General features: G+C 35.9%; 1 protein-coding gene across 1 annotated transcript; it reads left to right on the forward strand.

The window, feature by feature from the left end:
- Positions 1–17,406: 17,406 nt before the first annotated feature.
- Positions 17,407–32,905, forward strand: LOC138715313 (uncharacterized). Its single transcript, XM_069848095.1, has 2 exons — positions 17,407–17,558; positions 29,487–32,905. Exons 1-2 carry the CDS (start codon positions 17,502–17,504, stop codon positions 29,757–29,759), a joined length of 330 nt encoding a protein of 109 aa, XP_069704196.1. The 5' UTR covers positions 17,407–17,501; the 3' UTR covers positions 29,760–32,905.
- The last annotated feature ends 39,184 nt before the right edge of the window (positions 32,906–72,089 follow it).

Raw genomic sequence — 72,089 nt, forward strand, 5'->3', positions numbered from 1 at the left:
TCCGATGTCACGAGGACATGAAACTGCTTTCTCGGCCATTGAAATTTCTGTAATATCTTGCTGCAAGGTAAGATTTTTAATACACAAACAATTTTTTCTGTGTAATTTCATCTTGCATTCCATACACCATTTTGATGGTGTTTATGTAAAAAAGCTTAACCCTCATTTTTTAAATATGACTTTTTTGCTGTAGGCTAATTAGTTAAAATTGAATTACAAAACGTGAATATATGGTTTTAAACAGTCATGTTTACATTCGTTCATATAAGGAACTACGTAATAAAAATGTGTTAAAATTTAATTTTTGTTGTTCTTGAAAAAAATTTTCTTTCGTGGGATAAGCCCGTTTACCTCAATATCATTGAATTGGTGCCTTATACGTATGTCTAAACACTCTCCAAAAATTATACGATTTCGCTAAACGGCGTAATTCCGCCACTATGACATTATTGATTCGTTGGGACCTTGTAGACGTTCCTGAAAACAGTATCGTTAATAAACTTCAATAGGTCGCGTAATGAAACGTTTAGATGAAACTTCAATTATCTCTTCATAAGATTTGTTATTCAATGTTTCTCGCATAATGAATGCTGAATTAACTGAATGTTTCTTCACCCACCTGGGACAGAAAAGTTGCCCTCCGAAGTGATGGACTAGATATTTTTTCCGAGTCTAAGAAAAGTGAAATCTTTCACTATAATCTGTCCATGCCGTTGGATTCGTATTATCAAAAGGATCTATTTGTCCGTCCATATTATTTGTTTTATCCTCGTCGCCACTATTATAGTACATTATGCAACGAGCCTATAATGGTAGTAATTAAGACGCGAGTATGTTTATGAAACGAGAGCAAGCGAGTTTCATAATTTTCATACGAGCGTCTTAATTACTATTATAGGCAAGTTTCATACGACTTTTTATGCTCGACCATATTTCTACCTTGAAATTATTCATAAGTATTCATGTTATTCTTATCTGACTGAGGAGCAGAACTGACCTTGTGCAATACCTCGTAAATTGTGAGATGTGCGCAGACGCGAAAATATTGATTTTTTTTTCCGAGAAACAAATGTCGACATTGACCTTGATATTATAATCTAGAGAGTAAAATAAACATTAAACCTTGAAATTGAATTAGACATTGAAAAACGAGATGACAAATTGAATTTATTTGAATATTATTTACAATTAACGCTAATTATTATAGTAACAGAACTAGTTGTGTTTCGATTGCATATCCGAGAATAATCGATACTTGCGCTTTCATATTGCTACAATGGTATTTTCTGATTGGTGGAACACCTGAACTACCAGGTGCATAATTACTACATTTCGGCATGGTCGAGCATAAAATACAGTAAAACTCAAAGAATGAATGGTAGGAAATTATGGTTTATTGCATATATGGAATCTGATACAAACAACAATGGCTAAAGCCAACATACCATAACTCAGAGATACATACTCAAATCAGAAATATAACACAGACCAACGGCGTGATCTAGGAATTAGCGAGCGGAACTCATGCTCTGAAACTGGGCTTGGAAGTCGGTTGGATTTTTCCTCAGCTATAAAGCGAGTATCTGATAATACCAAAGCGAATTTTTGAACTCATCTCGCCAAAATACGATTTCACAGTAAAAAATTCCACTGATGATGGATACTGTCATACAGAAACACCGCGGGTATGCCTTAATTAGTTTGTTTCCTTTCATACCTCTTATCATTCCCCGGAGTTCGTAACGAAATCACCCAAACACACTGTATTATAGAATCCTCTTAGGTAGGCCTGACCTCCTACAGCAAGTATAAACAGCATAATTCAAAATATTTCTGTTCCATACTCCAGTGGTGACCAAAACTCGAACTGCAGTGATTACATGCGACAGACAGTCTATGAAGTAAGGAGACGAAGGAAAGGTACTTGGCATGAAAACTACAACCAGTGGTGTTTCCTGTACTAATATTTTGATCAATCCTCGGATAAAAATATTAAGCTTTGCTGTATCAGTAATGTCACTGCTGTCATCAAGAGCCAGTGAATAATATATGATTTTTATTGCTTCTTTTTTTTAACCTTCCTCTTGAATATAATCAGGAATTTTCTAAATTCTTCTCTCGATACTTGATCGAGAAATTCGTAGTTTTTCAAAATTAAAAACTTCTTATGGACAAGTTATTTAAGCTATTTTAATCATTACTCTTTTGAGAAATTCTGTTCCATTAAAAGACTTTAGAGCACGAGATATTCAAACCCCATTAGGTAGCTGACTTCCTTACATTTATTTATGTCATCTTTCTCTTCCTAGCTATGACTTAAGACATGTCAATTCCTGGCGTTTAACAGTTCGTTGGCATATAATATTGAATCAGTTTTTCTACAATGTTATTATTAAATGAATAACTAATAAATAGTTACTTTCATCTAAAAATTAAGAAGATAAAAATTGAGATAAAACCTAATAATTTTATCCTTCTAGGGAGAAGATATAAAAACATCAATATTCATGCACGTACAGAAGAATTATAGAAACACATACTTAGTGGTCAGTAATAATAATAATAATAATAATAATAATAATAATAATAATAATAATAATAATAATACATTATTCAGCGTGGCAATTAATGTTTCTATATACTCCTAATTGAACCGTTGAGCAAAGTAAACACATTACATTTTGTCCGACAGAACAACAAAGAAGTTCTCCTTTTCATTCTTTACGAAACCACCTCTCACTGCTTGTAGAGACAGACTTTGTAGAGCGACATGTTACCGCCACTGCTTAACTTCAGTACATGAATGAAACGCACAGTAATGTACAGGAAACTCCTCGTATTCGTTTGAATGTCTGTGATTACACGATGTAATCACGTCACCCGCTTTGGTCACCGCTGCCATACTCGATAAAGAATCACTACCTGTACAACATTTATACAGAACTCTTAATGCATCAGGCATGTTATAATATCTGTAATTCGGATCGGATTGATCTGTATGTGGAGTGTCCGTCTTCAAAGAACATAGCCAATGGAGGCTTCTGGCCGTGAGAAAATCATACGAGCGTCGGATCCCATCACAGTAACCAATATGCTTCCATAAGTGGCGCAGTCATTATAGAGTGAGCAAGCTTCAACTGCACTGCCATTTGTCTACAACTCCGTTTGACTCATGAGGGCAACAGGGTGTGAGGTGTGGGGGGTATTTTCATATACTTCGTTGGGGGAATTGGGATGGGTGAATAGTTTGGGATGTATAATGCTTTGTCGACATTATGACAACTGAATGCTAACCACCCCACTGACGTGAAATGTCTCAATGCAAACGCAATTCTCATAAACTTAGTGGGGGAAGTGGTTTTCAAGTTGAGTTCGAAACATTAATGGAGAAATGAAAAGTAATTCCATTGTAGTGATTGTTGCTAAATTAGCATTATACTGTATATCATTTGTTAGCTACATAACTAGTGGATCTATGTTCGATTCTCATCAAAGATATGGAGATTCATCTCTTTTTAACAGAAACTTTGCGTGCCTGTTATTGTTTGGCATCATGCTAATAGCAGAAATTCTTGCTATATAGGTTGTTTCCGATCTCTAATAACGAATTTGAATGACGTCAGGAGTCAGACGATAGCTGAACTGTGGCGCGAGGTGATAGACCAATAGTGAGTGATCTCATACTGTAGTCAGAGTGCACGACGACTCACTGCACAAATTCCCAAGAAAATCAAGCATTTTTGAGAGGGGGTACATTCCAATGCCAAGTACAGTTAAGTGAAAATAAAAGAAGCCTGCAATAAATGAGGTTTCGTTATTCCTAAAAAAAAAAGGCATCTTCTGTGTACTTAATAAGATTAGTAAAGCTCGAATGGAATTAATTTGTATCATCTCGTGGGGTGCGGCGACTTGTGACGGGGGGTGGATTTGCTTACTTTTTCCACTTTGGAATTAATCCCATTCGAGCTTTGCCAGCCAGTCTTATTAAGTATACACAATATGTCTTTCTTGTAAATAACCACACCACGTGTTTTGCAGGCTCCTATGATTTTCACGTAACTGTACTTGGCTTCGGAAAGAGTTGTTATGTACCCCTCCCAAAAAGACTAGATTTTCTTGGGCACCGTGATACACCGTGCACTCTGATTATGAAATCACTCACTACTGGTCTGTCACCTCTCGCCGCAATTCAGCTGTCGGTGTGATTCCTGACGCATATGACGTCATTCAAATTCGTTATCACAGATCGGAAACAACCCCGTAAATGTGAATAACTGGTACCGTTAAAAGAACTAAATAACTATGTTCATCAGTCGAAATATGTAAATAATACAGTAAAATACCAGTATAACGTAAATATAGGGACCTCTGAAATTACTTCATTAGAGTCTATAGTGATATTTCGCTATATCGAAATATATTATTTTTCTAAAGAAAAAAGATTGTTTGTTCATTTACCTCTCTTACGTCGTAAATTCCGCATATTTTATATGTCGGTCTGGAAAATATCCGTAAAGAAAATACGAGTAAAAATATTAATTTAATTTAAAAAGAAAAAGTTTAAAGAAAGGCAAAAAAAAAAAAAAAGTACAAAATTCAAGTTTTATGAAGCACTTAGTAGGCCAAGAGGTGCTATGTTGCTTGGGAAGCCATGTAAAGACAAAAATGAGCTGTGATTGATAGATGAAAATTAAATGGGAAGAACAAAGAAACAACTGAATGAAAAACTAACACAAAATTCATAGTAGACTTACTATATTAGCTAGATATTTAATGACAACGTGGCCGCTATGTCCCTACTCGCTAATGAATTGTACTTTTTAAAAGGTGTTTTTCGTTTAAAATGCAACTTAGGCTAGATTTTTTCGGCAAGGGAGCGAAATTTTTATTTCATTTTTGTATAACGATTTTTAAAGCTAAATTCGTTAAAATTAAATATTTAACATTAAATTGTATGACAAGAAGACAGGGAGCAGAAAAGAAATTCACTGAACTGAATATTTCGCCATACTGGTGTTCGTTATAACGGCATTTTATTATATACAATAATACAGGGACAACATTTTATTTTTATTTCAATTTTTGTCGTACCTGAGGTTTTTAATGTACTTCACTCCCACACCTTCTACGAGTGAACTTCTACCCATCTTCCGCACAGAGCTAAGGCCGCATATGCAAAGTCGTCTTACAGTCACAGTAAACAGTACTGAGTGAGTATAGTACGTTCCATAAATATGGTCGCGTTTTCCAGTGAAAAAAAAAGAGCATTCGTTATTTTTAATCATATTTTCGTACAGGTACCGTGGGTCCTTTTGATTGTATTGTATTGTATTGTATTGTATTGTATTGTATTGTATTGTATTGTATTGTATTGTATTGTATTGTATTGTATTGTATTGTATTTATTAACATTCCATGGTATTCATACATTGCTTCACAGCTAGAATATGGAACAAGTCAAAAAACTTAAGACTATTATAAAGTCTTAATTTATAGTCACAGTCTAGATGAAATATATAAAGAAGAGATTTACAATATAGTCTACTAGTACAACACAATGTTTTAGTATCAATTTCATGAAGAGTTATTGAATGTCATGCATTCACCTACAGAATAGAAGGCGTGAGAAATTAGGTACTTCTTTAATCTGGCCCTAAATAATATGTTTTGAGTTTCATTTTTTATATCGATAGGGAGGCTATTAAACATTTTTACTGCCATATAACGCACCCCTTTTTGATAGCATGATAGACTTGCCAATGGAGTATGAAAGTTATTTTTTTTGACGTGTATTTATGCTATGAACTGTTGAATTAGTTACAAAGTTTTCACGATTACATAAGAGGAAGATTATTAATGAAAATATATACTGACAAGCCATGGGCATTATTTGTACTTTTTTGAAAATAGTTCTACAAGATTCCCTAGATTTGGCACCTACTATTATTCTAATTACTCTTTTTGTAATAGGAATATACTGTTACTATCTGTGGAATTTCCCCAGAATATTATTCCAAAATTCATTACCGAGTGAAAGTATGCAAAGTATATTGTTTTTAAGGTATTGATATTTACTATCTTTTGCATAGATATAATAGCAAAACATGCTGAATTTAGTTTGGGGGTAATTTCTTTAATATGATTTTTCCAATTTAACACATTACGTCGCATCCCGATTTTCCTCACCCGCTTCTACTGGGCCGTCCTAGCCCAGTTTTTTAAATATTTTCTGTTAGGAACTGGACGTCTACGTAATATTATACAACTGTTTAAAATAACTTAAATAAAAGGACCTCGTTAAGTAATTAACTGTCACGTCATTTCCCCCTTTCTACGACCCTGCGACATAATCACTTGGACGGACAATAGATAGCATGTCTGAGTAAATTTATATGTACGGATCGAGCAGAAGTGAAGACTGAATTTACAGTACGTAAGGTACTCTGTTATAGAGTACGTACAGAATTATTACAACATGAGTTACTGGTACGAAGGACGAAACCGGAAATTGGAATTAAGTACAATAGGTTATAGTGCGATAATATGCACAAATGAACTGAAGCCTCTAAGGAAATGAGTAGCCACCGTTTTCAATAATTTGTTTAAATATCCAGATTTTGATTATTTTTTAAAATTTTAATCCACTATTTATAATGTATGCTAATGTACTGTAGACAGTATAATATACACTTCATAATGAATACGTCCGCATGGATAGCTCAGTTCGTGAGTAAAAACACTTATTGTTAATACTGTATTGTATTTTTGTTAAATAAAAACCTAACGAAAATTATCAAACTCAAAAACGTAATATTTCCCAGTTTAGGTACGTAAATGGATGCACTAATTTTCTTCCCTCCTATGCCTAGTTGTCCACATCTGTGGAGTAATGGTCAGCGCGTCTGGCCGCGAAACCAGGTGGCCCGGGTTCGAATCCCGGCCGAGGCAAGTTACCTGGTTGAGGCTTTTTCCGGGGTTTTCCGTCAACCCAATACGAGCAAATGCTGGGTAACTTTCGGTGCTGGACTCCGGACTCATTTCACCGGCATTATCACCTTCATTTCATTCAGACGCTAAATAACCTAGATGTTGATACAGCGTCGTAAAATAACCCAATAAAAATAATATGCCTAGTAAAGTGATTTGTTTGTGTTTTACACCAGTATCATCCAAGTCCGGTCGTGGACGGGAGTAATAAACAGTGTTAACGGGTCTCAACCGTTAATCCAAAGTTATAGACAGGTTAATATTAGAAATGTTAGTAAAAATAAAATGATGTCCCTGTACAATCTAAGTTATTCCATTATACAATGCTAGAATATTCTGTACAATGTTAGCTTGTCTGTGAACTGAGAGGTCCAGGTTTCTTTTCCTGTCTATACCCAAGATATTTTTCAGAAGAATAGAGTCTGAAACGAGATCTAACCAGCGAGAAAAATTAGAGAGGAGCGATAGATGCTTAAAGAAAGAGCAGATTAATAACATTTCGCAGCACTGGCCGTGCAGTGCTCCTATCGCGTCTGGTAATTTGATTACTGGATCACAGGTTCTGCCCTCAATACTGGTCTCAGTCCCTGATGTGGCTGTAGATGGTGGTGGTATGGAATGGAATTTCGGGTGGAGGGCATGACGACCCAGCACTGCGACTTTTCAAGATCTATTACACTAATTATCAAGCTAGGTGCATTCCCAAACCCAGACCGGCTGACTACACTAAGGTTCGCTGCGTGCCCAGGTTCGAGCAGACAACCCCACTCGAATGATGTAGATGTCTAATATGGGAAACTGGAGAACTTCGAGACAAACCCTAATTGCGACCTTGTCCGCCACAACTGTCACTATAAATTTTTGAATGAAAAATCCTAGACCTGATTGGGAATCGAACCCGGACCACCTGCATGGCAGCCAGGTTTACACGTGAACGAAGACTCCGCTCTATTTTTCCTTTGTTTTGTTTGTTTGTTTCTTTTTCTGTCTGTTTATAGTACAAGTGTTACAAATAATTCATTCATTCATTCATTCATTCATTCATTCATTCATTCATTCATTCATTCATTCATTCATTCATTCATTCATTCATTCATAATGTTCTTCCTAGGGGCAGGTATTTCACTGCAAATCCAGCTTTCTCCAATCTTTCCTATTTTTTTGCCTTCCTCTTTGTCTCCGCATATGATCTATATATTTTAATGTCGTATATCATCTCATATCTTCTTCTACCCCGAACTCTTCTCCCGTTCACCAGTCCTCGCAGTGCATCCTTCAGTAGGCAGTTTCTTCTCAGCCAGTGATCCAACCAATTCCTTTTTCTCTTCTTGATCAGTTTCAGCATCTTTCTTTCTTCACCCACTCTTGCCAAAACAGTTTCATTTCTTATTCTGTCTGTCCACTTCACACGTTCCATTCTTCTCCATATCCACTTTTCAAATGCTTCTATTCGCTTCTCTTCACGTCGTCGTAATGTCCACGTTTCTCCCCGTACAATGCTACACTCCATACAAAGCACTTCACTAGTCTCTTCCTTAGTTATTTCTCCAGAGGTCCGCAAAACATGCTCTTTTTTCTATTAAAAGCTTCCTTCGCCATTGCTATCCTTCTTTTGATTTCCTGGCAGCAGCTCATGTTACTGCTTATAGTACACTCCAAGTATTTGAAGCTGTCCACTTACTCTACTGCCTTATTTAGAATTCTCAAGTTTACCTTCTTTATTTTTCTCCCTATGACCATGGTCTTCGTCTTGTTTGCATTTATCTTCATCCCATATTGCTCACAGTTGTCATTTAGCTCCAGTAGCATATCCCTTACTATCCTCTCCTCTTCTGCTAACATGCCATATCATCAGCAAATCTTATGCATTTTATTCTTCTTCCTCCTACTTCACTCCTTCCATGTTCTGAAAACATTTCTTCACACAATCCTCCAAGTAGATGTTGAACAGGGTAGGTGATAAAGGGCATCTTAGACGTACTCCTCTTCTTATTTCACTTCCTTCTGACATTTCTTCTCCTGTCCTGACTTTGTTTCTTTGTTTCTAATCCATACAAATTTTCTTTAGGATCCCCATCTGTCAGAAGTTTTCTAAGTCCACAAATACTACATACACTTCTTTATATTCCTCTAAGTATCTTTCGCTGATTGTTTGTAGCAGTCCAATTGCATCATTTGTACCTTTTACCTTCCTGAAGCCAAACTGCTCTTCTTCCAACAATTCTTCCATCTTAGAATATAAACATCGATCCAGTATACGCAAGAGAATCTTCGCCGAGTGCGATAGTCCTGAACTCGTTACATTTCTTGGCTTAATTTTTCTTAGGTACTGAAAGCAACACCTTCTCCCTAAAATCTTCAGGCCATTCGCCTATCTCATAAATTTCATTGCATAATGATAGAATTTTCTTTTTGTCTTCATCCAAGCATTTCATTAATTCAATGAGGATTCCATCAACTCCTGTTGCTTTCCCATTCTTCATTTCCTTAAGCGCTAGTTCAACTTTTTTCTTTAAAATAGAAAATCCTTTTCCGTCATCTGATACGGCTGCTTCGTTTTCTATAACCAAGTTATCTGGACGATTCATTGTCTCATATAACTCTTCTACATAGTTCGTCCGTCTGTTTAGTATTCCTTGTCTGTCTGTTATTTCATTCCCGATTTGGTCCTCTATCAACCACATGGATTTGTTGTTTTTATTTGTGAAGTCCAAACATTTTATTTTGCGGTACCTTAAATCATATCTTCCTTTTCTCTCGAGATAACTTAGTCTATTTCTTCACATTTCTCTTTCATCCAGTCTCTTTCGCTTTATCAATTTCTTTTCCTATTTCGTTGTTTAGTTTCCTGTAGTTTCTTCTACCTTCTTCTGTGTTGATGTTTTTCCATTTTCTGCTTTTCTCCATCTTCTCCAACATTTTCCCTATGACCCAAGGTTTCTTAATTCGCAGACCTTCTTTGTTTCCTATAATCTAAAACTGTATTTTTTTGTCAAGGGTTAAATTAGGTACAAAATAAACATCCTTTCCCTAGTCGTGTGAAACAGGCGCTGCCCGAAGGTGGACTTACACTAATTCGCGCTACAGGAGATCTATCATTTTTTGTGTCAAACTCTGGCTGATATGTACAGATGCGGAAATAAAATTTGGAGCTCCCTTACTATGCAAGTTCCGCTTACAACACACTGCACTTGTGCAGTAAACAAGACCTCTGTATATTATGCTGCTGGGTCCAACAGTATGTACGGAGTTGCGCTTGGGCGCGGGTTCGATTTCTGCTTGGGCTGATTACCTGGTTGTGTTGTTTTCGAGGATTTCCACAACCGTAAGGCAAATGTCGGGTAATCTATGGCGAATCCTCGGCCTCGTCTCGCCAAATATATCGCTATCACCAATCCCATCGACGCTAAATAACCTCGTAGTTGATACAGCGTTGTTAAATAACCAAGTAAGAAAATTGTATGTAACATAACAAGGGGATACATGTAACATGGCATATTGTGACGTTATATAATTTTACCAGATTAGGACATATATATGTAAAAATTACCAGATTAGGACATATATATGTAAAAATTTTATGGAATTATAGTACCTTATGTATTTACTCAGAAATTTAGAGAAATAGGTACCAAAAATTATGTTAAAACAAAATATCATGCTCACTTTCAGAATGCTATGAAGCACGACTAATTAATTTGGTGCAATAATGCATGCACGAAGCTTTTTTATTACAAATAAACTTATTTTCAAGAACTCATTATAGGCCTACACTTTTAAGGTAAAATAATGACAGTTTCTTCACTGTTTATTTTTTGATCCCTGCTATAAAGAATTCCACGTTAAGAAAAACGCATTAGATTTATGGGCCTTGCCTAGTACATTGTAGAATCTATGTGGTAGGTAGGCGTTTCTATAGCAACTGATCATTTGACGGAATAATCCAATATACTCAATGCTTTTTTCTTAACGTGGAATCACCTATATATGCTGAAGATAATTTATTTAATATGAAGTTTAGCGTTAATACATATAATTATAATAGGTCTACAAGACAAAAACATAATTTAAAAAACCCAACTATCGCTTAAGTAAGCTTAAGAGAAGTCATTATTACGTGATATCAGAAATTTTAAAGCCCAAAATGTATAGTCTAATATTGAATAAACCATTAGTAACTTGTGCTAGTAATATTACATTATCGGATACTTTTTCTCAACTATAAAAATAAATTGGTGCCATGAGTCCTAACGCTCGCTGTAGATATCAGTGAACAAAATAGAATCCTTGTCTCACATCTATTTTAAAAATCACTCACAAGCAAACATTCTGATGCGGCAGAAGTGCTTATACAAATTTTGGCCACTCGATCGCAATTACGAGGCCGTCCAGAAAATGATTTTCTCTGGGGCCATTTACAGAAAAAAGCATAATTGCATGGAAAGATGTAATGAAACAGATACAGCAATTGTTGCGCTATTTGTCAACATATCCCCAAAGAAACTGAGACATTTGTCATACCATGGGGTCAATTTTTGTACTCTTGTGTTTTAGAAGTCAGCCGCCTGGGATCGGAACCAGCGTTTGACAGCCTTCTGCACCTCTCTGTCGATCCCATGATATGATATGTCTCAATTGCGGTGGGGAATATTTTGAAAAATAGCTCAACAATTGCTGTGTCTGTTCCAATAAATTTTTCCAATGAAATCGTGTTTTTTTTATTAACGGCCCCTGGCGAATTAATATTTTACGGCCCTTGTAATTGCAGTCTAGTGCCAAAATTTGTATAAGCACTTCTTTTGACGTTATTAACACGGTGAAAGCAAAAAATAATATTTTTACCTGCCACATCAGAATGTTTGCTTGTGAGGAAGTGAGGTGGAATGGGACGTTATGATTTATCTCGAACTATACAGTGTCATTAATATTAATAATAATCCGAGATACGACAGCTCATGATGGCCTCACGTCCATATGCCGCAGTAGAGGTACACGATCATCCAACCAGAATGGAGATATCGTATGGTTAGCACGATGATCCCCCCAGCCGTTATAGCTTGCTTTCGTAAACGGATTTCGCTACCTATCGTAGCTCCCCAAGTGCATCACGATGCTGAATGGGCACCGGTCCCATATACTGACTGAAATTTCATGAGAAAATTTCTTCCCCCATGAGGACTCTAACCAGTGCGCATTCCGTAACGCGAGTCCTAGATGCCTTAGACCACGATGTCACGGCGCGGAACCTTATTAGTCAAGTAAAAATTTGGACAATCGAAGCCGTAGCTGTCTTCAGGACCCAATTATATTATTGTAGCACAACCATGGTATTACGATTATTTTTCAGAAATTGGTATATACTGTAAGTAGGCACTACCAATGAATCTCGATAAGAACTATTTTCCAAATGTGAATTCGCCAATGCGGGACTACAGACTCTACTGTTATTGTTAAGTATTTATTAGAATACGCGTGCTAAAAAAACTCTACAAATTGTTCACGATCAGTGAAAGTCACAGAGGGCGCAGTAAAAAATGAAAACATATTATATGATAAAAAGAATTTCTGTTCTCTTAACTGGACTTTCGGTTGACCAAGGTTCTACTGTGACAGCAAGAGAGATGTGGTGGTGGTGGTATGATCATCTTCAGCAACTGCAAGAAGCAGAAGTACTTCTTCATCAGGAGAATCCATACCTAATCGCGGCTGAGCTGCGTCCTGCTTTGGTGTGAAGACATGGACGAATTTCGCAGCGATCGCAGGATTACAAGTTTCGCTGGCGTTGGTGTGAGCAGACCTTAAACTTCAAGAAGAATAATTATAAAGTTCTTCACTTGCTGTAGTAGTGGATTGTAAATAAATAATTTAGAAATGTTAGATTTAACGGGGAATTTTCCACAGAAGACCACAACTTCACTTCATTTTTTTATAGCTGTGCACGAACAATGTTCATAGATGAGCGAGTTATTTTATGACTCCTTCTTACCAGAGGTGATGGAAGATCTCTCCCGCGCAGATCGTGCGGAATGTATGAGCGACAAAGCAGTGTGTGAGTGAGAATTTTTCAGAGTAACCCTAAGCTTTTTTCTCTTATCATATTCTATCAATTCTTCGTTATTGTTGTATCATTTTATCGTTTCTGAATAGCTTCTACAATTCAATAAACGATCTAATGTAAATTACTCTTTAATTTTTAATTTTCATGCAGTAAATAATGCAACCACTGTTTTACGAAACAAAAAAAAAAGGTCTCGATTAGTATATTGTATATTTGCAGTACTTATGCAACGTCTTAATTCTTTTCCTGAGTATTTTTTTTTTTTATTGTAGGGATATTCAAAAGTCACGAAAGATGTAAAACTCTTCTATCGCCCCGCAACTTGATCCACACTGCATGTTCGATATTCTGAATTTTATGTAATTTCCTGGATTTCTAGTAAACGAGCCCAGCATTCACATCGTTTTGAACATACTTCGGTCTACCAAAACGTTTTTCATCTGTCATGAAACCGGTCTCTTCAAGTTTCTTTACAATGCGTCCACAATGACAGAACCGAGTTTGATTAACCCTTAGGAGCCATGCGTCCATTATAGTGGCCAACTAATGTTATGGCCATGACGTGATATAATATACTATGAATTGTATGTTATATATAAATATATATAATATAAATATAATTTTATATAACATTAAGGACACTGCACTCGATTAAAACAAAAATTTTTGTAATGTTTTTTTTTTTCTTAAAAAATGAGCAAAATCATTTCAACTGCAGTCAACTGAAACTCCGTCAGCTTCCATGCGTAAGTTACCATTACACTGATTGTTTTACATGGACCCTCCCCATCCTTTACCACAGGCTCAATTGACTGCAGTGGCCGGGACTCGAACTTGCGATCTTAGGGACGATATGCTGGCCGGACATATCAAATCGTTTTGAACATACTTTGGTCTATCAAAACATACTTATCTGTCATGGAACCGGTCTCTTCAAGTTTCTTTACAATACGTCCACAATGACGACAGAACCGAGTTTGATTAAACTATCATTCTGTAAAATTCTGACGCACGGTTTTCGTAATAATACCGCAGTCTAGTAAATACAGTCACGAAGCTCAATACGTAGTAAATAAGCATCCATAGATAGTTGCTAACCACTAGGATCGCTACTATCGCCTCATCACACATAATGCGAAATAATACCTGCACAGTCTATTGTTGCTTAGTACCCTCATAATCTCAAGCTTCGTGACTGTATATACTAGACTGTGGTAATACTTCAGAGAAAAAGTGTTATTGTCCATATACACACATACCGAATGAAATTGCTCTTCAATATCGAATATGACCAATAGTTGAGGAGAAAATACTACATTAAGATAAACAGTCAATCTGGCGTAATAGAATGAGAAATGTGGTTATCAGGTGGCTTAGACGGTTACGTTTGAGACTCATATTCGGAAGATCCCAGATTTAAACCAGCGTATAGATAATTCTACAATATGGACACTTTGCGTCGGCACTTTTGATGTAGCAGGACTGATTTCGATGACTTTCAAACCAGTTTGAGCGTGAGATTCTACTTTCTCCCAGCACTGACATCACACCAGCTAGCAGTCGACACAGCGGAAATATAACACATACAATTCAATACATCTAGGTACATTATGTACTCAAATAAAATAAATTGGACCGATGAAGTCATGTATGCGTCATTAACTGTAATGTGTAGACTCTAGAGTTCCTTTATAATGAGAGTTGAGACGTTGATCCCAATAACAATTAAAATATGTAATGATTTGATAGCGCTGAAAATGGAAAAACAAAACTCTTATGAGAAGTAAAACCATATTCCTATAAACAACAAATTCCACAATTTGGGACATCTGGCCGAAATCTACGGCTGACCACTAGGATCCAGAATACAAAGCAGAGGTTAAATGAAAAATACAATATGATTGCGGAGAGAATACGGAACAATGATAAATTTAAAAATAAAGTACAATTTGAGTTCGGAGAAACATGAGATGAAAATACATTGAATAGTAATGAGATGAAGTGAAAAAAAAATTACATACTATTATACAAGTGATTGTGTAAAATGGATAATAAATCTCTCAATACCATTAGACAAATTTTGTTAATGTCCTCATTAGAAAATTTAAGAGAAAGGAGAATGGTTTTGGTTAACTTAAATGAAGTTCCCCTAGCGCCAAAAAGAAGTCCATTCACTTCCCATGTATTATTATTATGTTTATTGAGTGTAATTAGTTACCACTGCCACCGGGTATATACCCATTGCAGTGTGAATAAATACATACATACATACATATTAATATTCATTTTGTATCTCTCACTGAAGTGAGGAATACGTGGGTTGTAAAAAGACTTCTTTTCATTGTTAACGTTGTTGGCTTGTTGATCATCCTTCTCGAAACGGACAGTGGGGTCAAGAATGAGGCTTCTTTGATTCCGGCGATCGATGGCTATAATGTCTGCTCTTCTCGTTGACCCATTCTCAGCCAAGCAGTGCACTTCTTCGTAAACCTCCCACTTTGCCTTCCGAAGAGTGGTTGCGATGGAGCTTCTCACTTTATGGTGGCGATTGTTCCTCAGTAGTTCTCCTTTAGGGCAATAACCCAAAACATGCCCAAGGGTTTCCACTTCGCTGCATCCTGGATGACGACACTTTTGATCTTGAAAGGAACGACCTGGCACCGATCGTACTGCTGCAATGTTTGTGGACATCTTTATGGCATTGGTCCACTCTGAGGATGATATCCCTCTTCTATTACTAATCCAAAAGTTGTTTTTTGGATCTTCACTGTAAGTTACCACTCCTTTGCCTTTTTGTGGAAGACGACACCAATTATTAAATGACCTCCGCCGTAACTCAGATCTTAAACTTCGGCCTGTCATCGAATGTGCTTCTGCGTTGTTGGGAAGGTTTAATTGTGAAAGAGCTTCTTGTTTTTCAGTTTCAAGATTCCTGCAGAAATGGAGATGTTCGTCATTTATTTTTAAAAGACTTCTGGCAATGTTATAGTGTTGGATGTGTACTTCCCATTCAGCATTAAATAAACCAAGGCCACGAAGATTTGTATACAAATATAAAACGAATTTGATACGTAATTTTATAATTATTATATTATTTTATAATGTATTATATTATTTTATAATATAATTTATTATATATAAAACATAAAAAAGTATTATTACAACTTGTTTGTCACTGAGAAATAAGGAAACGCTGTTAACGTGAATTTATTTGAAGCAAAGCCGTTGGATTATGCAATAAGTTAGGCGATGTTTGGATCCTGTGTCTCAACTCTTATATTCAATTATTATGTTAGCGTGTGTTCGATTACGCTAACCTCTAGCGCTTGAAAGTGGAACTAAACGCCGGCGCACAGAGAAACAAAACAGGAAAATTCGCTCAGTGTCCATTCTGTATAATCCCTATTCGCTGGTTAAACCCCATGGTCTGCCAATCTGACTGGGGTTTTTCATGGTTTCCCTCGGTCACAAAGGCAATTGCCGGATTGCAAATTTACATACCATGATTCATCACTGCTTTTTCACCAATATAACAAACATTAAATCTGTTAGGCCTATATGAACATGTCACATATAATACACAACAATAGAAACAGAAACTCAGCAATAATCAATGGCTTACAGATGTACCCGAAAATCCTACACATGCGATAGACCTATGGCCATAGATGTTATTGAGTGTATAAATAAACTTAAAAGAAAGCGATGGTGTATCGGAAATAATTTTTTCGGCATCGCGTTACTGAAAATATGTACCGGTACTTAAGTCCATTCATAATAAAAAAAATCCATAAAATATTTTTGTAACATTTAAATACTTTAACAGCACTTCGTGGCTATTTTTACTCAGCGATTTAATTACAGTATACTTTTATCTATAAAGAGCACATATTTATTCTACAAAATGAAAGACATATTTATAATATGAAATCATAAAACGTGACATCAGAATAGTGGTCCGGTATGTGCCAAAAATATAAATATTTGTATATCGCAAAGTAGGACTGTAACCCTGCAGCAAGATAATATCGCGTGACAAAGACACATTCACGGACTTACGTGAGAAAATAAATAGAAGATATTCAACGATAACCCCATAAACAATATATGCTAATTTAAATAAGGAAAGGGAATAAACTGAATAACACCCCCCATCGGAGTCGCGCATGCGTGGATCGTGTGAGAACGCGTGCCTAAATGCGGTTCTCACGACTCGTCATCCCCCCCGCATGAATGAGATCCACGCGACTCAGCTGTTGTCGGCCGCCTCTCCTCCACCCGCGCACAAGACTCCGCCTCTAACCCTAATACATCTGGGATTACTATGAGGTTATATATCTACTCGAGGGATGCACGCTGCGTGCCCCATTCGTGCTACAGGCGACGGACAGTATTCAGCTATCACAGGATTCCGTATCGACGGCAGCACTTTACTCCGAACATCTGACTGTCGAAAATGGCTCCATTTCCGGTTCGAAAGTTGATTTGCAGTACCGGGAAGAAATGCATGAAGGTAAGAATTTTACTGTTTTTATTAGTGTCATTTAATAATTAAGGATATTTAATAAGACCCTATTTCATTAACATTAATAAAATTACACCTTCACTATTTTTTCGATAGTTTCAACTTGCTAATTATGGAATGAACAGTTCTATCAGTCACCTGTCATCTTGATCGTCCTGTCATTGTATCCCTGTATTAAAAACTGCATTAACTGCTTGTTATTGTCTTCCAATACTTTTTTAAATCATTATAGGCCTAGTCTACTGTATAATATTTTATAAATTCATAAAAGATTTACCATATTGTAGCTACTATAAAAAAATAGTTTGTAGGTTTCATTTGCGCATGAAATACGTGAAAAGGAAAATGTGGCGACACTTTTCTGTTCAACTAGATTGCAGTTTTCGAACAGAACTCTCATAATTCAATTATTTTGACCTGACAGTGAACACAAATAAATGTTCTTGGTTTAACCACGTGTCAACAGCTGCTGCCAACTGATAAAGTGAATTTCCCCTTTAATTTGAATAGTGTTTTTGTTGAACATTCACTGAATGACACATGCACTATTATTATTTGTAGCTTATAGGTGTAACAAGTCACTGTGATTGCAATTACCACAATCATCATCGCCCTATCAACAGCACGTAATCACCATCACGCAATGATCACCACGCAATCACTATCGCGTAGTCGTCGCTACACAAATCATCATCATCACTTCCATGATCATCGTCATCCCGCAAACTCTAAACCTGTTGACTTGGCTCATTTTTGGATTCACTATCCCACTGAAGGGACTTCTCGAGAATGTTATAAAAGATGACAACTTTTTTATTAAAACTATTTTCACGTAGCATGGCATCCTAAGTCGTAAGCTAGGCTGTTCACTTGTCTGTCGGTAGCGCTATTTGTCATTGGGGATTCGAACCCGAGGTTTCGTGAATTCGTGGTTATGGTAAATTAATAGACATTACTTGTAAATTGGATGTTTTCCGAGGGAACCTGGCCCAATACCGTCTTCTCACTTGGAGTCTACGAAATTTGAAGCCTGGCAACCTAGTTCGGTTAACAGTTTACGTTAGGTCAAAGTGACAATTTGAAGTTAGTATCAAATTGAAACTTCCCAGTTCTGATCAGGCTGCACTTGTTTCCATTTTTGGGTCGTAGTATACTGACTGTAGTACACGCAACAGCCATTCTGGTCTCGACATTTAAAAGCGCTTGCACAACAGAAATGGCTGACACAATAGACGGCCTTCATTGACAGCTGTTGCATTCAGTTCTGGACCACAATGTGCCATTGAAGTGCCCACGGTGGGACGTTTAAAATCCTTCCGACAATAGGAGCAATCGATCCACATTTGGGCATTTAAAACTTGGTGAAGATTCTCAATGTTGAGGCAGCGGATAGATCAGAATGTTGAACCTTGTTTGAACATACAGTAGCAGTCTTGGGTTTGACCGTAGATTAGTCAATTCATGATTTCTTAGCAAAGGAACAAACCGTGCGAAATGTTTAGTAGTCGAAAGAGTTGTGGCAAGTTTTCTCGTTGTGCTTATTTAAGTTTTGTCTGCAATTCAATTCGTCGTTGAACTTTCGTTATATTATCACATCGATCTGGATTATGAAAACCCGTGAATATGTTAGGAGAAAATCCACAAACGATTAGGGAAAACACGGAAATTTTACTTGAAGCAAGTAAAGCGATCGGTTTGGAAGTAAATCCCGAAAAAACAAAGTATATGATTATGTCTCGTGACCAGAATATTGACCGAAATGGAAATATAAAAATTGGAGATTTATCCTTCGAAGAGGTGGAAAAATTCAAATATCTTGCAGCAACAGTAACAAATATAAATGACACTCGGGAGGAAATTAAACACAGAATAAATATGGGAAATGCGTGTTATTATTCGGTTGAGAAGCTTTTATCATCCAGTCTGCTGTCGAAAAATCTGAAAGTTAGAATTTATAAAACAGTTATATTACCGGTTGTTCTATATGGTTGTGAAGCTTGGACTCTCACTTTGAGAGAGGAACAGAGATTAAGGGTGTTTGAGAATAAGGTTCTTAGGAAAATATTTGGGGCTAAGAGGGATGAAGTTACAGGAGAATGGAGTAAGTTACACAACGCAGAGCTGCAAGCATTGCATTCTTCACCTGACATAATTAGAAACATTAAATCCAGACGCTTGAGATGGGCAGGGCATGTAGCACGTATGGGCGAATCCAGAAATGCATATAGAGTGTTAGTTGGGAGGCCGGCGGGAAAAAGACCTTTGGGGAGGCCGAGACGTAGATGGGAAGATAATATTAAAATGGATTTGAGAGAGGTGGGATATGATGGTAGAGACTGGATTAATCTTGCTCAGGATAGGGATCAATGACGGGCTTATGTGAGGGCGGCAATGAACCTCCGGGTTCCTTAAAAGCCAATAAGTAGGTAAGTAAGTAAGTCTACAATAATAATATACAATTAAAAATTGAATACAATGTTTACAATGATAGTAATACAAAATTTAAAATAAGTAAATAAAAATATTTAATTTTGTAAAGTTCATTGGGAGCAAATAAAAATAAAATAATCCTAAACGAATACTTCTTCACTCATCAACACTATAAGAATAGGTACTGGAAATGTTACATGAAAATTAAGTATAATTTATACAAAAAGAAATAAATTATGAGTCATTGCAATAACAAAAGTAAGTCTGTACATTAAAAGGATCGAATTCGCAGTAATAATAATAATAATAATAATAATAATAATAATAATAATTATAATCATAATAATAATAACAATAATAAAATTAGTAATAATATGATAATTAATACAGTCTTTTTCCACAAGACTTGGTTTTTAATTTTCCGAGGCTAGTTTAGTTTAAGTTATGTTAGGCCTGTTTTTCACCTTAGTTTCTTTAGGTTAGTTTTGGTTCGCTTTGGTATCTTCAGGTTAGATCAGGCTCCGCCAAGTCAAGTCAAGATCGCGAGAGGGCGTACAGGCCTGCTTACGGCTTCCACTGCGGGCAGTACACTTGTACACTGCAGTCTATCAGTGGTGGAACCTATCGAGGTCGCTTGGGGGCACCGGTGCACTGCATTTTGCACCAGGAATATTTATGTGCTAAAACATGAACCTTAGCAATGTAATGGATGTTGTTATGCGAACAATTAATTTCATAAGGTCTAAAGGACTCAATCACAGGGACTTCAGAGCACTGCTTGATGGTATTAACAGTATGGGGATTTACTCTACCATACCGAGGTAAGGTGGTGAAGTCGAAAAATTCTGGAACGTTTTCTCGTACTTAGAAATGAAACTGCCTTATTTATGGATGTACATGGGAAACCTGTTAGAAGCCTTGGACATGAAAGAATATATAAGAATAATGCAACAATTGTGCGAAGTTTCGAACGTAGATTTGAGGATATTAGAGATCTTGAACAACAATTTAAGATATTTGCAATATCTTTTTCAGTGAGTGTCCTGGATATTCCTGCTGAACTACAATTAGAAATACTTGATTTACAAAGCGATATTGAGCTAAAGGATAAGTATCAAAACAAAAAGTATTAACCATTTCTATACTTGTTTTCCACGAGAAAGGTTTCCTAAACAGTACAATCTTGCTGCAAGAACGTTGTAAATGTTCGGGACAACCTACGTATGCGAAACACTGTTTTGTTTAATGAAGTTTACAAAGTCACGTCACAGAAACAACTAAGTGATGAACAATTGAAAGCATGTTTGCGATTGGCTGGTACTAAAACAATAGCTCCGAGAATTAAATAGCTGCTTACTAACAGAAAACTGCAAAAATCGCAGCGGATCTCTGATGTTTAAGAAAAAGTACTATTATTAGAGAATTGTATTTGAATGACAACGTTTGTACTGTTGTTTTATTTTGTTAATTGAATTGTATAGCAATGAGAAGAAGACAAACAGAGAAGAAGACAAACAGTATATTAATCTGTATAAAAGTGTATATTTTGTTTTGTTTCATTATTGTGCAAACATGCAAAAATTTGTTTCGTATATAGTTAACTGTACAAAATTGTATAGAGTACTGTTTTTCAGTATGGTGCAATTAACAGTGAAAGCGTGCTTCAATTAAAAGCTGAAATTAATTTACATTCTTATCACAAATTTGGTTCACATACAAGTTCTTAGCTCCGCCACTGTGGAAGCAGCTTCCCTTGCCCGCAGCCGTACGTCAGGGCTTGAGGGTTTGTACGTACGCACGAGAGTGTAGTCACTTGACGGTCCCTGGGTTAGATGCTCCGTTAAAGAAACTAAGACTAACTTCAGAAATCCGAGGCTAACGTAAGAAAACTAAAACTAACCTAAGCAAACTAAAATTGAGCTAAAAAACATTCGCTTATACAGGATATCTCAGGACGAATGTAAAATACTTCAGGATAATGTAGTTTGGGTTAATCTACATCGATGTACTGTAGGTTAAGCCAAACTACATTATCTCGAAGTATTTTACTTTCCTCCTGAGACACCTGTATTATCATTTCAAATAAGGGCGGTTAGTAGGTTCAATAGAAGTATTTTATTTAATGACGCTTCCAACTATAGATGTTGTTCAGCGTTTATGTTCAATGTGATAGACAAAATTTTGTCCGGAGTCCTCTACCAGGAACTGAGTTCTTATTTGCCTTAAATGTAAGACAATGGACTTTCAGCTTTACTTTCCTCTCTGAGGAAATAATGTTAAGAGTTTTATTGCTCTTTAAAATCCACTGCCATCGGCCGGGTTCGAACCACGGATCTCTTATGTAATGACTAACACAGTAATCATTTGACTAGATAACCACGGGGGTGGGAGGGTGGGAGCTTTCATAATTCGCATGCAAGTACAATAAGTAGACTTTGATTAGAACTCGATTTCGCAGTGCACTGTAGTGAGTAAGAAGAGAAAAAGTAACTGTAGGGAAATATTTAATGAAATCATTTTGTATAAATATGTATTATTTCTGTTGATAATTACACAAATAAGCAGCCTCTGGTAACACTTAAATGAAGTAATCCACCATCGCCACACTTTGTGATTTGCATCCGCTATTTCTCCATCCCCACTCCTCAAATGTACACTCTTAGACAAAAAAAATGACCGGGCTCCAGATTCTATGTCCGATTCGGAAAACTTCGGGTGCATTCGTCAGAGCATGATACACACGCGGATGAATTTCTTCTGTCGTAAATGTTTCCGATACTCCACTGCCACCACTATATGATTATTATATAACATGCATCTTAAAGACTCATAGTCTCTCTCGCAGAGCGTAGTCGGTAGCATTGTGGCCTTGTACTGTGTAACGATAATAACCAGTATTGTGAAATATTTAACAGAAAGTTAATATTTACAAAGGGCAAGTTAGATACATAATAGCAACCTTTTCCCTTGTATCTTGTATTTAAAGAGACTAAACGAAATCTTCTCGGATAGAAATAAACAATAATAAACCTTAAGTAAAAGAAATCCTTCTCGGATAGGAATAAACAGACATTATCCTTTTCTTTGTATTAAACAAAATAAAGATATACATCTCTGAGACCAATAAACAAAAATCAAAATAGACAAAAAAATTCAATACCGGGTATGTAATCCCTCCACATCTATAACCGCCTGCATCCTACGGGGTTTGGATGCGATCACGCGTCTCAGGTACTGTCGACGTGACGTGAAGATACATGATCCCAAGCGTCCTCGATAATGTTCCAGAGTGCATCTTTTGTGGTCGGCCGACGTGGTATCGCGTTCACAGTTTTCTTCACCTCCGACCACACTTTTTCTAGGACATTCAGATCTGGTGAACAGGGAGGCCATTCTATCAGTCTGATATATGGCTTCTCTGAAAACCATCTCATGACGTCGGCACATGTGTGAACACGATGATTAACCTGTTGAAATATGATCTCATCATCATCAGAATGTATCAGAGGGAAGCATAACATTTTCCAATAAGACCTTGTATTGTTGGGCATTAAGATTTCCGTCGAGCCGCCACGGAACACCCAGACCGTCACTGGACATCCAGCCCCAATATAGAACAGATACACGGCCACTGCGAAAGCGAGTTGCCACATGCGTAGGATCGTATCGGTATCCCCGTGAACGGTAGACTATTTGCCTCCTGTAATTGTCAGAGGAAAAAGTAACTTCGTCTGAAAATATTACCTTATTCCAATCGAAATTAACATTTTCCTCTGAAAATGCAAGGCGGAATAATCTGTGGTCATTATTATTATTATTATTATTATTATTATTATTATTATTGTTATTGTTATTATTGTTATTATTGTTATTATTATTATTATTATTGTGTTTGTGATACTATGAATATTATTATTATTATTATTATTATTATTATTATTATTATTATTATTGTGTTTGTGATACTATGAATATTATTATTGTTATTATTCTGGTTGTTTCATTATTATTATTATTATTATTATTATTATTATTATTTGACTATTATTACTACTACTACTACTACTACTACTACTACTACTACTACTACTACTACTACTACTACTACTACTACTACTACTACTACTAGTACTTATACAAATTATAGTAACTGATCAATATTCCTTATGGAGAGGGGAGAAGATCCAAGAACTAAACATCTATTTTAATTCAAGGGTAATTAGGAAGAAGTCTCTGATATTACCGAAAGTTTTTGTTTAATTGTTCAACTAATCCAAACTCCTGTGCACATTAATAAATGTATCATTTGTTTCTAGCTAGAGAAAAAATAAAACGAAACAAATTATATACTTATACGAAGGCGGATAAGAACCCGGGTTTTCTGTGTGGGAAGCCAGAGTTTTACCACGGAGCTATGACACATATACAGCTGTTTGCCGGTATAAGAGTATGTTCTTGGATCTCGCTGGTTTCGTCCTTACTATCTGATTTTAGTCTTGTGTATCAGGCGCACAGCCGAACGGAACTTATAAAAATTTACGCTTCAAGAGTCCGGTCATTTTTTTTTTTGTCTAAGAGTGTACTCTGAAGTGTTGCGGCCTGCATTCAGCAGTGATTGGACGCTATCTATTGCTTCGGACACGCCTTGAGTGCGAGAATTGTAATGGATAAAATGATTACAGGACAGACTTTCCAGTTTAATTCGGATTCTTCTGATATTTTCTTTCCATTGTTACTGAGTGATCACAATATCTCAGCTCTGAGTATTCACTGTAATTGGAATTACACTTTAAATAATTAAATCGGGAGGGGGGACCTACAATAAAGGCCATCTATCCTTGATGATGAGGCAGAAATGCATCTATGTGTATTTGGGAATGAAATTAATGACGGTATGTTACAATTTCTGTTCCCCAGTGTTATAATTCGTTATAGTAAAGCAATTTGGGGACTTCCGTTTTTCTTTGTTTCTTGGAGAATTGACAGCCATTCGAATCGGAAAAAAATTACACAATGAGTTTGTGTTTTAGTTCCTGTCTGAATCTACTTTCTTTAATTATGTTCAGATGAATGAACTTCTAAATTGGTCTCTGCCGAAAAATGCAGCTGATAACTAATACTACATACAGCTAGACAAGCCACTGTACTGATACGAGCCACCTCGACGATGCTAATTTCTGCATCCCCACAATGGGCTGTCTGTGTTCGCGCATGCTCGCTCCTTTTTTTTTTTTTTTTTTTTTTTTTTTTTTAACTAAATCACAGATCCTGTACTCCGTTATGGCTGATTAGTAGCGTCTGTCTTCGGACTTAGCAGTTCCGGTTCGATAATCAAAGAAGGAACTGGGAATTTATCTTCTGCCACACTCAGTGCCTTTTGCCTTATTGTTCCTTGCTGTTTCATGGAGATGCCGCTTTTTTGTCAGTATTTAATGTTAATTCAAAATGGTGAAATGTGAAAGAGAACCGATAAAGAAAAAGTATTAAGATTTCTATCCCATCAATATGAAATAGAAGCAGATAACGAGGTATCAATTTTAAAAATAAACAATGTTTATGAATATGTGCTTGCAGAAGAATATAGGCTAAATGTTTTAAATTGCTTACAATGTCATCGTCATCATCATCATCATCTCATCATCATCATCATCATCATAAAGATTAGCATTATAGTATACTTTCATCAAAATTGAAGACTGTAATGATCACGTCATCTACACGTGGGTTGTCCAGGATGTATCTGGTTCATTACTAGAACACTAGTTTCGGAAATCAATTAAGGCTGGTTCACAACAAACCGGGAACGGAAATGACAACGAGGACGAGAACGGAAATATTGTTAAAATAAATGTATTTAAATGTGAGCATTCACAAGTAATTGTTATGAATGCTCACATTTAGAATGCTCACATTTAAATATATTTATTTTAACATTATTTCCGTTTCGTTGTTGTTTCCGTTCCCGGTTTATTTTGAACCAGCCTTTACTGTCTATTTGGTTAAAGTATTGCATACATTTATTTTTACACAAGTTTAAGTTTTCCATTAGGATTTAATCGTGAAATGATAATTTAGTTAGACAAGATCGGAGGATGAAGTTTTTCTCGGTGTTCCGTTTTCCATAGAACTTCTCTCAACATATAGGCCTAATAATAAAATAGACAGGGGTATACCTTTGCTATGCTATGTACTTTTACGTGGAGGTACGTGTGAGTGCAATCACTTTGTCATGTCCTTTTTTTCTTGCACTCTCCTTATTTCCTAGTATTCTCTTTGTTTCCTTGTTCTCCTTCTATATCTCTGTTCTCTTGTATTTCCTTTGTTTTCTTGTATACCATTTGTTCCCTTGTATCCCCCTATTCTTCTTATATTCCCTTCTAATCCCCTTGTTCTCGTTGCCGTTTCTCTGTTCTCCTTGTCGTTCTCTTGTTCTCCTTGTATCCTCCTGTTCTTCCTACATTATTCCACTTGTTCTCCTTGTATCATCCTATTCTTCCTGTATTATTTCACTTGTTTTCCTTATCGTTCCCTTGTTCTCCTTGCATTCCTGTTATTCTCATCGTATTTTTCTTGTTCTCGTATTATCCTGGTTCTCCTTGCATTCCTGTTATTCTCATCGTATTTTTCTTGTTCTCGTATTATCCTGGTTCTCCTTGTCTTTCCCCTGTAGTCGTATTTCTCTCGTTCCCCTGGATCTCCTTCTGGATGGGGGTTGCATTTTTACGTGGCGGTCTTTTGCCAAGTTACCTCCCATACCTAATGGAAAGAAAGACGCAGTTCTGCGTCAAAATATTTTCAGGGTAAGGTGTACGAGCTTCGATAATGTCGGATGTAGACGACCGGTCAGTTACGGCATATATGAGCAACGTTCATGACAGTGCCTTATCCGGATGGAGGCTACTGATAGGCGGTACCTGTTGATAGATCAAGGAATATTTCTAATGCTGAATCAGAGATTATTGATGTCGTTCCCCGAAGTGGGACTCGTGCAGCGTCTCTTGCTAGATCATGTCAGATAATAGTACCAGTCGGGAACTGTTTGGGTGACGGCCTACTGATGTTCGGGGAGAGGTTTCTGTTACTGGCGGCTGTTAGAGATATTTATAATTTCTGTAACGTTTCAGGAGCTGAAAAATCGAGGTAGGTTCACTCTTTTAGAGAATGACGGTACACAGACTGATCCTTTGGACAAGTAATGGTTCATATCTCAAGAAAACTCCTCTAAAGAACTGTTGTTCATTTTATTTCTTTAAGTTTAGGGGCTTATGTTGGTTATTATAGGGGGACTTTGTGGCCTCCCTGTATATTCCAAAATTACATGACAAGCAGAATTCCACTTAAACAACTTCCTAACAACCAGCAAAACAATCACCATAGCCTACTACCTATCCAAAGGCTGTGAAATTTATCTCTTTCCGTATGAATGTAATATTCCTTGGTTTTTAACATCAGAAGTTCGCCATTGTGAGAGAACGAATCAACAATTTTATTCTCTTTAAAATATAAATAGGCCTACTTAAGGAATTCTCGAGTGACTGTCTAAAAAAATATTGTTTGAAATACGTGCGAAACTAGCGTTTTAAGCAATCTGTGAAATTCTCGTGCTTAAAACGCTATCGTTTTGCAACCTATTGCATAAATAGCTATTATAGGGTAGGTTTTTCAGTTTTAACTTGGTTTTTGTTGATGTTTTCTTTCCATTGTCACTTAATCAGAATGTCACCTTAATTCTGAATTGTTATTGTAACTGGAAAAAGAGTATCATCATCATCATCATCATCATCATCATCATCATCATCATCATCATTTCAGAAGCCGTGAATGTTTTTTGCTGTAGATCAACTAATACTGTGTTGTATTACTCTATCCAGTGATGTCAAAGCAAGCGCATTTTTCCGACCTTAACGTCGTGCGCGGGCATCAAGCGCTTGGCATGGAAGGAGAAATAAGCAGCCTGTTGGATTAAGAAAACAGTGGTGCACAAACTTCAAACGGAACATGAAATTTTATGTCTTTATTTTTATATGCTTCTTTATGTTTGATATTATCTATATTGCCTGTAAAACAAAAGTACTAACACCAATTTCTTAATATTGCAGTTGTATTTTAAACTTAATAACATAATAAAGAGTTAAGAAGGAATATTCACATAAATTCCATAGTAGTACAACTATACTGTACTAAGTGGATGAAACACATAATTCATAACGAAAGTGATACCCCCCCCCCAAAAAAAAATATTGAGTATGACATGATAAGTTTGAATTGATATTGATGGTATCTTTAGCCTTATAAAAGTAATCAATAAACTAATCAAAACAATATTATACTACAAAGCAAAGGTACCTAGGTGCTGTATATGTTTTAAGTGTAACTAATATTCCATAAAAAACTCTTATCGCATTATGCTTTTAAGGTGATATTGGTGAGCAACTTCCTATCATCAGGATATTAATTATTTTCTCGAAATCTTCTGAAGCTATAGAGCTGGCATTTTCACAACACATGGGCACATATATTTTGCTTGTTATGTAACAGTAGTTGCTTTGTTAATTCATTTCCTTACAAACATTTTCCATGCGAATATTTTCAAAATTTGTAATATACTATCTTCAGTAATACGTATTTACGGTATATTAGATTTATGAAAATATTGTTTCAGTACCTATTAGGCTACTAAATAAATAGGCCTATATCTTAAAATTTCACTTTTGCATAAAAAAAGTTGAGAAAATATTTCTTTTGAATGAAAAAACAAGCTTGTGAAAAATGAGCATTAAAATTAAAAATTTTCATTCTTATAATGCACTTATACTTCTCAGACAAATATAAAAAATTAACATGGATACAGTTTTAATAAGTTCTTTTCCTTTATCTATTGATTCAGTGTTGGCCATCCCTGTATATAGCTCGACCAAGCGACATATACTGCCTCTTTGTCTGTCTCTTTCCTTTCCGTTGTAAAGCGCTCAGGCTCTCCTGAGCTCTAAAGCGCGCACTTGCGCCTATGGGCGTCAATTGACATGACTGCTCTATCCAAACAAACATTTTCCAGTCAATTATGCTTATTGCTTGCAAGTTTTCCCCTATATAGTCTAATATCTCATATGATGTCTACCTAGTACTTTCTTCCCGGCGGTTTTTATTTGAAACTTGTCTAAACTGGTGAAGCTCTCATCACATGATTTAAAGTATTTTGATTTAATTTTGCAATTACATCTTTGATGAGTAGACAAAATTGCATCTCTGTTTGTTTGGCAGTACGATTAATGCTGATACGTTAGGCCTATATTGCAATGTCTCCGTTCCCTAGTGTAGGAATTCGTTCCTATTGAGGTATCGCACGGCAACGTAATTTGAGAACTTCTGCACTCTCTACTTTATCGTTTTTAATAAAATATATTCCGAATAGATCCCTGCAAATGCATAATGAGTATTATAATAAGTAAATATGTGAGAATGATAAAGTATGATTTACTGTTCTAGGTTTTAAAGAAGCTTGGGGCCCCCAGGAGGGAGGTCTGTCCACAATCACCGGAACAAGGAGACTTCTCCCCGGACCTGACTCCTGTCACAGGACGCACCAGCCCTGTTGACCCTGTGACGTCATACACTTCGAGGGAAGAGGACTGTAAGAGCAGCGTCACCATAGTCACATGGCTCGACGACGTCAGAGATCTTGAGGATATGGAAAATCGCCTGAATGAGGCCCTTGAATTGAAGATGAAGAAAGGCGATCTTTATAGTACTAACATGTAGGTTAACACGTGTTAAACATGTCATGGCGTAATTGTAAACGTAGTTGTACCTAGGTTGCATGTATTCAGCTTCTAAACGTAAAGGAAGCAGCACTAAATTGTCACAAAGGATTTGGGTTTATCTCTCATGTCAGTGTAGTGTAGATATCTATTATTATAAATTTATTTAATTACAAATATGACACTAAGGAGCGAATGAGATAGAAAAATAGAATTTTTTTTAAACTATTCAGTCTTAAATCATTTATTTCTAGTACAGTTCAATACTTGGAAGAACAACTTTGACTCTTTTTAAGGAAAGGGAAATAAACTCAATACCTTTGCGTCTTTTGCTGCATAGAGCTTCCGCATCTAAAACCGCTCAACTACACAAAAACCGTATCAATGATTTACCTCAGAAAAATAATTATACTCAGAAACGACAGAATTAGAGATGAACAACGATCGAGAAAGCGAGAATAACAGCGCCCGCAAAGCCGAAAACCCGCACGACATTGTTGTATTACGTCGCGTCCTTGACGTAAAGACTTCCAGGTCTTCCGAGACTCGATATTGTCCATCTCCCGAAGTCCCGAAGTCAAGCAGCCTTGAATCACCACAGTTGTTTATACCCGACTGAACGTTTATTTACTTTGGCAACTGTTATATATGTATAAACAATCAAGTAGTCTATTTGAAACATCTCTACTTTTCAATGTATAATAATACGTTCCCCAGTCTTTATTTAATTACTAGGCTCTTATTAAAAGGCTAGGAATTTTCTTTTCATACGTTTAAGTTCAAGTGTGCAATCTCAAGTAAAAAGATATTAATGCCATATTTTATGTTTTTTAGAAATGTAAATTTATTTGAGAATTATTTTTTTTTTCTATTTATATAACCATATAATAGACCCAGAACATTTTGATAACTAAGATAATGTTCTGTTTTGTCTTTTTGTCCCATTTAAACATTTATGTTATTTATTTCAATGATGTATGTTATTCAAAGTTACGAAATCTTTCCACGCCGACCAAATGCTATTTCGAGAATGACGAGCGAGACTCGAAGCGCACGAGAATGACGAGCCGAGACTCGAAAGACAAATGCAGCGAACACAGCGAGCGAGAGCGGCAGTTAGTTTTGTTCATCTCTAGTCAGAACTGAATTCATGTCAGATTGGTCTATGTTATTATTTTATTTAGAACACTATTACGCAAGAGATTATATAGTGTTGCCATAGATATGCTACGATGAGGTACAATAAGTATTTTGGGTCTATCGTATAAGATGTCGTTCCAAATGACAGTTTTTTTTATCATTGTATCGCCGATTGAAAAGCGATAAAGAATTAAGGAAACCCTTAAATCTTAAGCGTAGCTTCTCCTGAAAAATAAATAACGCTCAGGAGGTCGATTTCTTACATTAAGTAAAGGAATAGTGATTTTTAATATGACAACCCTGTGCAAAATTTGCCGTCCATTTATAAAGTTAGCCATAAGTCAGTACTGCAATGCTGTGAACCAGTTGAATGTTATAATAATGATTAGAGTTTAAAAGGGAACTGAAATAGTCGGAAAAAAAAATCCGTTTACACATTACTCACACATTCTGCCTGGAGTGGAAGCTATCTTTGTGAAACGCTGTTCTCTTTCCGACTAAAAATGAGAAGTATATGAAACTGAACTCTAAATCCGGCTTGGTCGGATTAACAATATTATAGAAGTAGCTCCGAAACCATGCAACTGATATTTATCGAGTTGTGATTTTAAGCTAGTCTCAGTTTATACATTGAATCTTTTTAATTATATTGCCTTGAAACAACATTTTTTCAAAGGCTGCTCTCTTTTAAGGTTTCTATAATAATAAAAAATAGCTTCTTCGTCAATGATTTAACAATCGTTAGCAGTCATGTTTTATTTCCTCATAATACAATTTTATCACAAGCTTCTTTACTAGAAACAAATAGCCGAAACTGTTTATAAGTTTGCCGCTTTCGACTATAATCTTGGTATGTATAGTGCATACTCGTACATTTTATCTTTCCACGCTCGCGAATGTAGAATGGAAGCGGCAGTGTTCAACGCAGCTGCACACATGCACTGTATATACATTACACATTATTATTATTATTATTATTATTATTATTATTATTATTATTATTATTATTATTATTATTATTATTATTATTATTATTAATGAAAAACTAGTGGAATTCTGTCAGAGGAAATTAAAGTTTTCAAAAACCCGTCCTAAAATATCGCATTTTTTCACTTGCTATTCTCTTTGGACTTCTCGAGCTGTAAATTCGTTTCTCCATTGATTAAATTTTCTTGCTTTGAACGGCGTGAGTCTTAACTTTTTTATTTACGTAATTTTATTCAGCAGTTTACTAAATAATAATTACAGTTGATGTTTCAATTCCAGAAACATTTATTAAGTTCAGAATTAAATAATTTGGTTACAAAACAAATAATAACAATTGCTGCAATTTTAAACATTGTAAAACTACGCAAGATTTAAGAGGAATTTCTAGCTTCCTCAGGTGATACATAGTTCAGAAAAGAATCGATTATTACCTAACGTTGACCTACTTCTCTTTGAATTATGTATTCATTTACTCATTACTATTTTTGGGAAACGAAACGTTGGTTGTAATGCATACATATATGTAAATTATGAAATACATAGTACAATGGAGGGAGAATATAGTATATTATTATCCTGCTATATTTGCTTAATTGTACTTTGAGGGAAATTGTTGAGCGAGCGAAAATGTTTCGATATCTGTAGTACCTTTCATAAGAGGGTACACTTTTAATTCCTTCAACAGCATAATATTTAAGCTAAGCAAAAAAAGCGAAGCGAATACCTCGTCATTGTACAAACCTAAGCTTTTCGCTCTGAGCATGCGCAGTTTGGCATTCTTTGACTTAGGAAATACTCGAGTCGCTCAACTATTATGCCCTCATCGTACATAATCACATAATCATTAGGTTACACACGTCTTATTCACAGTGATATTAAACATTTATTGTAAGTTGAAGTACTTAAAAGATCTCAATATTTGTGTACAAAATATCAATATTTGTATATAAGAATAATTAATGTAAATATAATGATAGTGCCTTTTATTTATTGTGATGATGTACCAAATATTAGAATATTGCTGTGAAATAAATTGAATATTATTTTTATACTTGATTTTTTTAATATTCCCGTAGATAATCTAAATGTCATCGTTCCATACTCCTAGTAGCTACCATTGGATCAGAGGTTTGTAGAACCCGATCGCAAACTCGTGGCACCAACATGCGCGGCATTCTTTCAGAGACTTCGGAGTGGGGGGTTCTGTGTGCGCGGCCGACTGCTTACTCATAGAGCGTACTGTTCAACCCCCCCCCCCCCAGCAAGACTCATGGGCGAGTCCATGTTAAGTGGATGCCAATTCGTCTTTCGCGCAGGTGCCACGAGTTTGCGATCGGCCTCTACTATCGAACTGATCGAGGGGATGGATTTTGCAGAGGAAGTAAACCTGAGATCCTATACTAAAAATAACCTATCCCTGAAAGAGGGTATCTATAAAATAACCTGCCAGTTTCTTATCCAAATTTCCTTACAGATATACTATGACATTCGAAAAGTAATGGCAACATAGTTACTGTTTGACACGAAATTTATTTAGGTTATTTTTGACATTACATACTTCAAATATAATATCCTGCCATGTCAACAATACGTTGCCAAATTCTTGGAAGACGGCGGACTCCATCTGCAGCAGCATTTTTGTTCAATCTAACGCTTTCGATTGAAAGCAATAGTTCAGTATGGTAGGACGTTTCTCCCACAGGCTTCTTGTAATGCCCTAAAGCACCGAGTTGCATGTTTTTCTCTTGCAACTTTGATTTTTATGAAGCACCTTAGTTCGTACCTTCAGGGCTGTATTGTTTACTACAAATCAGAAACAGCCATTGTATTTTATAAAATATGGCTACTTCGAAACTTTCAATATTGCAGATTTATGAAACAATCGCTGCTCCATTACATAGTACAAGGTTACAATGGTCACCGCTAGGAGCACTGCTTTATAGCATTGTTGCCATTACTTATCGAATGCCCTTTCATTTACAGCCCAGGCTCTGTGAAATTACAACACTTTTTGATACTACTTGTAGAATTAAGAGATAATTGCCTTGTGACATTGTTGCCAAGTTTTTACAAATTCTTCGCTGTAGTTAAAACTTGTGGATAGAAACGAAATATGAGTTAACCAGTGATATCGTTTCCTTATTCCCCTTTCCTTTATGTAGGTAACTTGAAAGCAGAATTGATAAACTACACCTTTTCAATGGCCAGTCAAGACTCCTTATATACATCTACTTAATAATCACTTAATCGACTCTATTTTTTGTATTCTGAAAGTATTAGTCTTATTCTGCTTGTTGTTATGCAGTTGTTTTTTTCCGCTCTTACTCTCGCTTAAACACATTATTGAAGTTGTTTCGAGTAAGTGTTCATATTATTATGTAGTGGCCGCTCTGGTTTGTGACACACAAATGGGAACTGAGACATTCGATTTTTGCCTCAGATATTTATTCCGTTCGATGTTGACTTTAAGACATCCATCTAACGTGATAGCTTTATATGCGTGAAAATTTATAAATCTTTGTCTGTAGGAATTCATCGCTAGTGACATGAACTACTACATAATATAAAAAAATTATTGCCCTTTGTATATTTTCCACCTATCTCTAGTTAACAAAGAATATATTATTTATATGTAATCAATCATTTGATTTTATGTATGAATACTTTCATATTACATTTCTCTAAGTTTCATTATAAATTGATACCGGTACAATAACTAGAGACCGGATCCTTAGTCCCTAATGGGGCCTAATCTTTGAAGTTAAGTGAGTACAGAGTTTGTACAGCTGTCAAAAGAAAAAGTGGCCGCTCTCCTGAAACAAAGTTCCCTTCGGGTATCTTCGCTACAATTCGGAGACTGATATCTACAGTTATAATTGAAGTATTCTGTGTGTTATTCGATAGCGTAATGGTAGCGTTCAGGCCTCTTATTCATGAGGTCCTGCGTTCGACTACAACCTCGTGCTTTTTATGTTCTTTTTTGTTCTGTTTTTGAGAGAAACAAACTATACATAATGGCTCCTTTCTCTTTTACGATTATTTTAGTAATTAACATCAGGTTCATTAATATATTATGCCATGACTTTATCATTATGATATTGTGGCTGCAAATGGAAAGAAAAAAGATTTTATTCTCAATAAAAATATCTTTCGTGGCATAAACAAAACAAATTTACTGGCGTTGGCCTTAAAACATTCAAACAATTAAGCGTTCAAAAAACAAAACAAAAAGCCACAATTCAATATTTAGTCTATCGTCATCTTATCTCGATCATCTTGCAGTCGAGTGGGCATGGAATCGACTAGTCTTTGAAAATAGCGACTGTTCTTAGACACGATATTCCAGGCATTCTGAACATACATACATAAGTGTTCTGTCCATGGGCAAGTCTTTCATTGCAAACCCAGCAATCTCCAATCTTTCCTATTTTCTGCCTTCCTCTTAGTCTCCGCATATGATCCACATATCCTAATGTCGTCTATTATTCTTTTCAACCAGAGTCCCAACCAATTCCTTTTTCTCTTTCTAATCAGTTTCAGCATCATTCTTTCTTCACTCACTTTTTCAAACACAATTTTATTTCTTATTCTGTCTGTCCACTTCACACGCACCGTTCTTCTCCACATCCACATTTCAAATGCTTCAATTCGTTTCTCTTCATTTCGTCGTAATGTCCATGTTCCTTCCCCATACAATGCCAACTCCACACAAAGCACTTCACTAGTCTCTTCCTTAGTTCTTTTTCCAGAGATCCGCAGAAGATCCTTCTTCTTCTATTAAAAGCTTCCTTTGTTAATGTCTGCAGTTTTTCTTGGGAAGGATAGGTCTAAATGCGGTAACATCCCGTTGCTTTCCGCACACCACTATCTCTTTCGCATCTTATTAAATTCCAGGGGGCCCAAGCGTGGAGATGAGGAGAGTGGATTTGACTAATTGGGCCCTCCGGACTTCACCGAAAGTCACGGCAAGGGTTAAATATTAATTCTATCAGGATGTTTGACCCGATCAGAGACCGGGAAATCTCAATTAGACTTTGCCCCCCGCATCCTGGACTAGCTTCTACGAATCATCAGAAAATCTTAGAGTGTGATTGGGCCAATTTTTCCGAAAATGTTTCCACACTTTTGCCCTCGTAGCTCAGCGGACGAACGTCGGCATTTAGATGTCAACGTCTCAAGATCAATTCCTCGTTACTCCTTTTCATTTTATTGTGGTTCAAGATAGTATAATGTAATAATACAAAAAAGAAAAACTAATACCAGTATTATGCAACTGGATTTTTCCAAACCTAATATTAAATTTATGTTATTTATATCGCTAAAGAACGATTACAATATAAATAACTTGAATATTATTTATACAGTATCATTAAAGAACGATAACAGAATATAAATGATAAATATCGGTTTGTTTAATTAATATAAGATATTATATAATACGTATTTAATTATCTAAATAAAATAACCTATTTTACAAAGAAAGATGTTTATTTGTGTTATAATAATTACTTACATAAAATACAGATTATTTATATTGCGAAAGAACAATAACAATATAAATAACTTGAATATTATTTTATAATGCTAATGAAGGAAAACAGAATATAAATGATAACTTGAATATTATTTATATCGCTAAAGAACGATAACAATATAAAAAACGTGAATATTATTCATATCGGAATTTCACAGATTTATTACAGATGTGTTTAAGAAATTGTAGAAGAATAGTAATTAGTAACAGTGTTCTATTTATTCTTCTTGAAGCCAAAGTTGTAACTTTTAAAAGTGTGGTTACTATGTTGAAGTGTATGTGTTGCATCGGATGCTTGATTTGTTATGTATGTGAGTCAGTTATGGGATGTTTGATGTCGTCGCAATGTCGTAATTATAGTTTGATTGTGTTTGTGTGACTATTGTGTATTAATTTATGATGTATGGTACGGAAAGCTGCATATTTGTGTTATAGAGGTGTTGCGTATGTGTGTTGTTAATGTTTTTGTATGTTTCAAATTGATACCTGATATTTGTTTTGCAATCGCAATGCCTAATTTACGGATTGTTTATGTTTTGTTTACATCGCGTAAGCTAATTTAATTTTCTTTTCCATTTCTCTCTATGCTTATCTTTTTTGTGTATAAAACTATAGCCCTAACATACATATGTAAAATAGGGCTAAACCCCATTGGAGATACAATGATAATAATTATTATTATTCATATCGTTATAAAATGATAACAGAATACAAATGATGACTTGAATTTTATTCATATCTCTAAAGAACGATAACAAAATATAAATAACGTGATATCCATAAAGAACGATAACTGGATATAAATGATAATTTGAATATCATTTACATCGCTAAAGAACGGTTAAAAAATAAAATGAAAACTTGAAGAAGGCCCGAACCCACAACCTTTGAATCATTAAACAAGCACTCTACCGCTGGTCTACGAGGCGCAGATATGGAACACTTTCATAGTTCCGGAACTGCTTGTACAAGCACATGCATCGTGTAACATCGCCGCGACCCGAAGTGGACTTTGAAAATATTCGCTGTTCACGAGTGCGGCCACTTTTTTTTTTGACAACTGTACAATGAACCAATGTCTGCCTGCCTGCATGCCTGCCTATCCATCCACCTATCCATTTATGTTTTTGGACAGGAGAATATTTGAAAATTTTATTAATACTATTCATTGTATAAATTGTAATACGGTTTGTGGAATCGATCGTTGCGTCTGATGGCCGTTTCAGTTGCATTAAGTTTACTTCTATGCTCTTTCTTCAAGAATACCAGAACAGAAATTATACTCTCACACAAGTATGCTTATGCAACTGGCAGTAAGTGTTCTATTGCAATTCGTGACACATCGGGATATATGGGTGATGCATGCAACCAGGATTGTATCGGAACGTTGTAGGAAACATGATTTTAAGCTCGAATAAGATGTTTTTTATACTTACAAAGATAGCGGACGAGAGTTCAGCATCATGTGCTGCTAGAAAATAACAGAGTGTAGAATTAACCGAAATCTCGATTGATACTTTAGCGAGACCACAAGTTAATTTCTGTATCGTTGCTTCAATCTTATCCTGAACGGCGGGCACAGTTAAAATTGGACCATGAAAACTGGAATTAAAAAAAAATAATAAAAATGTCGGATAGGTACGCATCATTAAAAGTGAACTCATTCTTGTTGAAGTCTAGGTCTCAAAAGTCTGAGATAAACAAAACCATTGCCAGGTTTTATAGCTGAGATCTTTCTTCAACATTTAGAAAATCAGCGCCTAACTAACAGAGAACGAAAGCATAACATAATAACATATTTCCGATTCGTTGATGACACCTTAATTATACATAACGGAACTTCACAACCAGCAGTACTTTAAATCAGCCGTGGCGAAAATGTAATCGTGCGCCAAGCCACTGGCCACTGTGTAATCTGCAACGTGCATGGCACTTATGGAGGGAGGCGGATACCCGAAGAGGAAGTGAAGCAGCTGTCTGACTTATTAACGGATTTTCATTTTCCTTACGTCAAGCATTTAAATATGATTTTATACAGCATAAGGTTACAAACTAATGTTTAATACGTGTAACGAAGAAAGAAATGAATAAGAAAACATAAGACAAATTATCACAACCTAAAATTAACTGTCTTCAGAATGTCTCTACGACAGAGTTTCAAAATCAGGAATTATGTCACTTACTGCCAGTCGTAGTTGATCACGAAGATATTTGTCTGTCAGTCGTGATCTAAATTTGATTTTTACTATTTTCATTGTTGAAAATAATTTTTCACAAACGTAAGTTGTAGCGAACATGGCTTCAATGGAGCAAGCGAAAGAACGAAGCTTCGGATATTTATTTTTTGGCAAAAATTTGAAAAGTTCAACATTTGTCAAGTCCTTACATCTAGCTTTCATTTAACATCATATTGTAAATCTGTGAGCTAACCGCATTATTCGTACATCTGCTGAAAAAGGATCGACGTACAGAGATGATGATGATGATGATGATGATGATGATGATGATGATGATGATGATGATAACCTTTTAATGTTTCATGAGTGACATGTAGTATAATGCCGTTTTATGTTATACAACCGTTTTCCTCGTAATACTTGTGAACAAATCATACATTTAATATTCTCATCATATTGGCAGCAAAAAAGTGCGTCCTCCCACCCTACTTGAAACTTTCATTTTTGTAGAGGTACATGGTTTCGAGAGAGACGTTGCGACGATACACCACTCGCAGGTCAGAGACAAATACAAATGGAACGGAGTTTGACTCCAGTGAGTGAGAGGGTGGGGATTGGGGGAGATAGGAAGCAAGAGAAATGGATAGCTATCATTGCGAGCCACAATGTGCTCGCGAGTCACATTTTCGCCACGGCTGCTTTAGCGAGACCACAAGTTAATTTCTGTATCGTTGCTTCAATCTTATCCTGAACGGCGAGCACAGTTAAAGTTGGACCATGAAAACTGGAATTAAAAAAATATAATAAAAATGTCGGATAGGTACGCAACATTAAAAGTGAACTCATTCTTGTTGAAGTCTAGGTCTCAAAAGTCTGAGATAAATAAATCCCATTGCCAGGTTTTATAGCTGAGATCTTTCTTCAACATTCAGAAAATCAACGCGTAACTAACAGACAACGACAGTATAACATAATAGCATATATCCGATTCGTTGATGACACCTTAATTATACATAACGGAACTTCACAACCAGCAATACTTTAAATAGTCTGCATCCCAAAATAAATTTCAAGCATGAAGAAGAACACAAGAGATGCAATAACTTCCTAAAGTCATATAGGCCTGCAACATTGTCCGGAAACCTATCTCAATAACCACTGCCACCGGGTATATACCCATTTGCAGTGTGAATAAATACATACACATAATGTACACTATACACCAAACGTCTAACCATCTCTATTCTTACAAAATCAGTAAATTCATATATCTAGTAGACCGATTAATAAAAGTCGACCTGGTTGGCAAGTTGGTATAGCGCTGGCCTTCTATGCCCGAGGTTGCGGGTTCGATCCCGGGCCAGGTCGATGGCATTTAAGTGTGCTTAAATGCGACAGGCTCATGTCAGTAGATTTACTGGTATGTAAAAGAACTCCTGCGGGACAAAATTCCGGCACATCCGGCGACGCTGATATAACCTCTGCAGTTGCGAGCGTCGTTAAATAAAACATAACCCGATTAATAAATACACCATTGAATAAACAGGCCTATTCGAGAGAATATAAATACATAATACAGTTAGCGACAAATAATGGCTTCGATAAGAAAATGATACAAAACTTTATACATAAACGAATCAGAAAAAAAGAAGATATCCACCACTTTATAACTTATTGAATTTAAAAAAGGAAAAATTGGACCTCTATGACATATGTAGGAAACATCAATAACCAATTATACGCCTTTTATCAAAAAAGAAAACATAAATGTTTCGCAAAAAAACCAACAATATATTAAACAGCATAATTCCTAATAAAATTAGAAATAGAAACACACTTCTACAGAGCGGTATTTATAAATTAAACTGTACAAATTTTGAAATGAAATACATAGATCAAACTAAAACGAATTTTCAAACCAGGTTTAAAGAGCATAAATCAGATTTTGTCAATAACAGAAACAAATCAGAATTCGCTATACATCTGATCAGCACAGGTCATGAACTTAACAATATCCGTAATATAAGTCTTAAAAATAATAAATGAACCCTAATTAATTAACACAGAAGAAGAAATTACAATCAAAATGTTCATTTATTAAACGAATAGTTTCCGAATTCCCAAAATTCCCTATATTCCTTAACGAGTAATAATGCTTGGTATCCCAACCGGAAACTTTCCTATCAACCCCATCTATAATTTAATTTCTACACGATCACAGTCAGTCGCATCAATGTAACGCTACGATCAAGTTTGCTCCGACGTCTGTCTTCACAATAATCATCACATCACAAGTACTGTAAGTAATCAAAGAAAAGCTGTTATATAAATTTTACATTTACATGGATTTTAATGACTACCCGTCCTTAGACGCTGCTATATACTATCTCCTCTACACATTTCTATTTTATATAGATTAGAATGATTAATCATATTTTAACAAATTTTATTCTTTCATATAATATAGTTTTTATTGCCATTGTTTTAACCTTTTAACTCGATCTATTTCTATTCCATATGTACTATTAAGATCTACTTCATATTTAAGACCTATGTCTTCACTGTTTGTTATAATTTAAGTTGTCTGTAGGTCTATTGATGAACTGATGATGGTTCAGTTGAACCGAAAACGTTCGTATATTATGTCAAAACAGCATATTTGTGTTCATCACATTGTTATTTGATAAGTCTAACGGTCTTAATAATAAAAACCTTGATAATTTTTACAGCTTGTCGGACCCAACATTGTTTTGAAATTTACTTATAAGCCACATACCAAATTCCTTGAATTAAAAACCTCTTTTCACTAATTTCAGATGTACTCATCGCAGCGAGTGAGTGAACCAAACTATATAGACACAGTAAATCAGCACATGTACTTTCTTAACTAGCATTATAATTTATAGAACCTGGCATAATTAGTAAGCAATATAACTACAAATTAAAATAACAAAATGTTTTAACTTTTTAAGAAATAAGTGTATTTTCATTAATTTGGAAGGTCTGATATCGTTATCCAACGACATAACTCATAATGTTACTATACGTAATGATTTTTATAATATTTTACTCAGAACAACACTAGTTAATATAATTACTGCACCATATACTCTGCACAACATTTTTAACATAATATTACATACATGTGCACTTATATTATCCCATTGTATTTCACCTGTGCTCATAGTTTGTTACATATACATACGATAACCCACCTGAAGATGATCTTATAACAGATCTAAAATATTTGTGGAAACTATATATGTTGAAATGACAGAATTTTTAATTCTTTATTTCATAATAAGTTGATAAGTTGTAGACTGAAATATTACATAATAAATAATTATTCTTTAAAAGAAATATATTCCATCTTACTTACAAATGGCTTTTAAGGAACCCGAAGGTTCATTGCCGCCCTCACATAAGCCCGCCATCGGTTCCTATCCTGTGCAAGATTAATCCAGTCTCTATCATCGTATCCCACCTCCCTCAAATCCATTTTAATATTATCCTCCCATCTACGTCTCGGCCTCCCCAAAGGTCTTTTTCCCTCCGGTCTCCCAACTAACACTCTATATGCATTTCTGGATTCGCCCATACGTGCTACATGCCCTGCCCATCTAAAACGTCTGGATTTAATGTTCCTAATTATGTCAGGTGAAGTATACAATGCGTGCAGTTCTGCGTTGTGTAACTTTCTCCATTCTCCTGTAACTTCATCAAGCTTAGCCCCACATATTTTCCTAAGCACCTTATTCTCAAACACACTTAACTTATGTTACTCAGAGTGAGAGTCCAAGTTTCATAACCATACAGAAGAACCGGTAATATAACTGTTTTATAAATTCTACTTTCAGATTTTTGGACAGCAGACTGGATGATAAGAGCTTCTCAACCGAATAATAACACGCATTTCCCATATTTATTCTGCGTTTAATTTCCTCCTGAGTGTCATTTATATATGTTACTGTTGCTCCAAGATATTTGAATTTTCCCACCTCTTCGAAGGATAAATCTCCAATTTTTATATTTCCATTTTGTACAATATTCTGGTCACGAGACATAATCATATACTTTGTTTTTTCGGGATTTACTTCCAAACCGATCGCTTTACTTGCTTCAAGTAAAATTTCCGTGTTTTCCCTAATCGTTTGTGGATTTTCTCCTAACATATTCACGTCATCCACATAGACAAGAAGATGATGTAACCCGTTCAATTCCAAACCCTGCCTGTTATCTTGAACTTTCCTAATGGCATATTCTAAAGCGAAGTTAAAAAGTAAAGGTGATAGTGCATCTCCCTGCTTTAGCCCGCAGTGAATTGGAAAAGCATCAGATAGAAACTGACCTATACGGACTCTGCTGTATGTTTCACTGAGACACATTTTAATTAATCGAACTAGTTTCTTGGGAATACCAAATTCAATAAGAATATCATATAATACTTCCCTCTTAACCGAGTCATATGCCTTTTTGAAATCTATGAATAACTGATGTACTGTACCCTTATACTCCCATTTTTTCTCCATTATCTGTCGAATACAAAAAATCTGATCAATAGTCGATCTATTACGCCGAAAACCGCACTGATGATCCCCATTAATTTCATCTACGTACGGAGTTAATCTTCTCAAAAGGATATTGGACAAAATTTTGTACGACGTCAACAAAAGTGATATTCCTCGAAAGTTACCACAGTTGGTTTTGTCCCCCTTTTTAAAAATAGGTACAATTATGGACTCCTTCCATTGTTCTGGTACAATTTCCTTTTCCCAAATAGCAAGTACAAGTTTATAAATTTCGCTATATAATGCACTTCCACCCTCTTGTATTAATTCTGCTGGAATTTGATCGATACCTGGAGACTTGTACTTTTTCAGATTTTCTATTGCAATTTCGACTTCTGAAAGCGTGGGTTCGGGTATAAATGGCTCAGCAGTTTGTATTTCAATTTCGTCCCGATCATTTCTATTTGGCCTATGTACATTTAGTAATAGCGCAAAATAGTTTTTCCATCTGTTTAGGATTGCTGGAGAGTCTGCAAGCAAGTCACCATTCTCATCCTTGATCACGTTTACCCTTGGCTGATATCCGTTCTTAAATTCCTTTATACCCTTATATAAATCTCGAATGTTTTTATTCTTACTATTTGTTTCTACCTCATTCAGTTTTTCCTTCAAGTAACCTCTCTTTTTATTCCTAAGTGTACGACTTGCTTCCCGTCTTTCATTGAAATAATTATCTCTCTTCTCCTCAACTGGATCCTGTAAGAATTTCAATTTTGCCTGTTTCCTTCTTTCTACTACCATGCAACAATCTTCATCAAACCACGGTTTCTTTTTCTTAGTTTCATAATAACCTATGCTCTGCTCAGCTGCAATTTTGATACTATCTCTGATATTTTCCCACACGCTATTAGCATCTAATTCTTTCTCAACTTGGTCGGAACTTTCTAAAGTGGCAAACCTATTCGAAATTTCGACCTGATAATTTTGCTTAGCTTCCTCGTCCTTTCATTTCAAAATATTGAATTAAGTAATATTAACTTGTTGCTCTACTCGCTTGGCTACTGATAATCTTTCTCTTAATTCTCCAATCACCAAATAATGGTCAGAATTACAGTCTGCACCCCTGAAAGTTCGAATATCTACTATACTAGTATGTCTCCATTTATCTATCAAGATGTGATCTATTTGGTTGTGTGTCAATCCATCTGGAGAAGTCCAAGTATATTTATGTATATCCTTATGGGGGAATGTTGTACTTTTGACAATTAAATTTTTCGATGTGGCAAAGTTGACTAATCTAATTCCATTGTCACTACTAGTTGCGTGTAGGCTCTCTTTTCCAATAGTTGGTCTAAAAATATCGTCCTGTCCTACTTTAGCGTTGAAGTCCCCCAATAAAATTTTCAAGCTGATAAAAATCAGAGAGCGTGATAAAGTTAATCTTAGTTAAAATACCGTTTGAAAACATATCTTGGTTCCACTGACCCTATTCAAATCATTCGCGGACACCCACGAGTCTGCAGACTACAGGTGGGGAATCACTGGTACAGGAAGCGGGTTCCGCTTAGGTAAATGCCGTATATGTTTTACTGTTATATATCGAATGTGACGGCCTCCTAGTGTACATTTCCTCTAGATCGAACGTGGGAAGGTAAATCGCCATTATGTAACACAGATCATGAGTAAAGATTCATTAATCACGTAGACTTACTTCAGTCATAGTGTTTCCAAATACATTGATTTACAGCTTAGATACTGGATATTGACAAAATATATCCGATAATTTAACAAAAATCGCTGAATAGCCTCCTGAGCCCTGAGATATTTGTTGTTTTATTTTTAAAGTTCAATAAAATTCTACACTTCAAAATAAAGTCATTGTTATGAGGAAAAATGCTGAAAAATTCTGCAGGTTACAGTTATGGAACAAATGAAGGTATGTTATACTATACTTCGGGTTCCTGCACATACAGCTTACATCATAATCATGTGTGAAGTATCGTATAGGCTAGTATGCTATACTCTCAGGACTCAGGAGGATATTGACAGACGAATAGGCAGACAAAGAGATAAACAGACAGACGATGTCCAAAACAGCTTTTTCGGCATTAGGAATGCTGAATATGTAGCCCTTTGGTAAAATTTTGAAATCGAGTTTCTGTAGCATCACAGTCCTTTATCACTGAGTGGGAAATTACTTAATAGTGGTTTTCTCGGTCGTACAGATAGTACAGACAGATTATTTAGTCCTGACAGCTCAGCGACGCGAAAGAGAGGAGGTAATAGGAGTAGTGGGGAGAGTTCCGGAGTAGAGATAAGGGCGAGCGGTCAGTAAAGAAATGCAATACATCTTAACTGTACTGGAAACATACCGCTCTACCGCACGCGTGACATCCGATCGCTCTGAATGCAAGCGACTGACTAACCCGAACACCCCTTGGCGTAACTTAATGGACTCACCTGACCCAGGCGCACATTGTCGGTGACTGTCAGGACTAAATAATCGTACTGTAACATTAAAGAGCTGTAGTTATTTCAAGAAGGAAAATGTCGATTTTAGGTGAGGAGGTGAGTCCTGGCGTGTGGGCTGTGCGAGAAGGGAAAGAATGAGTTATCAGAAAGAGAGTTTCTCTCTGAATGTTTAATATTATACGAATCTACTGACACGGAAGTTCATCTCAGATTAAAATTTATCTTCCCTTTCCATACTCATTGGTGATATAGCCACGGCACATGATAAGCTCACAGGACAGGTTTTGTCTCCTATTGTACACTCTTAGACAAAAAAAAAAAATGACCGGGCTCCAGATTCTATATCCGATTCGGAAGACTTCGGGTGCATTCGTCAGAACATGATACACACGCAAACGAATATCTTCTGTCGTAAATGTTTCTAAAACTCCACTGCCACCACTATATGATGATTATATAACATGCTTCTTAAAGAGAAGAGAAGTGTCATCGTCTCTCTCGCATAGCGTAGTCGGTAGCATTGTGGTCTTGTATTCGAAAGGTTTAGAGTTCGAATCTAAGTCTAAACATTGTTTTTTCATTCTCACTTTTTACTTCTTGTATACTGATAATAACCAGTATTGTGAAATATTTAACAGAAAGTTGAATATTTACAAAGGGCAAGTTAGATACACAATAGCAATCCTTTCCCTTCTATCTTGTATTTAAAGAGACTAAACGAAATCTTCTCGGATAGAAATAAAGAAAAATAAACCTTAAGTAAAAGAAACCCTTCTCGGATAGGAATAAACAAACATAATTCTTTTCTTTGTTTTAAACAAAGTAAAGAAATACATCTCGGAGACCAATAAACAAAAATCAAAATAGACAAAAAAATTCAATACCGGGTATGTAATCCCTCCACATCTATAACCGCCTACATCCTACGGGGTATGGATGCCATCAGGCGTCTCAGGTACTGTCGACGTGAAAATACACGATCCCAAGCGTCCTCGATAATGTTCCAGAGTGCATATTTTGTGGTCGGCCGACGTGGTATTGTATTTATCATCGTGTTCACAGTTTTCTTCACCTCCGACCACACATTTTCTAGGACATTCAGATCTGGTGAACAGGGAGGCCATTCTATCAGTCTGATATATGACCTCTCTGAAAACCATCTCATGACCTCTACACATGTGTGAACACGATGATTATCCTGTTGAAATATGATCTCATCATCGTCAGGATATATAACATCCATACAGACGGAAGCATAACATTTTTCAATAAGACCTTATATTGTTGGGCATTAAGATTTCCGTCGAGCCGCCATAGAATACCCAGGCCGTCACTGGACATCCAGCCCCAACATGGAACAGATACACGGCCACTGCGAAAGCGAGTTGCCACATGCGCAGGATCGTATCGGGATCCCCGTGAACGGTAGACTATTTGCCGCCCGTAATTGTCAGAGGAAAAAGTAACTTCGTCTGAAAATATTATCTTATTCCAATCGAAATTAACATTTTCCTCTGAAAATGCAAGGCGGAATAATCTGTGGTCATCAGTGATGCACCCTTTCATTGCTGCCACTCTTGGATAACGTCCTACGTCCCGCAGACGCCTTATGACAAGATCCAGGGAAACGGGCATATACTTTAATTAAAGAAGTGGGTTCGCTTCTACTTCTGCAACTAAAGCAGCGTCCTGTGCACGAGTTGGCTGACGATGTTCAATTCCTTCTCTGGATAAACTCACCCATCTTCTAGCTGTGGAATCGTGCACTCCTAGTCGCCTACCTGCCTCAGTAGCGGAAAATCAGGCCTCCCTCACAAGAGAGAGAAGAGCTTGTTTACACGGATCTGGCCTATGTCTTCTGTCAGCCATGTTACCCTTGATAATGACAAGAGAGAATAGTTGTTTCACGTTTAATATGCGCAGTTACATGTGCGCAGAACTATGTTTGTTTTCAGAAGTTCCAGATGTCTCTAAATAAATTACACATCAATATAGAAATAAACATCTGACGATCTTACGGGGTACACGACCTTGAATCGCCTATACAAGCAGCAAGGCTGTTACCACGGAGCTATTACAAAGCAGATATGTAACGGCACTATTTACAAGTGTAGCCGTGGAACGCATTGGTTTTGTCTTTAACATTATTCATCTCGTTTTTGCAATTCTATTAACTTTATGATGATCATAATGAGTATTATTATTATTATTATTATTATTATTATTATTATTATTATTATTATTCTCGGGTTTGTAATACAGTACTATGATTATTATTATTGCTATTATTCTCGTTGTTGCAATATTATTATTATACTATTATTATTATTATTATTATTATTATTATTATTATTATTGTTATTACTACTACTACTATTTTTAGTAACTGAGCAATACACCTTATGGAGAAGGGAGAAGAACCAAGAACTGAGCATCTTTTTTAATTCAAGGGTAATTAGGAAGAAGTCTCCGATATTACTGAACGTTTCTGTCTAATTTCCAAACTCCTGTGCACGTTAATAAATGTATCATTCGTTTTCAGCTAGAGAAAAAATAAAACGAAATAAATACATATACTTATCCGAAGGCCGATACGTACCCGGGTTTTCTGCGTGTGAAGTCAGAGTTTTACCACGGAGCTATGACACATATACAGTTCAAGCCGTTGTTTGCCGATATAAGAGTATGTTCTTAGAGCTCGCTGGTTTCGTCCTTGCTACTCTGATTTTAGTCTTGTGTATCAGGCGCACAGCCGAACGGAACATAGACAAATTTACGCTTCAAGAGTCCGGTCATTTTTTTTTTGTCTAAGAGTGTACCTACCCACTTTCTCACAAAGGTACAAAGATTAATTCGCGATTCCCGAGTGCATAACTGTTTACGGTGGAAATCCTATGTATAGTCTCGCAAGGAGAAATTACCGACGATAGGAATGCGAACGAAACAATTCGATAAGGAAGGGCGGGCGACAGGAAAGGTCAAGAGTACAGTCGGAAGAGAAACGACATCGATAAAATCAGTCTTGCATTGTGATAATTATATTACGATTTTAGTTTCAGTTCCATTGCATGTGAATACGTGTCTTGTTCCTAGTGCGTTTATTTTATTATGTAGTGACGGAGCGTTCCCCTTGCAGAGTATTATTATTTTATTCGTAAACATATGTTGCGCGTTTAATTCGCTTCGAATTTTTCTCTTGCTACGCTCTTCATTTCCATAGCGATGTCCCCATCTGTTCATCTTCTTGAAAGAGGCAGTATTTCCATCGCCCCGTATCTCTCGTTCCCTCGGCGTGTCTACACACACACCAAAACAAACAGTAACGCCACCACTGTTTTTCGGTAATCGTTCCTTGCGCGAGCTGTATCAACTGTGTCCTGACAGAATTCGCGATTTGATCTCGCGGTTAGAGAGACTATAAATAAAAATAATGACGACTCTTCATTCTTCGAATAGCGAGGAAGCAAGAAAAAGGAAGTAAGAAGAAAAAGAGAAAATAGGAATGAAGAAAAATGAAAGAAAGGAAGAAAGAAAAGTAAGATATGAAAAAAGAAAGAAAAAGCGAAAGGAAAAAAAGAAGCGAAGGAAATAAAATAACAAAGAAAGGAGACGGGATGACAAAGAAGCAAGAAACAGATGGAAAACGAAATTCGATAAGCAAAGGAGTATGAAGAGAAAGAAACGATTGTTATCACTGTTTCTATTTGATTATTTCCATTGTTATGACCATAATCCTAATAATAATGACTGTTGACTATTGTAACGGCCATTGTAATTGTAGTAATAGCAATGTGAAGAATCAGCTTGAACGTGCTGTTAAGCATATCATTTTCGGAAGCTTTCAAGTACCTCAGCAGGATGCACACCTCTGTTGCGGAATATTCTTTTTACCCCAGCCATGGGAACAAAGTAAATTAATTTCTCGGAGCTGTCCATGGAACCCAATTATTCCGGTTACTGAAAATTAAGTTGAGCAATAAGATCACGTCACGGCTAATTGTGGCGTCACAAAAACGTGTCCGACAATGCGGCATCAAGAGAGCAGCCGCGTCAGAAAAAGAAGAGAGACAAAAGAAGTAAGTAGGGATGTAATAGCCGTTAGAGAGTCACCATTCAAAACTCGTTTCTAACAAGTGTTTGAAACAGGTAATGGCAGGGGCGCGTTTCAGTGACAGATGTTTGCTAAGTTCATCGAGAGGTTCATAGCGAATTTTTGAATTGACGTTAACTTAGATGAATTCTGCAAAAGGCTGTTGCAGACAAAGCTCAACTCCCTTCAGGGATTATAATTATAGAATTTCCAGTACTGCACAGTTGCAGTAGTACTTTTTAACGGTTATTATTATTATTATTATTATTATTATTATTATTATTATTATTATTATTGTTGTTGTTGTTGTTATTTACTGACTATGAAAAACTGCTTTGAACTAATCACATTTAAAAATATATTACTACCAAATTTTTAGGGCTAATTAATGAAAACGAGACACGGAAAATCCGCAGCAACAAAGATGTCATGAAAATTTATAACAGCAGTGATTTAATTGCAGTATTTCGAAGTAGATAGTTAAGATGGTTTGGACATATTCTGCTTAACAAAGGCTTAATACATCAAACACTGCTTGGACTTTCAGACCGAAAAAGACCTTGGGTAGACCAAGACAAAGTTGGAAAATAAAGTAACACACTACCCTCAGCAAGCTGAGAAAATGAAGATATAATAATAATAATAATAATAATAATAATAATAATAATAATAATAATAATAATAATAATTTATTTAACCTGGCAGAGTTAAGGCCATACGGCCTTCTCTAACACTCAACCAGAAGTAAAACTGCGTTACAAAAAACACTACAAATTTACAAAGTACACTACAATTTTACACACAGAACTGAATAAGATAATAATAATAAAATGTAAACAACAAGTAAGAAGAAATCAGACATAATATATAACATAGAGAAGGAAAGAAAAAAGCATAATAAAATATGAACAGCAGGTCAAAAATAAATGAGGCCTACAAAGTATAAAAAATAAGACAATTATTGATAATAATAATAATAATAATAATAATAATAATAATAATAATAATTAAGAATAGTAATGATAATAATGATGATGATAATAATAATAATAATAATAAATAATAAAATAATAATAACAGGCCTAATAGTAATAATAATACTAATAGTAGTAATAAAATAGTGCAGTACAAAGCATACAATGAATACAATATTTTTAAGTATAAACAGTAAGGAAAATTATGTTTATATATAGCTCAACTTATCACATTAGAGATATAACATTATCGGAAAATATGAAAACAAAAATATAAAATAAGTTAAATATCACTAGAACATAAAAAAAATGTGAATACGTGGAAACATGCAATACAACACTTGTCATAATAGTAAGTTAGTTTGGCAACTCGTCATAAGATAATTTTCTAACTTGGATTTGAAAGATTTCAATGTTCGGCAGCCCTTGACTTCAGGCGACAGAGAGTTCCAGTGACGAGAGGTAGCAACAGTGAAAGATGAGGAATACAGAGATGATGTGTGAAGTGGAATTTCTAGCGTGTTATCGCGTTGTGATCGAGTATTAATATTATGATAGAGAGAGAGAGAGTATGAAAACGAGCGAATAAATAATAGGGGGATGAAGTGTGCATAATTCGATATAGGAGAGAAAGTGAGTGCAGATTTCTCCTCTCATGTAACCTAAGCCGTGATAACTTCTCGAAAGAAGGTGAGATATGATCATAGTATCGAACATTACAAATGAAGCGGACGCACGCGTTATGAACACGCTGTAGTTTCTGGGCGGAATCAATCCTGAGATCACTGAACAAAACGTCGCAATAATCGAAGTGAGGTAGAATGAGTGTCTGTACCAGCGTCTGTTTTAATTTAGATGGATAATGATACAATCTTTTTAGTGAATGGAGAATAGAGAATGCCTTCTTACATGTATATTTAATATGCGTATCCCAACTAAGATTAGATTCGAAATGCACTCCGAGATTTTTTACGGTAGAGCTAAACGGGATGATTGTTTTATTCAGTTTCACAGGTGGAATATTCAGGTCGTTGACTCCAGGAATTAATCTACGGTTCGCGAACAGAATAGCCTGTGATTTACATGCGTTTAGGTTAAGCCCAAATTGTTGAGACCAGGAAGAGATGGAATCAAGATCTTCATTAAGACTATTAATGCTATCATTTAGTGCATCAGGACGCGCTGAAATATACAATTGAACGTTGTCTGCATATATTTGATATCTGCAGTGCTTAAATGATTTAGAAATTCCATTTATATAAATAGAGAAGAGCAAGGGACCTAATACTGATCCCTGAGTAACTCCTGTATCTACAGTACGCCAAGATGAGAAACGATTATTAGATATGACACGCTGCTGGCGGCCAGTAAGGTAGGAGTACATCCAGGTGATAGCACTATCAGAAAGGTGTAGCGTTTGTAGTTTAGTCAATAGTAGATCGAAGTCAACAGAATCAAAGGCTTTGCTATAGTCCAATAAAACTAGTACAGTAGCCTGTCGTTTATCCATGGCTGTGCATATGTCCTCAGTAACATTCAACAAAGCAGTAGAAGTGCTATGGCCATTTCTGAATCCTGATTGTAAAGGGTCTAAAAGATTAAATTCTATTAGGTAGTCTGACAACTGCGTATGAATGATGCGTTCCAGGGCTTTGGATAAAACGGGAAGAATGGAGATTGGCCTATAGTCTTTTGCAGAAGTAGGTGAATTTACTTTAGGAAGTGGGCGTACCAAAGCTGTTTTCCAGAGTTGCGGATAAACAGACGTGATAACTGAAGAATTGAAAATATGGGTTATTACAGGAAGTACGATATCAACTAACTTATTGATAAAGACTATGCTTATGTTATCAGAGCCTTGTGCTTTAGATTTAATGCTTTTAAGAGCCCTTCTTACTTCAGAATCAGTAATGTGCGAGAAGAAAAATTTTTCGCGAGAAGGAGGAGGATTAGCTAGGAGAGTATTAATTGTATTTAGTTTTGACTGTTTTTCAGGTCGTATAGTGGGAGGTGAGGTAAAGTATTCATTGAGTTTATCAAGTGGTATGTTTATAACTTCAGCTTCTGATGCTTTCTTCCCTACTCCCATATCACGTAAGTTATTCCAAAGACACCGCGGGGGAATGGACGGGTCGACGAGACTCAGGGCGTGACGGCGTTTAGCATTCCTAATGCTTTGTGTGGTTTTGTTTCTAAGTTTTTTGTAGTTGTTAAAGTTTTCGGCAGATTTGTTGTTTCTGTACTTCCGGAAAGCAGCGTCACGTGACGTCATAAGATTACGAATACTGTCATTCAGCCATGGGGCGGGTCGGTGGGTGACTCGTCTCTTCTTTAAAGGTGCATGTTTGTCGAATAATTGTATTATCATGTCATTAAAGTGGCAACTTCTTCGTCAACTGTGATTAAATTAAAAATAGTATGCCATGGCATTTGTAAGGCGTCAGAAGTTAGTTTGTCCTTGTCAATGCCTTTTAGATCTCTGTAAGTAATTACCTTAGCTGCATTTTTTGGGCACTGAAGAGTGTACTCGGCAAAAATAAGATCATGACCAGATATTCCCGGAACTGCACTGGATAGACGAGCACGGAAGATACAAGGCCAAAAAAACGGACAGATGCATATCTTTACTACTCTGGATATCTTTACGTAGAACTATGTATGGTTGCGGTGACCTATTTTTACGTAGAATACGTGCATTTTATGTACGTAGAATACGTGCATTTTATGTACGTATTTTACATATACACATGTTCACGCAATGAGAATTTGTTGGTAGAAATTACCGCTAGACTGTGGTATTACTCAAGTGTGTGGAAGCCTGTTGAGTTCAAAGTTCTACTTTCAGAAGAGTAAAAACTGAGAACTGCAAATAAATATAACATTTGAATTTAAATACGAGAACTTCATGTTAGAATTTAATTCATTTTACATCTCATTTTCTTCCTTCAATTCATTCACTTACCTATTATTCTTTCTTTTTTTTTTTCCTTTTTTGCATTCACTCGTCTTTTTTTTTTTAATCCATTAAATTTAATGTTACATTAAGTAGTTCATTTCTTCCTCTTTTTTCCTTTCTTTTTTGTCCTTTTCTTTCTTTTTTTCTTCTTTTACTTCATAGTCGTTCTTAATAATATAACACGTATATCAGCGTTCCACCAGTGAGTACGACGTCGATAAATGTGACACAAGTGGCACAAATGTCTGTCGACTTTATACCCCAGCTGAGCTGCAAGGGTCTTGTAGCCTATTTATCATATTGTCGCTCTTCTTGCTCTTCACATTTCCTGCTCTGCAAAATGCATTGAGTGCACAGCTATCGGAATACAGAACAGGAGATATTTTCTTTCATAAGTTTCTTGGAGATTATCCGTAGTAATTGTACGAGTGCTGTTTCATCTTATTGATAATTTCACGAGCCCAAGGGCTCGTCAAATTATGCTAATAAAACCACGAGTGCAATTTAATAAGATCATTCAACGAAGGGAAGCAAAATTTATTATTATTATTATTATTATTATTATTATTATTATTATTATTATTATTATTATTATTATTATAACTTCTAAAACCGAATTACTTACGTAAATATAATTATTATTACAAAACACAACAATAAGACATTATTATGTTTCCTTGTAATGAAATTAAAAGACAAACTGCTACCTACCACGACATACGCGTACTAAATACTATTGCCAACTACTCAGAGCGGAAATATGAAACAACAGTACTTAGCCTGAAAACTAAGATAGGCTGAAATGTTACATTAACAGAATAAAAACACGAAAGGTTTTACAGGCATTTATTTATTACTTGAAACACGGCCGACTTGATGCTTCCTTCGCTTTTTTGTATACGGCCTTGACAATAGTAATCTTATTCTGAAATTTGTTAATTTTTCAATTCCACCACGAGGCACTGTTTGCCAAGGTTTGGTGTCCACAGAAGAAATACTCAATATGAATTAAATAAATGATTAAAGAGTAATAATAACACTTATAAATAATAAATAAGAAAATAATAAGTATTATTATGTTTAGTTCTGTTAATTATGGTAAAAGCGTGAGTCACATAGTAACCTGTTCAGTTTAAGTAACATGATGACAGAGGCGTAATTTTGTAGTTCATTCACTGGCTAGCAACCCTAGGCTAAAGTGCGATGTTTCAAAGTAACCACTTGGGTAATTATTTACAATAACTTGTACTGAGTTTTATAATTTCACTCACAGCACTAATACATTCCACTTGATATTGCAGATTCAAGAATCATAGTTTCAAGATTTTGCGACTCAGTGGATTATAAGCCGCATTCTTCGAAGGAACAAGCTTTTCAGTTAAAGCTGCTGCAATGTTATCTAGAAGTGGCCTAACAAATTTCACAGTAATGATATTAGCAAGTCGTTTTTGGCCGTCTTCATCACAAATTGGCATTGCAAGAGAGGGCATCTACATAGTAACGGCTCAATTTCTGAACACAAATTTTCTAATATATTCTTGTTTGGTATTCTCTTTCGGTGATTAAGCAGCTGATCTAGAATCAATTTTGCATGAATACTGCCTTCATCGGCCTCTTTCCTTTCCTTGTAATTGTAAACTCAGTGCTCTCCTTTCATTTCCCTTTTAGTCCTCGTATTCCCCTTGTTCTCCTTGTATTTATTGTATTTCTCTTGTCTTCCTCTTTTAAACTCAGTGTTCTCCTTGCATTCCCCTTTTAGTCCCTGTATTCCCCTTTGTATTCATCTTGTTCTCCTTGTATTTTTTGTCTTCCCCTTGTAAACTCAGTTTTATCCTTCTATTCCCCTTTTAGTCCTCGTGTTCCCGTCGTTCTCGTCGTTTCATGTCTTGCACCATTGACACGTAGTTTTACGTACAGATATGCAGCATAGTAAAGCTATGCACCTCTCGACAGTAATCGCACCCACACTTACAGTTTTCTACGTAAAGATATGCAGCATAGTAAACTTATGCGCTTGTTGTAGCTCGATTTTTCATAGCAGCCTACATTTCTTCGACCAGTCAAAATTCGTTAAGTGAAAGTGATATCTCATTACTAAAGATAGGAATTTACCCGCAGGGACTACAAGGTTAGGTGTTCGTTGTTGAAAGAGATCGTGAGCATAGCTAGCAATGCAGGTGCATGTTAGAGAACTCCGCCGAGGTATAAGCAAGGTGAAATTGTAGCTTTATGTGGTTAACCAATCGACGAATCTCAGTGCAATATAAACAAACCAATTGCCGGAGCACAACGCTGAACCTTACGCACGAGAAACGTATCCCCATTCAATTGCTGCGATACACAACACATTCAGATAGGTTAGGCCTACTTGAGCTATCCCCAGACATCTATTAGAAAAGGTTCCATGATTTGGAGGTATGTCTGAGTTTCGTGTTGAGAATCACTGACCTGAGCACTTAGACGAACAGTTTATATACAACACTGGGTAATTATTTTTAATTGATATGAAGTATGGAACTAATATTATTAGTTATCGAGCAGCAAGTTTGTAACAGGAGCAGAGGTAGAATAATAAAAATGAAACAAGCACATCGAAATACCTTGCCATTATACGGTCTACTTTTCACGCGTTTTCTATCAATTCATTATCTTTATTAAGCAGCAAATAATACCGTATTACTGCTTATAGTTTATTTCCTTCCATTAAAAAAACATACCTAAATTATACAATTCTGTTTATTTCTTCCATAGCTATTCTGCTTAACCTCGACTTACACCCAACTGCGGGTAAGAAAGAGAAATTCATCTGGTCGTACATTTAGACACGTCACAAATGAGGACCTTCTTGATTATGGGAGCGGTATGATGTATATAGCCATCTCTGAGACATCACAGGACAATTACATGACAACGGGCAAACATACAGTTCCGCTGACGAAAGATAAATTTCTTCCATTGCCCATGCCTGGAACTGAACCTCGGTCCTCATAATTGCTATAGATCTATACATTGTCATAACGGCGGACTTAAATAACTCACTACGCTTCTAAATAATAGTACATTATGCAACGAGCCTATAATGATAGTAATTAAGACGCGAGTATGTTTGTTTATGAAACGAGCGCAAGCGAGTTTCATAATTTTCATACGATCGTCTTAATTACCATTATAGGCAAGTTTCATACGACTTTTTATGCTCGACCATATTTCTAATTTGAAATTATTCAGAAGTATTCATTTTATTCGTATCTGACTGAAGAGCGGAAGTGACCTTGTGCATAGCTCGTAAATTGTGAGATGTGCACAGACGCGAAAGTATTGATTTTTTCCGAGGAAGAATAATGTCATTGACGTTGATATAATCTAGAGAATAACATGGACTAATTTTGATATAACCTGGAAATTGATTTAGAATTGAAGAACGAGATGACAAATTGAATTTATTTGAATATTATTTACAATTAACGCTAATTATTATAGTAACAGAACATAACCTTCTGCGACAGTATTGGATTTCCAGCCTCCGTGACGTTTCCCTGGTTGTCTTTCGATTGCATATCCGAGAATAATCGAAAACATGAACTTTAATGAATAGGTGTACTTTAATGACATGCATTAAAGGACTGCTACCAGGTGCATAATTACTACATTTCGGCATGGTCGAGCATAAAAATACGTATTTTCATTTTTTGCTTTGAGCGAAGAGACATTTTTTATTTATTAAAAAATCGAACAACTAACTTGATATATAAAAATAGTAATAATAATAATAATAATAATAATAATAATAATAATAATAATAATAATAATAATAATAAACTCGCAGAGTTAAGGCCATACGGCCTTCTCTAACACTCAACCAGAAGTAAAACTGCGTTACAAAAAATACTACAAATTTATATATATATATATATATATATATATATATATAAATAACGGTTTTCAAGTAGTAGATGTATGTAATTAATTTTACACAAATTAACATGATATAACTCTCCACATCTTTCATTCGCTTACAATATTACTGCACTTTCTTATGTAAGAAAATTGATTTAAAATGCTAGAAATATGAAGAGCTATTAGTCGTTTGTACTTTAATACTAATAACATATTTTGTGTTATTTGCCAAGAAACAGAGCAAGTATTGCAGGCAACATTTCAAGTACAAATGATTTATGACAACCCCTCTCGAATAAAAGATGATGTTTACGAATGACTCTGAAAGCAGGTAATCTTTTATTACAGAGAGCGACCCTTCTATGCGACCCGTTTTCCCTGACTTTTAAATTATTTGAGACGTGAAGAATTACGATCACATAATATTTTGAAACTTAAAACCGTAGACAAATAAATTACTTCAAATGGTGTCTCCCCGTTTCTTTAAATTCAAAGATTCTTATTGTAACTTTCAAGTTTTGTTTTCGATGCCTTAATCCTGTAACGGATAGGTCTAGATCAGTATTTAGAATTCAATTTAGCTTCAAATTCTAAAAGTTTTATCAACAGTAATCTCACTAGAGGTTTTGATTTATCTAGAGAAAATCAAAACTCGAGTGGGATTTAATTAACTATTACACGATTAGAAAAAAGCAACTATATAAAGATTAGAAGAAATAATGTACTCTGATACAATAAAATGTTAATTGACTTACTAAAATTCTATTTCACTAATGTTAGCTCCACCAAAACCTTTCAATGGAGCCGCCATTTTCAGTTGACTGTCTATGCTGTAAATAAATGACGATTTTCAGTTTGAAATGTTGGGAAACAAAGAAACAAATGGTAGGGAGGCGATAAAAGCAGAAGAAAATATATAAAGATTAGAAGAAATAAAGTAGGCCTACTCTAAGACAATAAAGTAAATATTAATTGACTTACTAAAATTCTATTTCACTAATGTTACCTTCACCAAAACATTTGAACGGAGCTGTGATTTTCAGTCGACTATGCGGGAAACAAATGACAATCGCAAAGCATGTTTTATAGTACCTTAAAGAATTTGCAGTTTGAAATGTTGGGAAATAAATAAACAAATTGTAGGGAGGTGATAAAAACAGAAGAAAGTATATAAAGATTAGAAGAAATAAAGTAGGCCTGCTCTAATACAATAAAATAAATACACTCAGGGACAAAAAAAAACCGGACACTTCTATATTTACTTGTATTTTGTTGCCAATTATTTCAAAATGAAACAAAACCCATTTAAACAAAATAATGTTTCATTTAGCACCTTATACGACAACATTTGAAAAAAAAAATCTCTGATGAGAAAATTTACAAAAAATTACAAAGGGCGTATAACTATGGCATCGTTTGGTCTGTTTTTTTTCATTTTATGGTGCCTTAAACATCAAAAACTCTTTTTAGTAACGGGTATTACCCCCTCTGGCTTGAATAACTGCATCCATACGTCTTGGCATGCTCTCAATTTCGTTAGCAATGTCTTCTTGAGGAATAAGTTCCCATTCTTCGCCAAGAGCTCGCCTCAACTCTTGTAACGATTCTGGTCGCGGTCGTCTATTCTTAACACGCCGTCCCAGCAAGGCCCACACGTGTTCAATTGGGTTCATGTCTGGACTCCTTGCTGGCCATGGAAGAACATGGATTCCCACTTCTTGGAGATAATCTCCGACCACATGGGCAATATGCGGCCGTGCATTATCATGCATTGAAACAAAATTATCTCCTACAAATTGGCCAAATGGCACAACATGACCAGCCAAACATTCATTTATATACCTATCAGCTGTTAGTCTTCCATTTTCAACAAAAACCATCTCTGTACGAGCATCCGTACACACTCCTGCCCAAACCATCACTCCACCATCTCCATACGGCACATTTTCGGAAATGTAACACTGTGAAAATCGTTCTCCCCTCCTTCTCCAAACTCTTTCACGTCCATCAGGTGAGCATAGATTGAAACGGGACTCATCGGTGAACAGAACACAGCTCCACTGTCCATTTCTCCAATCCCTGTGATCATTTGCAAAACGCAGTCGTTCAACTCGATGCATCCTGAGAAGTCTGGGACCAGTTGCAGGTCTACTTGATATCAGTCCACTTGCTTTCAACCTCCTTCTAACTGTTTTGGCCGAAATTGGGCGTCCATGCATGTTAACAAATTGCTGGGCTACACTAGTAGCTGGCAGGTTGCGCTCCCTAAGAACTCTCAACACCATATACCTTTCTTCATTTGGATTTGTAGCTCTTGGACGACCCGAACCTGGTCTTCTGGTATATTCTAGGGTCTCTCTATACCGTTTTATGGCATCATGGGTTATGCTTCTAGCCATATTCATAACATTTGCAATGTAACGTACACTGCGTCCATCATCGTAAAGGGCTACAGCTCGAGCCACATCTTCAGGTCGCATCTTGTTTTAAGACAAATGTTACAACCCCATTTAAACTCAGAAAATGTAAACATAAAGAAATAACGAATGATAACGATAATGAAGCACAAAATGGTTGAGACAAAATTGTAATAGCTGAGACTCCGAAAGCAAAATTGAAATATTTGGTTGAATGGCTTGTTTATAAAACAAAAAACAATCAACAATGTATACACGTCTCCATAACAACAGATGGCTACCATAATATTGTATGAGAAGATAATGTTTTGCAAAATACCAGCAAATATTAAAGTGTCCAGTTTTTTTGTCCCTGAGTGTATTGACTTGCTAAAATTCTATTTCACTAATGATACCTTCACCAAAACGTTTGTCAGAGCCGCCATTTTTAGTGGACTATCTATGTAGGAAACAAATAACAATCGCAAATCATTTTTATAGTACCGTAAAGAAATTGCAGGTTGAAATGTTGGCAAACAAAGAAACAAATTATAGTGAGGTGATAAAAACAGAAAAAAGTATATGAAGATTAGAAGAAATAAAGTAGGCCTACTCTAATACAATAAAATAAATATTAATTGACTTACTAAAATTCTATTTCACTAATGTTACCTTCACCAAAACATTTCAACAGAGCCGCCATTTTCAGTCGACTATGCGGGAAACAAATGACAATCGCAAAGTATGTTTTATAGTATCGTAAAGAATTTGAAGTTTGAAATGTTGGCAAACAAAAAAACAAATTGTAGGGAGGTGATAAAAACAGAAAAAAGTATATATAGATTAGAAAAAATAAAGTAGGCCTACTCTAATACAATAAAATAAATATTAATTAACTTACTAAAATTATATTTCACTAATGTTACCTTCACCAAAACATTTGAACAGAGCCGTCATTTTCAGTCGACTATGCGGGAAACAAATGACAATCGCAAAGTATCTTTTTGTTTTATAGTACGGTAAATAATTTGCAGTTTGAAATGTTGGCAAACAAAGAAACAAATTGTAGGGAGGTAATAAAAACAGAAGAAATTATATAAAGATTAGAAGAAATAAAGTAGGCCTACTCTAATACAATAAAATAAATACTAATTGACTTACTAAAATTCTATTTCACTAATGATACCTTCACCAAAACATCTGAACAAGGCCGCCATTTTTAGTCGACTATCTATGCAAGAAACAAATAACAAACGCAAATCATGTTTTATAGTACCGTAAAGAATTTGCAGTTTGAAATGTTGGCAAACAAAGAAACAAATTGTCGGAAGGGATAAAAACAGAAGAAAGTATATGAAGATTAGGAGAAATAAAATAGGCCTATTCTAATTCATTAAAATAAACATTAATTGACGTACTAAAATTCTATTTCACCAATGTTACCTTCACCAAAAAGTTTGAACATTGCCACCATTTTCAATCGACTATCTATGCGGGAAACAAATTACAAACGCAAAGCCTATTTTATAGTACCGTAAAGAATTTGAAGTTTGAAATGTTGACAGACAAATAAAGAAATGCTAGGGAAGCGATAAAATTAAACAAATGCTAGGGAAGTGATAAAATTGTGCGATAAGCAGCCATGATTGATTGAAAAATGTCCTTTCGTACCGTTTTATTGGTCAAAAGTAGGCCTAGTATGTCGTAGTAAGAGTTTAATTGTCTGAAGAATTTTTCTACTGGGTAAATAAGTCTGTCGATATTAATATTTAGATTCTTTCTCTGATTCCGAAACGGCTACGGTTATGTTAATTTTGCCAAACAATTATTAGCATAGGTGTTTTTAAACCATAAATGTTTCTGGCTAATATATATGTACATGTACAGGTATTATCAGGCAGTACATCTCACTTGACGATATATTGTGTCAGAGGAAGAACAATTGTTTGTATGCATCTGAAATCTGATTGGTGTAATATGTTACTAATATGCAGTGGAGGGGGAAAGGAACTGGCCACCATATACAATTGTCTTCTGGCTTAGTTGCGTCATGAGTGACTCCTTATTGGTGACACTTATGAGGTCTCAACCTGTTTTCGGACAGCTGACTAAACAACAAATGTTTTTTCTTTGAAAAAAAATTCCAATTAAAAGTATAATTAGGGCCTACGTAAATACTAGAAATTAATTTACTTATGAAGGAAGCTTGTAGGTTAATACTGTTTGTATTTCATTTACCGCTTTAATTTATGTAAAAGAAAAGTAGTAAAAATATTTTTACAGCCCTTTTCGATAAAATTTCCATAATTTTAGTAAAAGTTATTAGGGGAATCTATACTTTATAAACACCATTTCTTTTTGAATTAACTCGTCGATACTGAATATAACCAAAATATGCCCTACGTCAAATATTTTAGAAAAATGGTTGTATATAGAGAGACAGGCTGAGCACATGCCGAAAACGATTTTTTTTACTGAAATATAGATCTACGATCTACTGTATCTCCGTGAATATGTCGAAATCGACTCTTAAGCATCATGACATTTCAACTTGAAACAAAATGTTACACATATTGACAAGCAAAATAAAATTGTGCACATAATATGTTGATATTGCTGTAGTAGATACAAACAACGTTCACAGAAAAGAAAAGTAACATGGAATTCGTAGGATCCCTGTAATTTCGAGAAATATTTATGTTCTCGGTTGAGTGTTATTGTAATATCTATATTCTTAACGTATTGCTTCTTATTTATAAGAATTAATTATGAACATGATTGAGAAGGAAATAAATTTAATGATTTTTTTCCTTTATTTCTTTAATGAATGTAAACCATACATAACTGTACAGAATGGGCCTGCAATGGAATTATTGTGTCTTATCTGGATTGGTTTGTTCAAGAGCAGTTAGTATTGATCTATGATAAGAGAAATAATAAAAGTAGATTATGTACATATATCCCTCTAGCAAACATGATACTACCACAATCTAGTATATACAGTCACGAAGCTCAATATGTAGTAAATATGCATCCATAGATAGTTGCTAACTACTAGGTTCGCTAATATCGCCTCATTACAGACAATGCGAAATAGTACCGGCACAGTCTATTGTTCCTAGCACCCTCACAACTCAAGCTTCGTGACTGTATATACTAGACTGTGATACTACTGTAAGAATCTGACCCGTTGTTAAGCAAGTGGCGTCAGAATAGTGTGACGTAACTCATTTTCTTTGCTAAGCAAGTGACGTTAAATGTTGAAATTTCCCTACGTTTTTTTATTTGACCCTCGAGCATAAAAATGTCGATTAAAAATATAATAAATCTTACCTAGAATTTGATTAAACTTCGATTATAAATAAAATCTATCACATCGATAACATGTATTGTATCAAAGTCGCTGCCCACATTTTTCTTGATCTTGAACAAGGTTAACAGAACATTAATCAAGATATAATAGGAAGTAACATTTAATAATAATAATAATAATAATAATAATAATAATAATAATAATAATAATAATAATAATAATAATAATGATAATAATAATAATGATAGTTTTATTTAACACTCAATCAGGAGTAAAATTAGGATATAAAGAACATTACTACACCAGTGTAGTACATAAAAAATTGAAAGAGATGATCATAATGCAATGGAAACAATCAGTCAATAGAAATGAGACACACACAAAATGAAAAAGCACAATAAAATGTAAATACTGAGTTAAAATGCTTTGGACATTCGCAATGTGTAGAAATATGAGCCAATAATAATAATAATAATAATAATAATAATAATAATAATAATAATAATAATAATAATAATATTATAGTGAAGTATAGAGCATAATATGTTAAACACTGTTTTTAGGTACACACAAAGAAGAGAAAATTATTATAGTCACACGAGTACTCACAAGGTAGACAATATAAGGAAAAATGATGTAAAAAAAGATAAGAAAAAAAACTATTAAGGTAAATATCACCATAATATCTAAATGTAAAGAATACGTGGAAACATACAACACTTGTCATAAGAGTAAGTTCTTTGTCAACTTGTCATAAGACAATTTTGTAACTTAGATTTAAAAGATTTCAAGGTTCGGCAGCCTTTGACTTCAGGTGGCAGAGAGTTCCAGTGACGAGAAGTAGCAACAGTAAAAGATGAGGAATAGAGAAATGATGTGTGGAGTGGAATTTCTAGCGTGTTGTCGTGTTGTGATCGAGTAGGCTATTGATATTATGATAACGAGAGAGAGTATGGAAACGAGCGAATAAATAAGAGGAAGTTGAAGTGAGCATAATTCGGTACAAGAGAGAAAGGGAGTGCAAATTTCTCTTGTCATGTAACCTAAGCCATGATAACTTCTCGAAAGAAGATGTGATATGATCATAGTATCGAACATTACGAATGAAGCGGATGCACGCGTTATGATCACGTTGTAGTTTTGGGAGGAATCAATCATGAGATCACTGAATAAAACGTCGCAATAATCAAAGTGAGGTAGAATGAGCGCTTGTACAAGAGTTTGTTTTAATTTAGATGGATAATGATACAATCCTTTTAGTGAATGGAGAATAGAGAATGCCGTCTTACATGTATATTTAATATGCGTATCCCATATGTGTATACATAGTCTACTACATTATGAGAGAGTTTCCTAATGCAATATTCGCTAGTTGGCTGGATGACTCCTCGAATGCCAAACCTGAGATGGAGCCATGCACTCGGGCTTGCTTTGCCCCATTGCGCGCCTTAAACACGATTATTGTTCCAATTCAACAGGTAGCACCAAGATTTCAACCACCACGGCCTATTTTTAACCGTTCTAAATGATAGATAGAATAAGAGGGAAGTGGAAAGGTTTGGTGGAAATGAAGAGGAAACTGTAGTACCACGGGAAAAAACAGTCTGGAACGTGTGTTTTGGTCACCACATATTTCATCATGACCAGGCCAGGAATCAAATTCGGGCCGCTTTAATTTAGATGGCCCTTAGTGCAGTACATTCAAATATTTTAAGAAAAATGCAAAGTGAGTCAGAAGTCTGGAAACATCCTAATATAAATGTCTAATGCTATATGTTAGGTTCATTGTATTATAAGACCAATGAATAGACCAATTTTCGGCCTAAAATAATTCTATTCCTCCGAAATCTTGAAAGCTGGTATCTTAGATGCTACCGGTATTTTGAAATTTCAAACAGAAAATGGCTCATGTGACCACTTAAAATTGTGTGAAAATTTATGAGAAAACTAATGACGGAATCAATTTTGAAATGTCTTTGATCACTTTCAGTTTTTGAATGTTAACGGTTGTAATAGCTAGACATCGGATTTATATGCAAATGCATATTTAGTTTGTTTTTACTTCTGTTATGGGATTAACTTTAGCAATGTGTTTCATGTTCTTATGTTTTTGTCTGTGATGTTTTATAGTGCATATAATTGCATACTTCCGATGTTGCTGAACATTTGATCATTTGTCCATGCATCGAGTATATAATACATGTATTTTTTATTTTTTTATTTTAAAATTAATATTTAAACACATTAGCGACAAGATAATAAAGTCCTTACTATGAAGGCACTCTAAGGAACCTCTCCGAGTTCTACTGATAAAATCACGTGATATTACTGGGGAATAACATTCCTATTTACAGTTGAAAGCAAGAGTGTTTGCGAGCCCCATCCAGAGTTAATGCTTACAAAGAAATATTTACAGATCTCCCATTACTCCCAGAGCCAATACTTACCCGCTGGGGTACGTGGATTGAAGCTGCTCTCTCTATTCAGATAATTTTAATGCAGTTCGTTGGTGCGCTAAATGTAATTGATACTTTGTCAATTCAACGTTCACAGAATATTTTAATAGTGAATATTTGCAAAGGTGCTTGGCTCTAATTCAAGCATATTTCAAAGTTATAGCTGAAGGCACAAAAAGTTTGAAAAATGTGAGTTGTCTTTACATGAATCTTTATCAATCCTCAAGGAGGTTTAAACTTCAGAGTGCTCCTTTAAAGTATGCAGAAAAATTAAGTAATAAATTGTGCGCTGTTTTAGGGAGAAATCCTGATATTAAAGTTTTATATTCTGTGGATAAATATCTTCAAGGCGAGAAAGTTGTGCTTGCAGAAGAAAATTCCCCAGGGGTACGTAGTAAGTACTTTCAAATTTTGCCCAATAACATCTGTAGACATGGAAAGATCCATTTCAGCATACAAACTTGTGTTAAGTGATAAACGTCGTAAACGTACCTCTGAGCATGTGGAGAAAATAGTCATTGTGTACTGCAAATCAAATTACAACGACCAGAATGATGTCTAAGGAAGACTGTACATTGTAAGTGCCAAAATGCACAAGCCTAAAATTAAATTTTTTAGTGCATATTTAGTGCATATTTTTGAAATGATGGAGCATATTTTAAAGATTTTGACAGCATAAATGCATGCATATTTTAGATATTTTTAGTCCATATAAATTCAATGTCTAGTAATAGCATACCTACTTAAAACAAGCATTTACAGACTGTGCTCAGTGTAGGCCTACAAGCGAAGGCGTTTTTGTACTCAGAGAAGACACTGAAGCATTTCAGAAGTGACATTAGCACAAGCATAAATGGTGCGTTCAAATGGTTCATGTTCTGCATGTTATTTACATGCATCAAACTCTTTACATGAGCTCAAAGGAAAAAAAGCTAAATTGTGTTATCTGTAGATTGGTTGGTCCACGTTGCCCAATCGAGCGTCCAGGGAACTGTGTGTTCAGACAGTTCCGAACAGGAAAACTGTAATGAGGTGATACATGGCCCTGTTGCAATATGGTCAAGTAAATATTGACTTTTAAGTTCCCTCAGTGAGTAAGGTTCCAACAATGCGGGAATTAGAAATTTCGTACAAACGTTTTCGTTTTTTTTCTTTCATTTCCTGCTAATCCTTGTATATTATTTTGAAATATGCCACGACCGATTTCTCTTAATAAATTTATGTTCGTTGAATCCAGCTCATCGATGAAGAATAACCTATAAAGCTGAAAACATCGTAAACCGAATCACTTCTTCTTTGTTGTTCGTACAATGAGAAAGTTAAAGAAGGATCTTGCTGGTTGTTTTGTATACCCTGGGAATTCTTAGGTAATGTTTCGATATCGCATGTGATACTGTTATTCGATACGATACAGTTTCCTGGGGCCTGCTAATTGTAGTCAAAAGAAATAAGATGCGAGATTTATGTGCCGGGCCGGGTTGCAGGCGGCATGGCGAGTATACCTGAGACCCCTTGGCGCGGGATTCCACGCGCGTGCATGCGTGTGCGACTCCTGTGAGAGTGCAACAGGCCGGCGCTGCGTCTGCCGCTAGCCACGAGAGCACCACTCACACTGCCTAATCTCAATAACAATACCATGTGATGGAATGTATGGAGATTCCCACGCTTAGTTTTGCAGTGTTTCAAAATGTATTATGTTTATTTAGTTCTACATGGCACTGAGGAAATAATTCTTTGTGACATGGAGCATTGCAATCCACTATTGCAGTTTCCACACAATGCCAAGCCGCCATTTTAATTGTTAGTAGACAACTGTGGATTTCTAGCATAAATCTCGCAGGTGCTGTCGTGGTTCCCTCATCTGTTGAATTCTCATTAAATATACCGCGTTTTAATTTGGCATAACCTGTAAAGAATTTTGGTGGTGGAATAGGTTATGGGCTTCTGCCGTTTTTATTCCATAGCAGCTGCATATTGTTATATCACCTCATCGCTGCTTAACACTCCTTGAGTATAAGATGGGCGTTAAATAACTTATGACACTTACAATTAACTTGGCTCACATTATCTTAACCATATCGTTACCTTACCTCACCTTGTGCAGACCTTAACTTGTTGTATTTTTTACTTTACTTTGTGTTCATAGTAGGCCTATGTCAACTTGTTAACCTTAACTTGTGTTAATCTTATCATGTGTTACATTTACCTGATGTTAACATTAACTTTGGTTAATATTATCATGTGTTCTTGTGTTAACATTAACTTGTCTTAATCTTATGTGTTAGCTTTATCTTGTATTAGTTCTATTGTGTATCAACTTTATCTTCTATTAACCTTGAGTTGTGTTAACCTCATGTGTTAGCCGTCATTACTACTACTACTACTACTACTACTACTACTACTACTGCTACTACTACTACTACTACTACTAATAATAATAATAATAATAATAATAATAATATTAGGAAACCGGCGTAGCTTTGTCGGCTAAAGCGCTTGCCTGCCGATCCGGAGTTGCGTTCGGGCGCGGGTTCGATTCCCGCTTGGGCTGATTACCTGGTTGGGATTTTTCCGAGGTTTTCCCCAACCATAAGGCAAATGTCAGGTAATCTATGGCGAATCTTCGGCCTCATCTCGCCAAATATTATCTCGCTATCGCCAATCCTATCGACGCTAAATAACCTTGTGGTTGATACAGCGTCGTTAAGTAATCAAGTAAAATAACAATAATAATAATTTATTATTATTATTATTATTATTATTATTATTATTATTATTATTATTATTATTATTATTATTGTCACCAACTCTTCACCATAATTATCATCATAATCAACCTTCCTTCCAGTTTCAGGCCTAGTGGCCTGTTATGGTCTCCCTTCTTCTTTTTACGATCTTTTTCCTCTGAGCGTACAGCTAAAATTATACGGTACATACTTACTGGCTTTTAAGGAACCCGGAGGTTCATTGTCGCCCTCACATAAGCCCGCCATTGGTCCCTATCCTGAGCAAGATTAATCCAGTCTCTATCATCATATCCCACCTCCCTCAAATCCATTTTGATATTATCTTCCCATCTACGTCTCGGCCTCCTCAAAGGTCTTTTTCCCTCCGGCCTCCCAACTAACACTCTATATGCATTTCTGGATTCGCCCATACGTGCTACATGACCTGCCATCTCCAACGTCTGGATTTAATGTGCCTAATTATGTCAGGTGAAGAATACAATGCGTACAGTTCTGTATTGTGTAACTTTCTCCTTCTCCTGTAACTTCATCTCTCTTAGCCCCAAATATTTTCCTAATCACCTTATTCTCAAACACTCTTAACATATGTTCTTCTCTCAAAGTGAGAGTCCGAGTTTCACAATCATAAAGCACAACCGGTAATATAAGTGTTTTATAAATTCTAACTTTCAGATTTTTTGACAGCAGACTGGATGATAAAAGCTTCTCAACCGAATAATAACAACATTTCCCATATTTATTCTGTGTTTAATTTCCTCCCGAATATCATTTATATTTGTTACTGTTGCTCCCAGGTATTTGAATTTTTCCACCTCTTCAAAGGATAAATTTCCAATTTTGATATTTCCATTTGGTACAATATTCTGGTCACGAGACATAATCATATACTTTGTCTTTTCGGGATTTACTTCCAAACCTATCTCTTTACTTGCTTCAAGTAAAATTCTCGTGTTTTTCCTAATCGTTTGTGGATTTTCTCCTAATATATTCACGTCATCCGCATAGATGAAAAACAGCTTGTTATGAAACCTTCAAATAAGCCTCGGAATGGGACTGATTCTCTGGCACGACCACAGCAAAGGAATAAGGTTTTGAGATTTGGTACTTAGAATGTTACAAGTGTATATAGAACATGAGAGGTAACATTGCACGGCACAGTCATTAACCCTTAAAGTTGCAAAACTTCATTTCTCACACTAGTTTATTATACCGAGTCGGACTGTAAAGAAAACAACTATCGCAATGTCCATATTTCATATGCTGTACAATATAGTGTTGTGAAATTTTGGTTAAATTTAATTTTCTTACCATTTTTTTCTATTGTTCTATTAAAATTATAGCATATAGCATATTAATCTGTTGTATCCTCTAGGATACATTGTGAATTTTTTAGGGTTAAGTTCTGAGACTGGGCGCATAGTGACGGTGTAGTGCACTAGAGCGGATAGGTGGCGCCATTGTGTGTTACCTTGTCAGTCTCTTGTCCCAGCAAGAGCCAGTTGTGTGCATACAGTGTAAACAGAACAACGGTTTTTGTTGTGACGGTGATTTGAATGCGCGAGTCGGAACTAAAGTATGTCGCAGTTTCAGCAACGGGCAAACGTGAAGTTCTGCCAGAAATAAGGCAAAACCGCTACTGAAGCGTTTCAAATGATGCAGCAAGTTTACGGTGACGACGCATTGAGTCACAGTGCTGTGTTTAGGTGGCACCAACGTTTTTCGCAAGGGAGAGACAATTTGGAGGATGATGTGCGTACTGGTCGTCCACAAACGATTCGAACTGAACGCAAGGTCGAAGAAGTTGCAATCAGCGTATTCCGAATCTCACCGGACCGGTGGACAACAATGACGTCACGCTGCAGCGAAATACGAACAAAACTGCTGGAAGGATCGATGGCTATCATGGCGACTGTATAAGTTGTTGTCTGTGCTACGCTAGCAAAATTTTGCGAAATTTCCGTACTGCCATCTCGTTCAAAGAAAAGAGAGCATAAACAATTTATTTCTTGAACCGGTAGTAATAACTGGTTCGTTGACATGTTCGCTCATAAGTCATTAACATATTGTTTTTACGTTGTGCTCATTACAAACAACACAGCAAACCAAAGCAGAACACACCACCATGACACAACAGTGCACGAAGTCATTTGTCTGCTAATTCCCGCCCTATACAGGAACAAATCAGATTCACTGATGGCGGCTAATAGAGACTGCCACCACCTCTGCAAGCTGATGGCACCGGTGCAACACCGGTGGAGCATCAGTGACGCCATCGGTGAAATTCGGAACACCGTGGTGCCATCAGATTGCTCAGCGCTAAGATTCGGAATACACTCATTGTTGGTGCGTGCCAACCGCTCCCAATCGGTAGACGATCTCGCAGCAACAGTAGGGGTCAGCCACGGCAGGGTGCTACAAAATTCTGTCTGATGACCTGAACATGTCGCGTGTTACCCAGCACAGTGTGCCACGCATCCTGACGCAAGATAACGTGAAGATCGCATGACGATTGTGGTGACCTGATCAGTAGTGCTGACGATGATCCGACTTTTCTCAACCGGATCATAACTGGAGACAGCGGTGCTTCCAGTAACTATACTAACATTGGTAGACGTGCATAGCGGCCAATGGCGACTATTTTGAGGGAGGATGTGGATCTGTTTGAATGTACGCCGTGTTAAGCGGTATCTTATGAGCAGGCTTCGAGAATTCGGACCCAAAAGAGCAGTTCAGTGGGAAATCCGCATAATGGCGTACTGAGTATAGTGGTAAACCGTACAGTGGGTGGGGGTACTGTAGAATGAATGCCAACAAATACGCAAAGGAAAACGCTCTGGATTTGAAGGTTCTGATGAATAATTTGTTTTTCATACAAACCTAGTTTACCTGTGTCTGAAACTACTAGTTTTACACGGTTAGAAAAGTCAGAGCAAGAGATGCCGGAAGTCCTCAAATTAGTTGAGAAAATGACACAGAGAATTAATGAGACACCAAGTACACCGGTTACTGAACGTGTAAAACAGACGTGGAAATCAATTTTATGTAAAAATAATGGATGTGGAACATTGTGTAATATAAACAGCAAGTTAGTAGGCACAGAGTCACTCGAGAATAAAGGACTGTCTCTTAGAGACTACAATGATGTTAGGTTTCTTCGTTTTGCTCCTATCACGTCTTGCGACGTAGAGCGCAGCTTTTCACAGTACAAACTGTGTTTGGCAGATAAGCGAAAAATATTTACGTTTGAGACACTGAAAATGTATCTTGTAGTACATTGCAATTCGGTACTGTAACTGCACTTCCTAAAGACGACCAATAGGATAAATGAAGAAATTAAAATTGCTACATTTTTATTTCCACCATTAACACTGTGTATAATTAAACACAAATGCTTATAAAAGACAGGAGAATAAATACTTTTCATATTCTTTTGACATTGTCATTGTGTAATGTATATTTACTTTCAGAATGTGCCTATGTGTGTGTTTCCCCATACTACCGTACTCTATTCTAAATAGCAACGTTGTTACCTCAACACACCTTTCACTACCTGCAGCGAGTCAACAACATATAGTACGTGCACAGTAAACTTATCGTATCGGGTCCCAAGTCTCGAAGCCTGCTTATGAGACAACCAGATTCTTGTGGGTGTCTACTCTCCAGACGTTAGTCTCAGAAGTTAAT

This window comes from Periplaneta americana, chromosome 15 (genome assembly GCF_040183065.1).
Source record: "Periplaneta americana isolate PAMFEO1 chromosome 15, P.americana_PAMFEO1_priV1, whole genome shotgun sequence".
Taxonomy (NCBI): domain Eukaryota; kingdom Metazoa; phylum Arthropoda; class Insecta; order Blattodea; family Blattidae; genus Periplaneta; species Periplaneta americana.

Coding starts and splice junctions, on each gene's coding strand:
- LOC138715313 (XM_069848095.1), top strand. CDS start 17,502: ATGGCTCCATTTCCGGTTCGAAAGTTGATTTGCAGTACCGGGAAGAAA. Junction 17,559..29,486: donor CCGGGAAGAAATGCATGAAG/GTAAGAATTTTA, acceptor TTACTGTTCTAG/GTTTTAAAGAAGCTTGGGGC.